Raw genomic sequence first — 56,352 nt, forward strand, 5'->3', positions numbered from 1 at the left:
AATTTTCATTTATTTTTAAATAAAAGTAGTCTTCAATTCTTTAAATTTTCAATTCTATCGATTTAAAATAATAATATATAATTTTTCACATATATACAATGTTTTGATTCAATATGCAGAAATAAGGAACCAATAGTAGAATCACTGTACAACTTTCATTTATTTAATTTATAAAGCATGTGTATAGTCAATTATTTATATCATTTGATTCTATTAAGTCTGCATATCATTCACTGACGTATTATTCTTTTGGAATGCAGCTACTCATTTTTTAGCCGAAAAAATATTCGCTCCACGCAACTGATATGGACACAAAAAGAAATTTGTTGATCACTTGATCATTATAATCAATTTTCCTTGAAAAAAGGTCAAAATAATCATTCTGCAAATTAATCATAATAAAAAAGAAAAACGTCTATTTAAATGTTTTGTTTAGTTTTTATGTAACCATGAAAGTGGCCATAAAAAAATTATTTGTACAAATATTTTAAAATATACAAAATCTTATATTGGATTTTTTTTCACTTTTTACATGCATAATTTGGATAGATAACTTTGATCAGTACATTAAAATAAAATTAAGAAAAAAAAGGCACTTCTTTAGTGATGGTTTATATATAGGTTCAACTGATTGCCATTTACAATGTGAAAGTAACAAAGTTGGATTGGAGTAAAGGCTAAAATGCATTAGGATTATAGCTTTTAGAAAAGTATAGTTGAATATTAGAGTTGGGAAGGAAGAATTTTGGGTTATGACAATTGACAAGTGGCTTAGAACTCTGACTTTGGATTTCCCTTTTGAAGATGAGCAAGCCATTAGTATCTAATATTAACCCTAGTAAACATCCAACATCTGTATACACTATATACCTATGCATCCCCCTCCCCTTTTGGTGAGTAAAGAATTTTTCAATTTTAATATAAAAGAGAAGACCCAAAATTTTAAAAAGGATACACCATAAAGGATTCAAACAACTTTTTCATATGGAAGAATAAAAGTCAGCAGAGAGAAAACTTTTATATATATATATATATATATATATATATATATAAAGGGATGGAATTGATTAAAAATAAAGCAGAAAGTGCTGTTGGGAAAAGGCATAATAGAAGAAAGGTGACAAAGGACTTAAGAATACAATTCATGCGCACTAGCCACTAATAAGAGATGGTCCATGAGCCATCGAGAAGGTGAAAGTCAAATATTATCACATCTTTATATGAAAAGTAACCTTGGAATGGAACTGTAGATTTGTAAAACAATCTCTCTTTTTTTCTCCTTTTTTTTCTTTACTTTTTCTTTTCTTGTTTTTGAGTTTAATCATTTTCCTTTTCTTGTTTTTGAGTTTAATCATTTGGTTCGGTTGCAGATTCTCCCCTTTGAAATTGGGTTTAGAACTTAGAAGAAGACAGAAATAAAAATATAAATATAAATTACACTGTGTTTTTAATGAGTTCACGAAAAAAGACAAAACTTAAACATAATTTTATATGTATTTTTAGTGTTGTTTTTCATCAAAATTGAAATTTCACCTCAATAATTCAAGTTGACATTTAATAGAAAACTTATACCTTTATTAAGCATATTATCAAAATCATACTTAAATTCTGATTAAAAAACAATACTAGAAATATTTGTGAAACTGCATCTTTATGTTGTCCAATAAATCTCAAGCCTTTTTTAAGTTTTATCATATATTCATTATATTTGTATTATTCACTACAAAAATTTCAATGTAGAAATCTTTATAATAAAAGGGTAGAGTACAGTAAAGAATAAACTGCACAACTAGCTAGCAGCTATACTATAATATGATTAAGTTGAAAAGGTAGACAAGCACAACTAGGGTACTGGTACTGATAGCAAGCACTATTCTTTTTACCTTTCAGGTGGGATAGTACTCTGTAGAAGCTTTTAATTAAAAAACATAAGGGAGACAGTGAATAAACACGCATATACATGGATAAACAAACTGATGAAAACTACATTTTAACATCGAATCTCACCAACACGAGCATATAATTAATTAACTTTCAAATTAAACTCCAGGAAAAAATGAACAACTGAAATCCTAAAGAGATATCTATGCTCACTCTTGAAGTAAGTCATATGCATACATATGGCTCCTCCGTAACGTCAAGAATTGAGTAAATATTAACTTTTAAAAACAATATTTACATGAGTATAAATGACATAATACTCCTAAGAAATAATAGAATAATAAAAGAACACACAAAAGGATGTATTTCATTACAAATCTCGATCTTATGAAAAAATATATTATAAATTATTTATAGTCAACTAGCCATATACTATTAATGTCATAAACTCAATACTTTAATTTAACCAACATATCCAACACACCTAGAATCACAAATTATCATTATCAAAAGTTTAAAATACTACTAGATAATAATGTCATAAATCAATATATATATATATATATATATATATATATATATATATATATATATATAGAGGTATGTTAAAGGTGGGACCTAATTTTGTTTGGTTTAGTTTTTAATAAGAGGAACCAAAACCTGAAGCAAAGTACAATAAAAATATTGTTTTTTGTTTTCGGATTTTTCGGTTGTCAATTTGATTGATTTGTTGTTGTTGTTGTTTTTAATTGGGTTGATGGTTTAAAACAATTTATTCAATTTTGGACATCCTTGTATTTTTTGGCAGGGGCTATATGTATTCTCTATTAAAAGCAATTAGCTAGAAATATGTATGAAATTCAAAATATCCAAAAGAACTTTTAAATTAAACACTCTCAAAAAATATATATCCAACAAATATTCTGCCTTTGCTATAATTAAACATCTTTATAAACTAATGTGGCTGGTAGTAACATATATAGTTAAAATACTCAGTTTATTTACTAAAAGAATCATTTAAACTAAAATGGTCGAAAATGTTTTTGAAACTTTAATTAAGACAGATTATTGAAAGAGTTTAATAGAAATACATTAGTATAAAAGTTATTTTCAATATTAAATAATCAAAAACAATCTTTAATATTAAAAAAATACACTATCAGTGCTATATATATTATTTATTTTTAAAATTGCCTCTCCATGTTTCATTGAACATTATTAATTATTAATAATATAAACTTGTACTTTTATTCCTATATTAATGTATAGCATTGATATGTCGTCATGCTGATTGATTGTATGTATAATTCATGTCAGTGGTATATATTTTCTTAATTAAAGTTTAGTGCTGCTGTCGTAAATATGTATAAACTGATACTCCATTGATTAAAACTCAACATTAATTAATTGATCACAAACACACACGCACTTTAGTTTGAGTATGAAAAGCAAGCCATCAACATTAGAGATTCGTGAGCTGAGAGATCTTCCAACTGCAGATTCTCTTCCTTTTAACTTTCTTCATCTCAGAAAATTATGCAGATCGTTTGTTTCCCCAGAAAATCTTAGCGAGCTATATTCGGTGGGACAAAGAATGTATGTCTTTTTGGTCCCCTCAGATGTCACGAAAATGACAGTGCCAAGAAGCTTGTACGAAACTCCATAATTAATATAGCTTGTTTTTCCATGTGTGTATGTATCATTAAACAGTGCAAAAGTATTTGTGGACGCAAGTTGCTACACGTGGCTTGAAACCTTTTTATTTATCCTGGGCAGAAAAATATAGTGCCCCGTTAGTGGACAATAGTGATTGCGATATAGATAGCTATCAAGGATATGAAAATCTCGTACGTGATGAGATAATAATCAAATGATAACCCTCGTGGTAACTTTTATACTTTGAACGCAAGTATATTGGAATTGGACACATGTCATCCTTATATGATGCCAAATTATCAATTACAAACAAATAGTCAAGCATACTTAATTATAATATTATCAAGCACTAGAAATGAACTTCATTAAGAGGCTAGCTTTTGAATTAAAGAAATATTCTTCTAAGTGGATAGTCCAAGTTAATTATGTTTTCTAATTGTCTTGCTAATAAGAAAGAAAAACAATAAACAAGTAGAAGCACTGGTGGGTTCTCTATATTTTTTTTATTAGCATTTAAAAAGCTAACATTTTCATATGAAATTAAAATAAATAAAAAACAAAACAAGCAAACAAAGATATGAAACATTTTGGAGTATAGTGGTGGTATGATTAAAGGACTTAACACTACATGTGTGTTTGTGTGTATTTGAACTGTCTCACAAAAAAAGTAGGATTGTACTTGCTAATCAATTTGACCATGGGCATACAATATACTTAAGAATACACAAAAATTCCAAAATTCAAATACGGGCTTGCTATTTAGTATGAAAAAATTAACCGGAGAAAAAGGGTATTGGGTTTATTGCTTTATTAAAAGAATTTAGTGAGTGCTTCTTGCCAAGGGCACCAATATTTACTTCTACTTTGAAGAGTAGTCAATGTCAATATAGACTAGAGTAGCAAGTATATCTACTATACCCTCACACCTATATTTTTTTAATTTAAAGATCATTTTTGATAGATTTTCACTCAAAAGAAGTTGGGGCAGTTGCTGACCCATGTTGTAGGTTGATGTATCATCCTTATTTTATTAAAAAAAAAAAAACTAATTCTTTGGGCAGATCGACTTCAGTTGACAAGGAAATTAATTAGTTGCTGACCATGCTGTAGAGTGAAAGCCAACTTTTGAGATTTTAACTCCTTTTCCATTAGGAACAAAATATTATATTCTTTCTTTCCCACACAAAAACTATATATATATAGATATCAAACATTTTTTCCTAAAAATATGTAACTCATTTCCATATTACCCTATTTCATGGGAGTATAAAAAAATGTCATTATGAAAATGATAAAATTGATATATCAATATTAATAACTTTTATGAAAACAAAAATTCATATATCATTATGAAACCACTTTGTATGGAGCTTTTGCGATTTTTATTTTTCAATAATTTGACTCAAAATAAAAAAAGAATGTTTTATTAAAAAAATTGAACATTAAAAGGGACAGTAAAAAAATGTCTCCTTTAGTCAAATTGTATTTTTAATATGCATGTGTACAAAACAAAAAAAAAAGTGGGAGATAAAAAAATATATACATTATTTCGTAAAATATAATTAGTTCAAATAACGAAATTCTTTATCAATAACCTAAATAGCTCCAAATTTTATGTGGGTACATGGCTACCAACAAAATTAAATATAAATATTGATGTCATGTGAAAGTGACTATTCATGTTACTACCATACAATTATTTGTATAGACCTTTACAGACCCTTTACCAACAACTTATTAGCCAGCCTAAAGCAATCCACAACAACATACTAAAACGTTTTGACTTGGGGAGTGATGATCTGAAATCCCAATTTATTTATAAAGCAATCCACAACAACATACAATAACTTTTTTGGAGTAATAAGCAATAACACAATTTGGGGACTGGCTCAACGAGAAAATGGTTAACTGGAGAAGATAAATTGCACATACACTTATCACTTATTTGATGTTTGAAATGTTATTGGTTGGAAAAAGAAAGGAAAAATGATTAATAAGTTAATTTAGAAGAAAATTGTATATATGATCTGTTGGTAAACCATTTGATGCGAATCTGCCCCCTCAACTTGTTATTTTGTGGCATGACACTTGGATCTTTTGGTTTGTCTGCATACATATGTTGTTCTTTCTGAAATCAATCTCCCTCTCGTTGTCAAACACTGTCCTACGAATCCTATGCTGCTCTTCTTTCTCTCTCACTCTCAACATTTCATCTGATTGGTGTCAATCCCATCGCGGTTTCCCTCATCCGATTGAACATTATTAGCTGTATGTTCCCATTTATTTGCAATTCTCTCTAAACATGCATGCACCTTCAGCTGAATTAATCTTTAGTGGACATGTGCAAAAAAGAAAAGAAAAGTAAAGACAAACGACATTCAACAGGATAGATTTGTGTTGCATGTGTTTAATTAATTGATACCATTGCATATACTTTAACTAACTAAACTCAACCTTAATAGCTAGAAGATAATATTTCATTTTTCGTTTTATATTTTTTAGTTTTAAATAAAGTAAATGTTGTGAAATTCAAGGAGTTTAATTATGAGGAAGTGCCATACATCCAAAGATTCGAACCAAGTATCTCTTTCTTCCTCTTTCTCAATTCAATCATCAACTCAATTCTATTATTTCTTAATATAAATGAATCTAATTTTTTTAAAAAAATATTTTAAAGTAATATAATTTATATTTAATTTTTTTTTACTTTAAAAGAAAGTTAACAATAAAATTTAGCATAAGTTTTTATGCAACTTAAAAGCTACCCAAAGTTATCTAACTCAAAATCAATTTTAAAATTATAATTATTTTTTTAACGTAAAACTAAACACATGAAAAATAATTAAACGCACATTAGTTGAACATGCACTTCATATGCCATTTAAGATATTTATGATAAAAATTAACAAAATTTTCATACATTATAATTTATTATTAGATAATAGTATAAAAATTATTTATACTGTGTGCATCTACTCATTCAATTACAACTATAGCAAGATTAATTAAAACGACACAATTAATAACAAGAAAAAAGGTAACACAGTTTGATGTAACGCTACTTTTGTCATTAAATAGTTTGAATTACTAGGTAGGAAATTAAACCCAGAATAGAAGAATTAATATATAATATAGCATGGGGGTAAGGTTGAGGGCAAGCAAGTTCATATCACTATAATTGTTTCATGGAGAGGTCCCAAAACTTGGAGAGGGTGTTTGGTATTTTGGAGTGATTAAAAAAAAAGAAAAGCAATTGAAAACGTTGGCAAAAGCGAACTCACAAGTTAACAACAAAAATGGACGTCAAATCCATAGCTTTTTTTTTTTTTTTGTTACCTTTCTCTCTCTGGTTGGGGTGGGGTAAGAGAGAGAAAGTGGGAAAGAAATGTAAAAAAGCAACGTGATGCTGATAGGGGATGCTTCTTCAGGCCACCTTGAAAAGCAGTGGTTTCATACATACCCTGCCAATATTGCGGTGATGAATGATATATGTGCGGTGGTGGTTGTAGCCTTCTAGGGTTCTTTCCCTCAACCCTTTCCAATTTGAAGGGACCTTTGACCCTTTCTCTTTTTTTATTCATCAAGCCTTATTTTCATATCTAAAAATACTTATACATTAATTTAACGTCACTGAAAAAATATAAATAAAATAACACAAATTATTTGTTTAATAAAAATCTATTAATGATTACATGAAACCACAGGAGCTTTATTAGATTCAGGTTGGGTTGAAAAAAAAATATAATTGAGTACATAAATTAATTAACATAAAATTATTTTTCTTTAACTAGAGTCTCTAGTTCAAATTTTAAATGTTTCTTTAACTTTAGTTTAGTAGAATATTTAGAATTATATCTAAATCTAATAAAAGATATTTGTTTCTACCAAAATAAATATATTTTTATTTTCAAATATTTATACCAAAAACAAATTAAAACAAAATGATGATTTCATAAATTAAAAATAAAAACAAAATAAACGGCCATAATAATTATTTTCTCTTCTCACTCTTACTTTACTCCCCACTCTCAAAAGTTACACATTGACTTAGACCTCTGACCGGTGTGAACGCTAGCTAACATTTGACTCGATGAGTCCATTATGGCATTATGCAAAATTTGGGAGATTCTCAGACGGATTGCTATGTGTTTGTAGTCAAGTTTGCATAATTTAAATTTTAACGTAAGGTTTCCTAATTAATAAGCGATACAAAATCTCATAATAAATCATTACTAAAAATTATCATTTGACATAATAATTTTTATCTTAGATTATAAGTATTTTTTATAGAATAAGTTTATTTTAAGTAAAAAAATATTTATAATATGATAAGATTAAATTCTTTGTGATAATATTTTCATACATATTTTTTAACTTAAAATCTTATTTTTAAAAATTAAACATGCATACTGGTTCAATAAATTAGTGGACAGCAATAATTTTTCTAAATTAAAAAATTAAAAAGTCTTATCTTACTTTAAACATTTTTTTTTATGAAAGTGTTGATTTGACTTTCGGTATTGGATTAGTGGGTAATAATAAACTCAACTGCTGGATTAAAAAAATAAAAAATATTTTGGACCGTGAGTTGAATCAATTATGGACTTCCACATAAAAAAATGCCATTATCTCTTAGTAAACGCAAATGGTAAGTCAGTGGGGTAGCAGTAAAAAAAAAAAAAAAGCATCTCAATGCTTAAATGATGAATTTATATTTCACCACTCTTAAGATAGCAAGGTGCTAGAATGCCTAGATAGTTAGATGCACTCATTAGGATTATGACTAGTCCTAAACAAGTTTAATATGTTTACGATTCTAAGATCTCGTTTTCCTGGCAAGTGAAATACGTATATAACGTTTTTTTGTTTACCAACCATCCTACTAAAAAATCGGTCTAATGATCATTAGTTAATTTTAAAAAATCGGTCTAATGATCATTAGTTAATTTTAAAAAATCGGTCTAATGATCATTAGTTAATTTAAAAAAATCAGTTCTTCTCACAAAACCAATCTCAAATCAATATAAAATTGGTAAAAAAAAATCAAAATTGTTTTAAAAAACTAGTTCCAAATGGTATTTATTTTAATTTATCCTAAAATATTTTAAAGATAAATAAAAAATACATATTCAAGAATTACACATATGTATAAATTATTTTACCAATTATTATTAATTCTTTATCTTATAAATATATAATTTAGTTACTTATAATTTTTTTTATATCTTGATTTAATATCATTTTATATGATTTTATTACTTAAATTTATATAATAATAAAAATATGAATTTAATTATTATTGGTTTGAACATAGTTAAACCATGGTAGAACAAATGAATCATGAACAAGTATTTTTAACAGTTCAATTCTCAGTCCATTTTAAAATAAATTAACAAGTCTTGCAATCAAATTTACAAATTAAAATTAATTCTTAGAAGCAATTTTATAATTAATTTTATTTAAATGATAGTTAAATTTATTTTAAAAGTATAAATATAGATCAAATTTAATTATATTCTATCAACAATGTAAAAAAAAATTCAATCATAAATTAAGAAGTTTCAGTTTTTTTATATAACAATTCTTATAATTATTTAACAATTTAATTATTATACACCAAATTATGTACACAAATAGTTATTTTGAGATAGTATATGATATGATATGCAAAATATATGTATATCACAATTTTTATTTTAAATTTTTTTTTAAGTAAGTTGAACTTAAGAATTAGAAATTTTTCAAATGTTTTTTATTTATAGGAATCTAAAATAATTTTTGAATGTTTATAATAAATTACGTTTTATTTAATCAATCGAAATATATATTTTTTTGACAAATTCGTTAAATTAATCAAAAAAATAATGTATACGACGTTATTACTTAGAAGTGGTAAATATTATTTTGGAATTTATTTTAAAAAAATAACAGGTTCCCTTTAAGAGATTAAAAATGAATGAAATTTTACTTGGAATAAAAAAAATTCCAAAGTTACAGACACGAGTACACGACGTAATGAGATAATGAGGATGAGTGTGGTAGTTGGCCCACGGAAAGTAAGTGGACGCAGCATCTCTCTCTTTTTATTCACTTAGAAAAATAAAAAGCAAGCATAAACATGATGATGAAGACGACGAAGGATGACGCAGACACTTTGATACTCAACTCCACCCTCTCCCAATTCCAAAAACACCAAAACAAAGAGATCATTGAATAAAAATCTCCCTCAACTATGTGCCCCAAATAAAAATCTCACCTATTCTCCTCTGTCTACAGTCCATACCATGATTTTAAATAGCGTTTTGCAACTATGATTATGATTGTGACCCCACTATTAAGATATTTTACTTCATTTTAATGCAATAATCACCCTAATTGTGACAGTATTAATCACGTTTTTTTACAATTACTTACCATATAGTTTTTTTTTACTCACCACAATACAACTGTAACCGTAACCACAATCCCAATTTAAAACCATTGTCAATAATGACTATACCATACATCATAATTCATACATACAGTGTACACCCAGAATTGAATATTAATTGAAATAGAGAGAATATATTATACATATGTGCGCATTTCTCATCACTCAATGAATTGCACAATCTTCTTTAGGTCCCGCCATATGCATCTTGTTTTTTTTTTTTTGAAAAAATATAAATTATATTAAACCTAAAATGATACAACAATAAACGGGACATATTTCATAGCTAGAAAAAATAAAAAAACATCGTGTTTTATATTTTGCCAATATATATCCATTAGTAAACGAGTTAGTGCTTTTTTACTGTGCAATTTATACTCCAAAATCTTAATTTGCAAGGTCTAAACTGAGTTGTTCTTTCAAAAAAGGTATAAACTGAGTTATATGTATCTACGAATAATGTGTTTACCAGCATTATCAATGTTTGGAAATTGGAACTGCATGAGGATGTCATCTTAACGGGTGATTGACCTATATAAAAGCTATGATATATATGAGCTAGTTTTTGTATAAATTTCTCAAAAGTAATTTTAAACATGAAAAATGAAACGAACTTTTTTTATTAGCCAAAATTAGCTTATATTTTATTCGTAGAAGTTTTACTATGTTAATTTATTTAAAAGATATTTTCTAAAGGATTAATTAAGTTTTTAGTTATCTTAACATTTTTAGATTCCAATTTTTAGTTTTTAAATTTTTTTTTAATAAATTTTAGTTCTTCGTTGATTTTTCATCAACATTTTTATTCCCTTAATTTTTTTTTTGAATTTTTAGTCTCTCATTTATTTTTATTACTCAAGATTAGTCCTTATTTTATCCATTTTTAGTACCACATTTTTATATAATTTGAATTAATTTTCAGCAATAAAAATAAATAAAAAACTAAAAATAGACTAACTTTTTAGGGACTAAAAATGTTTGACAAAAAATTAATAAAAGACTAAAAGTTGTCAAATAAATTTTGAGGGACTAAAATTTAATTAATCTATTTTTAAATTATGCATAAAATAATTTAAGCAAATGAAAAAATTTGTTTCCTTTTTTTCTTATTCTCTTTTCGAATATTTTTAAAGAAAATTATTTTTTAACATTTATTTTTTAACATTTGTTTTTGTCAAAATGCACTCACTATAAATAAAGCGATGTTTTAACATGATTTTTAAAAAATTTTAAATAAGATAAAGGATTAAAGTAATTTTTTAAACTGACTGTTTAGTAAATTTCACATATAATTTCAAATCTTTTTGGTATTGTATGCAAACAACTATATTTTTCTTGTGTCATTTCCACTCTTTTAGCCTATAATTAGTGGATTCCACATATAATTTCAAATCTTTTTTTTTTTTCTCTTTTTACCTCAACTAAACACACCAAATTTTACCATTTTCTTTTACTTCCATTTTTTCCCCCCTTTTCTTTCTTGCCTCTTTCATGCATACCAATAGAATGAAAGTCCAGTCCGAAAGTCCAAAAGAATGACCACTCATAAAATTTGTTTATTTTTATATTGGTTATTTTCGTACTTTTAACCATTTTTCTTTATTTATAATAGTTTTATCTCATCAAGAACCTCAATACAAAATAATATTATACTATTTAATATTATTCTATTACCTTATATTATGCAACTATGCTATTATAGTTAATATATAAAGATAATTTTTTCATATGAAAATATAATAGTAGTGGCATAATAATAATAATACAATATAATATTTGATGTAATAACGTTGAAAGGTTAAAATTAAAATGTAGATAAAAAGAAAATATTTATTTATATAAATGCAGATTATTCAATTTGGATACAAATTTATCGAAGAATTTTTTTTTTCCACATGCAATCCAACCTAACCTAACTGAACAGTTGATCACAGGCCATCATTGAGCACACAAATTGACTAATAAGAGATTATTCTAATTTAGTTAGAGATTTTAATTTATGCGTTTTTATTTTACATTTAAATTATAGATTTTTTAAAAGTTTATGGGGGAGTATTTTACTGGTTATCTTATATATGGCTCAATCTAGGATACTGGGGCCATAGAAAAAATAATAATCATTAATTTGTAAATTAAATTACAGTTTTAGAAAATGTATCCATGTTCAGCATCAGATAAATCGAATATAATTATTTTTAAAGTATAATATTTGTGAAGAAAAAAAAATGCTGTTTGTTAATTTAGAAGACAGATTGTTGTTTGTTAATCAACAACTAATTAACTATTTACTTTATTAAGTATGGTTAGAACAAAATATGTATTCAATCAACTTGAGACTAGTTTAAACTCTGTCACATTAACTAACTTGAAGAATATGAATATATGATTTATAAAACAAAAGCTAAAATTTACTAGTTAACTAGTTGAACTTTCTGTACCAAAAAATTAGTTATACATGAGTTAAGTAAATAAAATAATTAGTGAAGTAAAATTTAAGTAAGAGAAGTGTTAATAGTATTGATATAAGTCAGAAATTTTGATGCAAGCATTTATAGTAGAGGCAAGCAGCTGCAGAATTTGCAGTGTGTTAGTCCTTAATCCTTATTCCTACTTCCACTGTTATACTAATACATTTATTTATAGACATCCCGCGAGCAAAACGCAAAATTACGAGTCACTGAACAACACAAAAGTCCTTTTCCAAAATTCTTAATTCACCAATAATAAAAAAGGGAAATAAACCCAGCCGTTAATGTTTTTCCTCAATAAGGAAACTCCACCAACAAAATTCAAACGCGCCCCTCACTCTCACTCCCCATGCCGACGCCCGTGGCAGCCGCGCGCCAATGCCTAACTCCCGACGCCGCGCGCGCCCTCGACGAGGCCGTCTCCGTCGCCCGCCGCCGCGGCCACGCCCAAACCACGTCGCTCCACGCCGTCTCCGCCCTCCTCTCCCTCCCATCCTCACCCCTCCTCCGCGACGCCTGCTCCCGCGCCAGAAACTGCGCGTATTCCCCACGCCTCCAGTTCAAGGCCCTGGACCTCTGCCTCTCCGTCTCCCTCGACCGCGCCCCCTCCTCCCACAACCACTCCTCCGCCGACCACGACCCTCCCGTCTCAAACTCCCTCATGGCCGCCATAAAACGCTCTCAGGCCAACCAGCGGCGCCACCCTGACAACTTCCACTTCTCCCAAGGGTAAACACATTTAAAACTCAAGCTCAGCACCTACTAATAAGTTAAGTTGGTAAGAAGTTCATCTATCTTGCTAAAAATGATCTACTATATAACTATTATTATACTTTCTTAAATTTTGATTTAGGTCTTACTCACCATTAGATCGGGGTTGCCAGAAGCAACAGCAACAGCAACAGCCGTTTTCTGTTTCCTCTGTCAAAGTAGAGCTTCAGCATTTGATCTTGTCAATCCTAGACGACCCGGTTGTCAGTCGCGTTTTCGCCGAAGCCGGTTTCCGGAGCTCCGATATCAAACTCGCCATCCTCCGCCCTCTCCGCCCCCGCGGCTCGCCGATTTTCCTCTGCAATTTATCCGAGTCGCCGCGCCGCTTCCCGTTCTTCTTCGGCTGTGGTGACGAGGACGGCGGCGGAGAGAATTTCCGGCGAATCGGGGAGGTTCTGGTGCGGAGCCGGGGGAAGAATCCGCTGCTTCTCGGCGCGTGCGCGAACGACGCTCTGCGTGGCTTTGCCGAGGCGGTGGAGAAACGGAGAGAAGGGGCTTTGCCGGTGGAGTTGCTGGGGCTGCGCGTGGTTTGCATTGCGGAGGAGGTGGCGGGTGGGGATGCGGAGGTGGTGGGGAGGCGCGTGAGGGAGATTGGGAATTTGGCGGAGCAGTGTGTGGGGCCCGGTGTTGTGGTGAGCTTCGGGGACTTGAAGGGTTTTGTGAGCGATGAAGAAGGTGAGGGTCTGAAGAGTGTGGTTGGAGAATTAGCGAAGTTGTTGCAGGTTCATTATGATAAGTTTTGGTTGATTGGTGCTGCGGCTACTTACGAGAGTTACTTGAAATTCGTGGGGAAGTTTCCTTCTATAGAGAAAGACTGGGATTTGCAGCTTCTGCCTATTACCTCTGTTAAGCCTCCTTCTGAATCCTATCACCGTCCCAGGTCCAGGTAAAGTAAAATAGGCCTTTTAAATATAATAATAATTCCATTTCTTGAACTTTGGTGTCGTTTATGTGCATATGTTTATTAGTACTTTTTTAATTTTTAATATATACTACCAAAGTTTCAAGCTTGAGGGGTATGCTAATGTTTCCGTGTTTTAAATTTTTTTATTTATTAATTTATTATTTTTTGTATTTTTCGTAGGATAAACCTCTGTTAATTTTTTTTTTGAATTAAGTGTTTTTAACATGTACGAACAAGTGGTTGATTTGAGGTGATGGATTCAGATCCCTTAAGCAAGTGGTCAGAGATTCAAATCCTGACTTGTATATGGAGAAGGTGACTCGCTTTTGAGTGCCTTCCGATCCCCTGAAAGAGATTAGTCTCAATGAACAACTGGGGATACTCCTTCTGATATGTGTAACAAAAAAGAAAAAACAAAGTGTTTTTAACATTGCTGGCATTCATTTTAAATCTCATAGTTGGGTTTGGGTTTTTGTGTACTAAAAGTTAGGGGTGTTATGTCATGGTGATGATTTTATTGTTATTTTTTGTATTTTTCGTAGAATAAGCCGCATTAATTTGAATCAAGTGTTTTTAACATGCACTAACAAGTGGTTGATTCGAATAGTGATGGATTCAGATCCCTTTAGTAAGTGGTAAGGGGTTTGAATATTGACTTGTGTATGAAAAAAACTTGGTTGGCAGCAGGTGACTCGCTTTTGACTGCCTTCAGATCCCCTGAAACCCTGAAAGAGATTAATCTCGGTGAACAATCAGGAATACTTCTTCCAATGACATGCGTAACATTAAAAAAAAAAGTGTTTTTAACGTTGCTGACATTTTAAAGCACATAGTTGGATTTGGGTTGTGTGTACTATAGGTAAGGGGTGTTATGGTGATGATTTTTTGTTATTTTGAATGACAAAGTGGACTCTGGATCTTTTACATAGTGATTAGTTTTGTGCATGTTTTGTCTAAACTGTAATTTTTTGTTTTACAGCTTAATGGATTCATTTGTACCGTTTGGTGGCTTTTTTTCGTCACAGTCTGATTTGAAAGCTCCACTGAATAGCTCGTTTTATTGTGTTCCCCACTGTCACCAGTGTGGGGAAAGGTGTGAACATGAAGTCCTTGCTGCTTCCAAGGAAAGGTTTTGTGCTTCTTCAGCTGCTGATCCGCATCAATCTAGCTTGCCTCCTTGGTTGCAGATTGCAGAATTTGGCTCAACAAAAGGGTTGAATGTTAAGGTGTGTAGCATTCAGATACAACAATCTAATTCTTTATAAATTTGTGCAATTTTTCAATTGAATGTGGCTATTTACCAACCCTAACAGGGAGAAAATTCAAACAAACTAGATTTAAGGTCAAGACATCCTTGCAGATCATTTGTGAATGTAACTTTAGTTCTGTTGATTGTATTGTAAATCATCTGGAGTTTATCTATACTTTATCAATTAAGTCCCCTCCTACAAGACATCGTTGCAGATCATTTGTTAATGTAACTTTAGTTCTGTTGATTGTATTGTAAATCATCTGCAGTTGTTTTATAATTTATCAATGAAGTCCTTCTTTTGTTTGTGTAAAAACCGCTTTTCTTTCATTCAGTGCAGACCAAAGATAATGGTGTTTTGCTCGATAGTAGTGAATCTGGGCCACTCCATAAGAACTTAGACAAGTTATCCCAGCATCTGCTCCATCGAGATGCAAATACTTTTCCGACTGTTGTGGGGTTTCATTGTGGTGCTGAAAAGAAGAAGGAAGACGTTGACAATTGCCGCAGCAAATCACCTAGTGAATACATCAATCTCAACTCCCATGTACCTGTTGGCATGCAAATGATGCCTACATCACAATCAAGTAGTCCTTTTCCTGCAGTTTTCAAGGCAAAGCAGGAGAAATATAATTCAAAACTTGCTGAGATGTTCCAGAAAGTGGAAGATCACGATTCAGGTGACCGAAGATCATGCAACATGTCCAATTCAAGTGTATGTGATGGCAGTCAAATGTCTCCCACATCTGTAACTTCTGTAACCACAGATCTTGGGTTAGGAATATGCTCTTCTCCTACCTGCAATAAATTGAAGAAACCTGCTGTTCAATATACAATGGAGCCTCCAAAGGAAATCCCAAGTCGATTTTCTCCAAACAATAATGTGGCTGATGGGAATATGTTGAAGCATCCATCACAGTCTTCATCCTGCTTAAGTTTTGACTATTGTGGACAAGTTGATGCAAAAAATCCCAAAATTCTTTTTGAAGCTCTTTCCAAGGAGGTATGCTGGCAAGATGAAGCTTTACGGGCTATCGTCAAAACAATTGTTTGCAGCCCTACAAAGAGGGTTAAACACCGTGGACCAAATCAGCCTGGGGACATCTGGATGAATTTTGTTGGACATGATAGACTTGGTAAAAAGAAAATTGCTGTTTCTCTAGCTGAGCTATTATACGGTAGCCGGGAGAGCTTTATTTTTGTGGATCTAAGTTCTGAAGAAATGAAAGGATGCAATGTGAAATTCAGAGGGAAGACTACCCTTGATTTTATTGTAGGGGAGTGTTGCAAGAAACCCTTGTCCGTGGTTTTCCTTGAAAATGTAGACAAGGCAGATATTCTAGCTCAAAATAGTTTGTGTCAAGCCATCAAGACAGGAAAAATTACAGACTCGCATGGACGAGAAGTTAGTGTAAACAATACAATGTTTGTTTTTTCTTTCTCAGATTACCAAAACAGTTCGATGCCAAGAGGGGAACCTTCTAACTATTCTGAGGAGAGAATACTGAGGGCAAAAGGGGGAGGTATCAAGATAAAAGTTGAACATGTGATTGGAGACATCAGAAGCCAAAGCATCAGTCTAACAAACAATTCAATAGATGCCATTCCTAATCTAAATTTCCTAAGCAAACGAAAGTTGATTGGTGACAATGAATTTCATGATCCGCATTTACTCTCTGATACAGCTAAAAGGGCACATACAACATCAAATTGGCTGTTAGATTTGAATCTCCCAGCAGAAGAGAATGAACAGAAACAAACAAATGATGGAAACTCTGATCATGTTGTCTTGACTGAGAATCAAAAGCTTTGGTTGCAAGATTTGTGTGATCTGGTTGATGAAACAGTTGTTTTTAAACCTTATGATTTTGATGCTCTTGCAGATAGAGTGTTGAAAGTGATCAGAAGTAACTTCAACAAAATTCTCGGATCCAAGTGTGCATTGCAGATCCAGACAGAAGTCATGGACCAATTTCTTGCAGCTCAATATGTCTCAGACCGGGATACGGAGGTGGAGAACTGGGTGGAGGAAGTTCTATGTGAAGGATTTACAGAAATACAGAGAAGGTACAACCTCACTGCTAGTTCTATTGTAAAACTTGCTACGTGTCCTGAGCAAGCTGCTGGTGTACACCTTCCCTCAAGGATAATTTTAGATTGAATTCAAACCAGCAAATGTTCTATTTTCTGTATGGATGTATAATTTAGCTGTAGCATATAGTGAAACTAATTTAGCCTTCAATCCTATTATTTTGTTGGGTTTGTTTGTCTAGGTTTTAACTGTGTATAATATGTAATCTGCAGCTAGTGCTTTGTGTGATTATCCCGTGCAAGTTTAAATCAAATGCCTTCTTTGTTTCTTTTTTCTAAGTTGTTACTTGATGTAATTGATTAATACATAAACTGATGAATCCGTAAAGACCCAAAAATAAGAGAATTTAGAACTTGTAGAGTGAAAATCATGACATTTCTCATTGGTTTACTCCATGGCTTAGGATTCAACCCCCCTCCCCCTAATACAAATCCACCTTAATATAGTTTTGCAAGGAAAAAAATTGATCTTGGAGATTTTCAAACCCTTGATGGATATGGCCTCACTCTTATTAAGCTAAACTTAATATCTCTTAAGGTTATTTATTAAATAAAGTAGATCATAGTTATTTTAAAAATATATATTATTATTTTAAAAAAATCTATATCTAAGAAGTTGACATATTAAATATAAATAATATATTATTATTGATGTATGTTTTTATTATTATTATTTTAATTTCTTGAAATTCTATATTTATTCCTTTAAAGATGTATGTTGTTAGTTTTTTTTATTTGTAGGTGTCGAAGATAATATCAAGTGATTTATAATAATTCATGTATCATATTCAACTAATTAAGTTAGACTTTCTTAACTCATGTTGTTAGTTTACATAAAGACTTGATTTTTTTTTTTTACCTTATTTAAAAGTAAACTTTTCAAGTTATTTACAAAATAAACTTTTAAATAAGATTTTAAATTAGACCGGATTAGTTTCTTTTTTTAAAAAAAAAAAAAAAAAACTAGACCAACTTTTCCTGTGGAAAAAGATAACATGTGCTTACATGGCCATATGGGCAACCCCAATGAGTGGTGGGAGGTTGCTCTACCAGCGGTTCCCCTGGAACTTCCCGAAACAGGGGATCTAATTCACACAGATTTCGTTGACACAGCATTGTCAACTAAGTATATGTTTGGATGTCAGTTTAGAGAATTCAAAAATAGTTTTCTTCTCAAAACAAGAAATTCATTAAGAGAATTTAATTCAGTTGGTTGAACAATGTGTGTGAATTGTTATAAATTTTCATTACTTGACCTGATTTCAATTTCTTATGATTAAAAAAATAACAACAAATTCTTCCATCTTCATTTTATGTTCTAGAATTCAAGAATGTACATTGAAATTCTTAAAAGTATGTTCACAAATTTTATCCAGACATAACCTTAAGATTTATTATCATTATTTCTAGTATACATGACTCGAAGTAAAACATTCCCGTGTGTGTATATATATCCAAATCTTCCACAATCCCAAATCCCATTATGAAGACTAAAAATAAAATTGTCCTATACTAACATTTTTCATACTTCTGTTGTTTGTATCATTTTCCCTGGTTCTTTCTCAACCTTTTCTCTTAGGTAATAAAGTTTTAGTTCAGTTCATTAGATTGAACTGTGTCAACGTAAAGATTATAGGAACATGCCAACCTCGATTTTCACTCATACTAACCATTCAACATAGGAAAAGTCTAGCATATTGTTTTACATGTAACTTAGTTCCTTCACAATCGTGTCTCTTCTTAATTGTGAACTACCAGACTCAATTTTACTAACACCCAATGATCATGTTTGACAACAAGAACCCTGATAAATTTGTTAAATCTCGATTGAATGTATAGGAATTATAATTGATTCTCCAGAATCTCCAAACCTAATTTATCTTATAATTCCATTAATTAATTGCAATAGGTACATTGGTCATATAATCGACTAACAATACATTAAGAACAAGCAATTGTTACTGTCAAAAAAAAAAAAAGAACAAGCAATTGTTGACACATGCACAAAGCAGTTAGATAAACAAAATAAAAAAAATATGAAACTATATTAATATTAATAATAGGAAACAAATGTAACAGTTGGAATGAAATGGTTTGTAGCTGAAAAATATGTGGTGATAATGATCGGAACCCATAACCATAAATAAAACATGATTGCTGGTTTTTAAAAGAAAAGAAGAAAATAAATGGAAGCACGACAGCTTCCTTTCTCATTTGTTCGGTAGTATTGAAAGAAAAAGATGCACGTTAATTTAGCACAAGCAATAGGGATTGGAATGGAAACTGTCATTGTTACAAGTTTATTTATTGAAAGAAAAAGATGCACGTTAATTTAGCAAAAGTTTTTTATATTATAGATTGTCATTATTACAAGTTTATTTATTTTTATAATAATTATCATAAAATTTAATCACAATAATTTTGATTGATTCACCATATAAAAAAATTGTATTGATAATGTATAGAAATTAATTCCTTTATTAAAAGATATATGTAAAAATAGAGTTTGACCTTAAAAAAAATCTCCCTAAAGGGAAAAAAAATAATCTAAATTATGTTGGATTGGTTCTGGAAATTTCTCTAAATTATGTACTGACATTTTGCTACTATGACACTATCATGAAAATTAGTCAATAATTAACAACAAATAAATAAATAAAAAAATAAACATCAAGTCAAATTGATGCTAACAGTTATACTAAAAAACGAACCAACCATTTAACATCTGATTGTTAAATTTGTTTTTTGTACATAAACATAATGAAATAAACAAATTGACTGATAGATAAAGCATCCTGAACCAGGATTTCCGCAGCCTCTATAGGAGACTCGTGCCACTCATGAAAAGTAAAACTGAAACAGAGACACCAGCTAGCTAGGGCAATATGCATGAGATTATTAAAATCTAATTTAATTAGGCTAATAAATAAGTTTTTTTTTCTCTGACAATAAACAGTTAACTGCACACAATATGCATGAGATTTAATTATAATTCTTCTTTTGGAATTTTGTATGGACAATATTCTAAATAAAGACATCTAACCACTTTCATTATTTAATTTTATTTTTAATGAATCATTAGGTCAGAAATATATATAACTACTTTTAAGCCCATTGTATTGTAAAAGTTTCTTGTTTTCAACAATGGTCCCTTTAATATTTAGTTCCCCGTAGATGAGCAATTATTTAACATTAAGATATATACCATCAAAAGTCCTATGCTAGCAACGTATGTATCCAATAGTATAATCATTAATTTTAATTTAGCCCAATTCAGACTTGAATATGGTCATGGACAATTGGGCCAGCTACATTAGAGCAACTGAGACAAATGATTATTTTTATTTTATTTTGATAGTGGTGAATGATTTGTTTTTGTGTTTAAAATTGGTTTAGAATATGATGTTTATCCGTAAGCTGTTGGATTTGGGACATGGGCACGGTGCACCTATACCTATTGTCTTAACGAATATTGTATGCTTGACATATAGAATTACATATTTAAATGGTCATTGACATTGTGTGTGCATTGGTTCAGTGTTCAACTCTACGGAGTATCCTTCCACATTATTTGAGACAATAAGTGATTAACAGATACCACAAAAAACCAGAATGAGAAAACTTACAATAACATGTAATTTAAAAGGGTGAGCAAGTTATACTATTTTTTTTTTTTTTTTGAAAAAAGTTATACTCACTTTTCATGCACTTTAGGCACAGGTAGTTTGGATAGTATATGCAAGGTTATAAGTTATAACCTCAATGTAATTATTTTACATGCAAAAAAAAAAGTATATAAAAGTTTTCATCAGCTCATTATATAGTGTGTTATACTGAGAAATTAGTTCATTTCATATTCTTACAAATACGATCAACGTTAATAGTATCAAGTCTCAGAATAAAATGCGTTATACTTAGAGAATTTAGTCCATTTCATAAATCATCAGCTGGTTATAAAGTGTGTATTCTATCTGTCTCTGAATAAGTGTTATATTTTTTTAAAAAAAGTCCAAAATGATTATTTTGTTAGTTTTTTTATGAAATATTAATTGTTTTTTTCCACTAATATCCTTGATAAATATCACTTCAACTTTTTGATGTAATATTAATTAAAATATTTGTAAAACTATTATTCACTTTTACATATTTATTAACTTTTTTTAATATGTGTAGAACAATCTAAGACTACACTTATTTTAAAACAAAAGAAGTATTACATAACTCAAAATACTAATTTTGTTATAAAGTTTCCATACAATTAATAATTAATTTAATTTTTAAATAAAAAATATCTTACTTCATCCTAAACTTATTTTCATCATGTTAATAGTATGAAATATCTATTAATTTTATTAATGAATATCTCACACAAATGTGATACAAAAATAAAATTATGATGAAACAATCTTATTTAAAGACTCGTCATAATTTTTTTAATAAAATAAATTATGTTTGAGAAAATAGGTTATATACTAACAATATAAAACAAATTTACACTATCATCTAATCATAAATTACTATGTATAAATAATAAATTTATTAAATTTTATAATAATTATTTTAAAAGTCATACATAAAAATAAAAATTATTATATTGATAATACATGACCATTCATCACCGGTGGCACAAACTCGAAAGAAAATTGAAGAAAAACTATATATATATATATATATATATATATATATATATAAAAGTTTGATTAGTATTAACAAGTTTGAAAATTCTGACAGCTTGTAATTTTTCAGACAAATTAATATTATAAAGTTATTTAAAAAATAAAATTTCAAATAAAAAATATGAATTTATTAGTGTGACATTAAGAAAATTACCAAAAGGAACCCAAACCCCATATGGCGTTCTACTACGTTATCTTAAAGAGAATGATATTTTATATATGTATAAAAAAAAAGACAATGAAAGGTTAATATTAACCACTGCTTCCACCATTAGTAGGGAATATGATGCTAGTAGTCGATCGGAGTTCGACAAATTCAACTTTCACACATAGAAAACTGCACTGTCATGTATGAGACATTTATCAAAATAAAGCATTATACATTAGTTTATGCAGCGCTAATAATTATTTTAGGACGACTAAGTGTACTTTTATTTTAATGAAAACTTGACCATACTAACTTTGGACGCTATCGGTGTTTTAGAATATTAAACTCAGGAACCGTTTGTCTTAATAATTGTTGGTTTATCTAGGGATCACACATAAAACAATATTAAGTCAAACTACATTGCATGATAATGATTGTTGGTTTATCTCTTATTATTATTAAGATAGAATATCGTATGTTTAAATAAATAAATAACTGCGACTCTTCAAATCATGCGGATAATTCTTCTATGAGGGCTTCTGCATGCTTTGAAGGGATAGTTTATAATTTTAATTTTCAGGTTATATTGAAGATAGTTTATTTAGAGTTTTTTTAAAAGATAAATTTCTTCGTAAATATTAATAAAAAAAACTTAAAATAAACTTCTTCTATGAATTAAAATTAACTTATACAAAAATTAATTTATAAAAATATCACGTTAAATTCTCCAAAAAATAATTTTAAAATATACCTAAATTAATTAAGTTTCTTTTTATGATATAAGATGTGATGATACAAAATCCGACACACATTCATTAAAAGCAAGAGATGTGATGTTTTTTGAAAATGAAAGTTGAACATACGCTAAGATAGAAAATCCAAAAAGTCTAAGTTTTCTTTGTAAAAAGATGAGACTGATTTTGATGGACACAAGGTTTTGCAATCAATCAGCCAGGGGCAAAAACGAAATATCCATTTGCAAAGGAAAAGAAAATTATATAATCACATAAGCAAATGACAGGAACATCATTAGACATTAGATTAGGAAAAAAAACAGCCAACAAAAAGTTAAAACGAAAAGATCGTACTGATAGATTTTTTTAGAGATTTCAAGGGGTTGGGAGAATTACAAATAGTTTCTATTTAAAAAACCACTGGCTAGGATTTCCATTCGAAACACTATTGCCGATTAACCAAATAATAGTTTCTAAATATGTTTGGTTGGAAGAAAAAAAATAAGTACAAAATATGATAACTATAAATGAAAAAGGTGAATAGAAATATATAAGTATAAATAGAATACAAACAAAGTTATTTTTGTTTAGGAGAACTAGAAGGAAAAAAAAATGACCTAGATAAATAGGTGAATATAAATATGTGATAAATAGATAGGGAAAAATCAATGAGCCTCACAATTTTTTGTTTCAATCCCTCTTATTTTATCTTTATCAAACATACTCACCTTTTTATTTGTCACTTATTTCTTTCCTCTCCATCTATTTCTCTTTCATTAAACAAAGGATAAGAGTAGGGATATTGGAAATAATTTTTTTTTGTTAATGATAATGGAATAGTTTGAGTTAAACGAGACTTAAATTAAATAAGTTTAGTTTATTTTAAAAAAATTAAGACCTAAATCTTACTTATTACTTATCATAGGTTTTTTTTCCTAAGCCTGACATTTTTTAATGTCTAATTTAACATATTAATTTACCTAAAGACTTATTTCATATTAAATTTTTAAATAAGTATGACGCGTCCTTAAATTTCTTCTCGTTGCATATATATCATATTTTATTATTGTTTAAGGAAAACGAATGTGTCCAGACAAACATTCAAACAGTAAAGAAAAGAAACAAGATTACAAGTCACATGTAAAGACAATTAGTTGTAAATTAAAAAACCAAACGAAAGTCACATGTGATTCTGCTTCTAAAATAATGATATTATGCTGCTTTAATAAATTTACAATGATATTATTTTAGGAATTGCAAATGAAAGCAGCATATTATTTTAGGAATATTATACTTCAGGTTGTAAGGGTAGGTTACAGATGTATTTAGATGAACTTAGAAAGAAAAAAGACATGTTATGGTATTATTTTAGAATTTTATTTATAACGGAATTTGATTTAAATAAATATACAGTGAAAAAAAGCGTGCCATCTAATTATTGATTATGTTTATTGGCTTTTGAAATAACTAGCTATTTAAAAGTCATATTTAGATTGATAATTAATTTATAGCATTTTTTTAATCTACAGTACGTAAAAATTAAACCTTTGTTCATTTACTTTTAAAACCATTTTTTGATATTTATAATTTTTAAAAACTAATTTAATTATCATAATTTTTTATTCAATTTTATTTTTATTTTAATTGCAATCTGAAGTTATTCTTTTCTAAATTACTAGGATTAAAAAATTGTAATATAATACTTATAGTGTGTTTAGAAAAACTAGCTCATACGCAAGCTAAAAAGTTATAAATTAGTTTATTGGATTGAAAGTGTTTAGTGAAATTAATTGATAAACTAACTTGTAAATGTAAAATAACAAAAATATATTTTAATTATATAAATAATATATATATATATATATATATATATATATTACTTCTAATATTTAAACTTATTTTTAATAACATAATTAAAAAATTAGGACAATAATATTAAATTTTTATATTATAAAAAAATGATAAAGATTTGATGATTTTATATTATAAAGGATTTTTGTTGTTTTGTTTTTTTTATTTCTTGTGATATTTTTATCCTTTTTTAAAAAAAAATAGAATTAAATAAATAAACTTATTTTTCATTAAATTAATTTTTAATTATATTATTCTTAAACATAATGATCGGTTTTGTTAAGGGGTGAGACGATAATGACAATTGATGAGCCAACACAAATGCTATTGAGAATGTACGTTATCACTTATCACTAAGTGAATATGAGAACAAAAACAAAAGAGGTGGTGACGACAATGACGATGGTGGTGACATCATCAGCAACAATGATGTTAGACATGACAAGAAAATTTGTATCCGTGGGTATTCGTTTCAACTTTGATGAGTAATACTCGAGTTGATCAGGTATGAGTATGGGTTCGGGTTTTCCTCGATAACTAAAAGTCGGGTACGGGTACGGGTACAAGTATGGGATTACTACATTCTCCCCGACCCTGAACCCGGACCCGCCCCGCTACTTAAAATTTTTAGAATTTTTGTATAATTTAATCAAAAGGCCTAAAGTTTTTATTACTAGTTAATTTTATTTTAGAATTTTTACATAATTTAATATTTTTTTCTTAACGATTCTTGTAGACACATGTGCTATAATAAATTTATTGATATATAAGTAGTTAAAAATAAATTTTTAACAATCAATTTTGTTTTTCTAAAATTAAATTTTTAATATTTCTTAAAAAAAATTATTTTTCTAATTTGAATCGGATACAGGACGAAGTCGAGGATACTCGATACCCAACAGGTACGGGGATGTGATAATAAATTTTAACCAGTCGGGTATCAGATACGGATATGGGGACATGTTGGAGAGTTGGGATTGGGGATTGGGGAGACAATACTCATCCCCGTCCCGCCCCATTGCCATGTCTGGATGATGTTAGAGATACCGGTGGTGGTCTCGATGGTAATGACAGTGGCAGTGGTGGTTGTGATGGAGGTGACATTGGTGGTGGCGGCAATGCAAATGGTGATGGCAGTGGCGATGTGATGGTGGTAACAACATTGATGGTGACAACCAATAATAATGACATTAGTGGTGATGGTAACAATGGTGGTGGCGACGATGATAGAGATAGTACTAGTGGTGGTTGTAGCAATGTCAGTGGTGTTGGGTGGTGAATTGTGGTGGTTGCAGTGGCGGTGACAGAGGTGCTATTATTGGTAGTGGTAGTGGTGGTAACAATAATGATGACAATAGCATTGGTGGTGGTGGTAACAATGTCATTGGTGATAGTGACATTGATGGTGATGAAAGTGGTGGTGGTGATATGTAGCGGTGCTTGGAGTCATGGTAGTAGCAGTTAATTATGACGGTGAAAACAATAATGATGGTGGTAGTGACAATGATAGAGGTGATATTGGTGGTCGTGATGATGGTAAGTGTGGTGGCAGCAAAAAGTGTCATTTGTCAAATGTGAAAACTGTGTGTTTTTTAAATTAAAAGCCAAACTCATAAAACTTTTTTTTAAAATTTTAAAAGTGGGTGTAAAAATATTTTGAAAATAATTTAAAAATCATTTCATTTTCATTTTTGTTAAACACGTTTTATTTTGAAATTACATTTGTAATACAAAAACTAAAAATTCACAACTACCCCAAATGGTCTCTTAATGAGGATAAAAAAAAAGTTGTTAGCTTATAAATTATAAGTTGATGGAAGAAATTTATGAAATTAAACTGTGTCCTATAAAAAAAAAGTTTGTGTCAATAAGCTTATTTTTAACTTATAAGAGAATGATACATCAAATATATTCGTAGTTTTTTTTAAATGAACTACTATTTCCAAAGGAATATTTTTTTATGATTATCAATAAACAATTGGCAAAGATAAGGACAGGAAGATGTAGTATACCATGAATTTGAATTATGCCTTTATCAAGCAGACAGCAGTGTCTATATTTAATAATTTAGATATGATGATATCCACTCTCTTAACATTATGCCGTGCTTAATTATCACCACAATCATCGATTGGGAAGTGGGGACAAAACCTAGCTTTATTTACACACCTAGGAAGAATCTGGATGGTCCATCAAAATTTAGCCATTACAGAGCAAAGTAGAAAACAGTTTTTCTAAACATCACATCTAAGTATCCAATCACCATTACATATCCTTACTCTGTGGCTCAATGCGCAAACAAATCCCGATTTAGTTACAGGATTTACAATTAATTATACATCAATAAGGTATAGCGTGCTTGTAAACTCTTGAGAAGTAAGAAAATACAATTCAGACATAAAAATCATATATAACTATTAATTTCTTAAAATTACATCCAAACATGTTGTATAAATGTGAAACCAATCACGATAATAGTGACTTACTATTTGATGGACATAAAATGTAAGCAATAAAAGCCTATGAGAGAATGGATCATCTGGGAGACTTTAAAGATTCAATTTGAGATTTGCCTCGAGGTCCTCTCATTCTAATGAAGAGTCTGTATTCATCGAAGGTCATTGCTGGGTAGAGTGAGGGCCTTTTCGGTGTTACAAGCTCTTTTATTGGTTCTATGGGTATGTCACTTTTGGGGTTGTAGAAAAATGCAAGAGAGACTCTCTCTTTATCTGAATTTACTATCACTCTGTGCTCCACACTCTTGTAAATTGCATTGCTTAGAACCTAATCAAGCACACACAAAAAAAAAGCGAATTAGTCAACTAATACAGTTTTTTTGACTTGATAATCAAGCAGCTAAATATATGCAAATAAATCTTGAATTGCACAGAGAAGTAAAATTGTCTAGCAATATGCGCCCTTTACATGATTATGTGGATATGAAATTCTTATAAGCATATAATGCTAAATATCTGACATTTCGGATTTGAGAATCATTTCAGACTGTTGATTTGTGTGGTGACTTTTTTTTTTAATTATTATTATTATTATTTAGGTGAGGAAGTGAGACGGAATGCATTATCCTTGTGCGTTTCATATATTCTTAGAAATTAAAATATTCCACCGTTTTTGTCAGAGAACATATATATTGGCCTATTGGGTCTTGAACAGTCAAATATACAAATAAACGCTAGTGAATAGTGATATTGCACATGATTGGTAGCGGTTATTCTACGTTCATATGGTGAGGTTATAATTGGTCACTTTATTAGTTACAGTGGAATTTTCACGGTTCAGAAAGGATAAATAAAAGCACAGCAATACAAAAGTATAACTGAGCTTATGCCTAGCTAGTATAAGATGATTTATTTAATAATATATATTATGTAAAAAATAACTAATATTTTTAAATCCTTAATTTTGTACTTACTTTGAACTTTTTATTTTTTAATTATTTTATATATCTTGTTTCTTTTCTTTTTCTCTACCTCTAACTATTCAATATACATACTCTATAGCTTTAGCTCGATGGGCTATATTGATATATTCTTTGAGAGTGTGAAGGAATCTTTTTCACATCAAACCTAGGAGTAGGACTCTATCCTTGAACCTTTTTGGTCAAATGTTTATCCACTTTTTTTAAGTGGGCATAATTTTCAGAAAGAATACATTTTATATGACAGATGTCCTAAACTTGAAATAAAAATAATCAACTATTTACCCATTTTATTTTAGGGTAAATTATTGTTAGGAATTTGATTCATACAAAATAATTAAATAAGTAAAGTAATAAAATAAAAATTTGATTCGAATACAATTAATAAAAGCACCATCTAATCATAAACTAAGTTTATAATATTTATTTTAAAAGAAATATATAAAATAATTGTTAACTGATTAATACTGTAAAATCTTTACCTTGAGTGTGAAAATAAAATAAAAATAAGTATATTTGTCTTTAGTTATAATTAAAATAATTGATAGTCTTAACTAATTTTAAATAAGGAATACTAACGACATAGTTTTTGAACATACCACTATCTTATTTGTTAAAATTTATTAAAAAAACTATAGAATTTTGTGAATTTTACATATTTTATAGTAAATATTTTAATTTTTTTTAAATGAATTTCAACTGATAAAAAGAGTGAATTGTTCACACTTTTCACTTTAAATTTCGTCAATCTCACGTGAGTGTTTGCGAATTTAAAAATGAGAAGAAAAAACATATGTAGGAAAATATCTTAATTGCATGTTCAAAAAAACTGTAAAGGACACGTTTCGACTCTTCAAACGTTTGAGGAGATACTAAACTAGCAATTCAACTTCACACGGGTCCCACCACGTGTACAATTTTGTGCATAGGGATAATAGTACGGCATGTATGAGAGGAAGATTATTCACCTGGATTTGGTCTCCGATATTGACAATGAAAGCATGTTTTGCAGGCTTCACAGTAACCCAATCATCACATTTTCGAACTTGAAGACCAGGAACTTGATCATCTGGAAGCAACATAGTCATTCCTCCAGGGTCTGAGTGTGATGACAAACCCAACGTCAACTCTGGCCGTGGACATTTAGGGTAAAAATTCACTCTTAGACATGCCCCTATGTCTTCCCCTCCAAAATCATTTTGAAGGATTTTTTCATCTAATCCAAGGTTTATTGAGAAAGCCTTCATCAACCTCCCACATAGCCTCACTAACTCTCTCCCATACCCATCAAGCACTTCCCTGCATATAAAGCAATATATTATTAATTACTTACATTGTTGTGTTTTAAGATCTTTAATGTTTGTGGTGCCAATTGCACTTAGTTATAATTTCTTACATTATTGTGAAATCATAACCAAAATTCATTAAAAAAATATTACTAATTACTTGCTATATATAAAACACACTACATACCTTTGTTTGTTTTTTTAGGACGATCGATACAGTTCTTTAAATATTGTTAATATTATTTTTCAATCAAAATTAAAGTTTTATCTCACTGACCAACACTAATCCTTTAATTTGTACATGTATTACCTGGACTACTACTAAGATGAAATTCTAATTCTAATTGGAGAACTCCAATGAAAATAAGAATTTCATGTTAGTAATTCACTAATCTTTTAATTCATATATACGTACGTGAAGGTGAATTATTGAGATAAAAATCCTATTCTAATTGAAAAAGAACCAACAACGTAACATGAATAATTAATTACCTGCAAGAGGGAGGCGAGGCGGGCCATTTGTTATAGTCCTTGAGTGAAAAGGGAAGATAGTGAAGAAAGTAGTAATCACTCCAATCAAGAATAGCACCTTTCTCAATTCCAAGTCTGCTTCCGTAGCCTTCATAGGTTTTTGGCGAGTTTGCATATTGCTGCTTCACCTCCATGGGCATGTGAAAGAATTCACGCCAAGTTTCCCTGACCTTGTCCATCAAATCAGGGTTGACACCATGATTAGTGACTTGGAAGAAGCCCCATTCTTTGCAAGCATCTGAGATTTGCTTAAGAATTGAGGCTGAGACATGTTGGTCAGCACCAAATAGTCCCCCAAGGTCGATGATTGGAATATTGGCATCATCAAAATTACAACTTTTTATGGATGGTCTATCAGTAGAAGGCTTGATGTACCTTTCAGGGATTGAATCTTCGCAGTTTTCGGATAAGGACTGAACCCGGACAATGGGCTCAGGCCAATCTGGTTGTGGTTGGTTTTTTAACATTGCTATTTGCTAGCTAGCTAGCTAGATGATATTGTTATGTCTAAGGGTAAGATAGTAGATACGCTTCAATTCGTTTATATATACTAACGGAAACACAATCGCTCTCTCATATCAAATTCTTAGGTTTTGATTTAAAGGGTTGGGTATATGTGCGAAAGAGGCCGAGTTGGATTTTATTATGAGCCAAAGAAAGAAGAGGAAAAGTGTGGGGATGAGATATATGGTGGAAGTTAAACGGAGGAAAGGGAGGTGGGACCGTGCTGGCATGAAAAGTGAAATGGACGTTATATAAAACGTGGAGCTTATGCATTTTAATATTGTGTGAATGCTGTGCAAGTTAATTCCAAGACACGAGACAATTTGTTGGGGTTTATATTTTGATGTGGGGGACGAAGGGATTTAGATTCTTGCTGTTCACGCAATCGTCGAGAATGTGGACCATCATACTTTGGTATTTCAAAAGTATCTTTAAGTTGAATTTATCAAAATAATTTGTGAATTGTAAGATCTTCATCATCAGATGATTCTTATTGTTCAACTGCATGAAATCCAGATCTGAGGCGGAGTGGGTTGTGTTATTGCTGTTTTTTTTTATGACGTTGACAATAGAAAGAAGGAAAATGTTAAGCAAACCACTCAAAAGTGGGTGATCCCATCAAACACCCATGACATGGATTTAAAAAATATTTTATTATTAAACAATTTTAATAAAATAAAAAGTAAAAATCAGATGAAAATTTTCAAATCAAATAAAAAAAGAATGAAAACAAGGAAAAGAAAAAATAAGACTCAAATACTCTGGCTCTTGCTCAGAACCACTGCTTCTCCTTCACACCCTTGTCAAGGTGATTTTGTTATTTTCATCGGAGGTGGTTGATCTGTAGTCATAGATGTCGTGTATTCGTCACTGCATTAGTAAAACCCAAAATTCATATTGTAATCACTTCCGCTTTGAACATTGGAGGGACAACTTCCTCATGCACCCCCATGAAGGTTGTTTAACGTGAGTCAGACGGTGGAGGTTGTTGGTGTGAAGTTGTCATTGTCGCTGCACTCGCATCCCTATGACTGCATTGGTGAAACCAAACCATTTTCCCTTAAAAATATGAGAATTTTACTTAGTCTCAATAGAACATGTTTATTCCATAGATTCACAATTTCGTAGTTTTCTTCATAATTTGGGGATTTGAATCATTGACTCAAAATTACCATGCCTTAGAGAGGCTTAGTGGGTAATTGATTGGGTAACAAGCTCACACCACATAGTCCTTTGATTCGTTTATCAAGGGGCACTTCATTGTTGTTGTATCTAAAGCATTAAACAAGTGTCATGAACCCATGCTTTATAATTTAGAATTTCCTTGTTCAGTTTTTCATTGAGTTTCACAGAAGATGGAGAAACTAATTGATAATGGTGTTAATAAAACTCAACTAGTTATGTTAGGTTCACCAACATATCAAATGAAAGACCTCAATTTATATATGCTTTTGATATATCTTGATTGATCTGGGATGATTATACGCTTGTCATCTATGTGAACTTAATAATCTTGTCAATTTACACAAGAAAATGTTTTGATTTGTTCTATAATTTCGGTGGTACTAGCAAGAATGAAGGTGCATTGTCGTTGGCTCAATTATTTGAAGGCTAGTTACTTATTGATATGGTCAAACTCCCAACTTGCATAATTTTCTCTGTTTCTTACTAAATTATATGTCTACATGTAAACTTGTATTGCAGCAACTTACCCTAACTGTCCAAGATAAATGAAGATAAACATTTAGGCTCTTGTGTATTCCATCAATTCATTTCTTGTTCACTTTTGTAAATCATATGAATCAAATACTTTTAAAGTTATGTTGTCAATAAGTATTTATGATGAGAAGGTTTCCAAATATGAAAGTTTTCCATTAGCAGCTGTTACTACAATTGAATCAATTGTTACAACTACAAGAACTAAAAAAGTACCATTGTGAAACCTTTTCAAAAGGAACCTGAATTTCTTGCTGCTATAATTGCAGGGTCTCAAGTCCTTGAGGAGTCATAGAAAGATGTAGACGAGATACTATTAATTGTGGTTCAACTTGCTCTTGAAAATGGGAAAGCTTAGAGTAGCATTTTTGCTTGTATGAAGTTATTCCTTTCTTGTACTAAAAAACAAGAAACAACTTAGTTTCTTTCAAATCTTCATACCTTTTGATTCCTTCTTAGGTTCCTTTTGTACTAAAAAACAAGAAACAACTTAGTATTTTTTTTTATTCTATCATATGGTGTGCCTAAATTTAAAATAGTAGTAAGAGTTAACATGTTCATTATACACTTATCATATTTAGGTTCATCATTTTTTGTAGTTTCTAATAAAAAGTTACTAATATAACCTTAATTCTATGCACAACTAACTAGTAAATGTAGCTTGTGTGATTTTCTTGGTACAGGTAGAATTATTCCATTAGATGACATGTCACACGCTTTGCTCAGACAAATTTAGTCTTTCAAGCATGAGCTAAAGAAAATCTTGTTCACATGTGGCTTTTGAGTAATATTAGAAGGGTTAGAGTTAATCACAAATGATAAAAGGTTAACCAACATTTATGATAAACTTAAACCATCTTATTAATATCATGAATATAAATTTTCATTATATGGTGTGCCTAAATTTGAAACAATAATAAGAGTTAGCATGCACATTATACATTTATCAAATCATTCAGGATCACCATTTTCTGTATTTTCTAATAAAAGTTAATATATAAAATGAAATTCAATCGAATGTAACCATTTAAGTTACTAATATAACCTTAACTTTATACATAACTAACTAGTAAATGCAGCTCTCATGATTCCTGTATGATAGACATTGAATTATTCTCAGATGACATGACACATGCTTTCCTCAAATAAGTTCAGCCTTCGATGCATAAGACAAATAAATTCTTGTTCACATGTGACTTTTGAATAATAATATTATAAAGGCTACAGTTAACCACCAATGCTAAAAGGATAACATGTATTTATTATAGACTTAATCATCTTATTTATACCATGAATACAATTTTTTATCATATAGTTTGCCTAAATTTAAAACAATTTTAAGAGTTAACATGTGCATTATACACTTGTCAGATCATTAAGAATCATCATTTTTTTTTGTAGTTTATAATGAAAGTTTAGATATAAAATGAAATTCAATCTATTGTAACCATTTAAGTTACTAAAGTAACCTTAACTTTGGACATAAATAACTAGTAAAAGTAGCTCTCGTGATTTCCTTGGTACAGGTAAGATTATTCCCTCGGATGACATGACACACACTTTGATCATACAAGTTTAATCTTTCAGGCATGAACTAAATAAATTCATGTTCACATTTGACTTTTGAATAATAATATTATAAATGTTAGAATTAACCACAAATGATAAGATGTTAACAATTATTTATGATAGACTCAATCACTTGATTCATAGCACGAATACAAATTTTCATATGTTATATCTAAATTTAAAATAATTATAAGAATTATTAAGTATATTATACACTTATCGAATCATTTAGAATGATCATTTTTTGTAGTTTCTAGTGAAAGATTGGATGTAAAATGAAATTCAATCGAATGTAACCACTTAAATTACTAAAGTAACCTTAACTTTCACACATAGTTAACCCAGTAACAGGAATAAATTGACACTAAGTAGGAATATATTGACACTTGAAATTACATATGAATATATTAATTTCACAAAAAAAATCATCTTTATCCATTATGGTAAACATAAAGGAACATTTGCAAAATGTCATTAAAGGTAAGTAAGGAAACAACCTGAAGAAGTATTAAGGTAAGAGATACATGTAACAATATCCAAGTATGGAGGTAGCATGCAATGTGTCAATTGACACAATATGGTTAGAGGCGTATTGAGTTGCATTGTGTGTTAAGCTATGTAGTAAATTGTGGTTGAATAAGGTGCCATGTTATGTTGGTTCTTTATTATAATTTAGATTTGGTTTAGATGCAAAATAGAAAGATTCATTAAAAACACAATTGACCAAGGCTGAAGCACAATGTGCGCTTAACCTCAACCACAAAAATACAACAGATAATGCACACTGCAACAAAACTTGCAGCACCCTTGACCAATACTCTGTGTACAAAAGCCAAAATATAGCCTATAACATACATAATAAGTTGTGTAATTCAACAATAAAAAATGACATGAAACAATAATTCGACTCCCTCATATTATAGCTATTATATTCTCTTATCATCTTTGCATAAGAACTCCAACCTACCAAATAAATATCCTTATATTATAGACTCTTCTCTTTATATATACATCTCTGTGTTTTTCTATTTTTTCTGCTCTACTCATGACCTTATAAAATATGTCTTTCACTAATTAGAACACATATGACCATAACTTTTATGCTCATCATATGTTTGACAAAACTCTTAACCGAAAAAAACCCTCAAACAATAATCCATGATTGTCCACATAACTTATTTGACTGATAAAGTAACTAAAAGACAATCCCTAGAACAAAACAAGGATCTATCAATATAATACTCTAAAAATTTACCCGCGTCCAAAACACATAGTCCGAAAATAACTATACCAACACATAAGCAACCATTATGCCCAGAAATCCACCAAAATGTCATCATAACTTCAATTTAACTAAACTTATTTTAAAACCATCACAATAGAGAAGTGCACACCCGCATTTCTTCCACCACAAATACACTATACATCAACACACTCAAATCTCTATCAGCACGACTTATTATTCCAATGAAACCATACAATCCACCAACAATCAATTATGTAATTGTGACTTATCCAATACTAGAACCCAAACGACAACAACCAGAGAAACAAAAGACGAAATAATGATGAACAATAAATTAATAGAAACAAAACCTGCAAATGAAGCTCTTTAATCCTTCACAATGTCGAACATTGAACACGAAAGTGATCACAAAGTTAAGAGTGGTAACATCAACACATAGTGGAGAAGGAGAAACGATTTCATGTAAGACTAAAATATAAAACCTGTGATGTTACAAACTACAAAATGAAACATAGGTCATTAACAAATATAGAAAATCAAAAATCAAAATATACCTCCAGTCATTGCCATGAAAGAGCTGTCTTGTTTTGGTTCTTTCAAGCTCCCATTCTCTCTCTTTGTAGATGGTGTATCAGACAAAAATGAAAGATATGATCTTATAGACCAAATACATGTGCTATATATGGGTATTCTACCATAAAAAATGTATTTAGTAGCCATTACCACCAATCATTAGTCATTACCACTTATTAGTAGTCATTCAATATTTGGCTTTTCAACTCTAAAACTGACGGAGCAATTGACATTCCAAAACGTACAAACCAAAATTATTACATTCTCCCACTTGATCTAAACGTTTTGACTCATTGATTAAAATAAGTCAATGCTCAATCTTCTTAAGAAATGAACATACAAATCATAGAGATCGTTTCTCTTATAACGAGTAATATCATCCATGTATTACAACATACTCAATTTCCCAAGTTGTATACTCAAGTTGGTAATAAAACTTAATGAATAAACCCAAAGTTTATTCTTGGTCTAAAACATAATTTTTCTCAAATAAATCAATGTGTATCTGAATATGAGAAAATATCACAATATAAAAGTTTCAACTCTAACCTGTATGTATACAATCATAAAGTGAAACCAAGTCTCATTCTCTCTACATGATCCTTGAATTTAAACGGCGGCGTGTCTTTAGTCAAAGGATCAACGATCATCAACTAATTGCTTATATGCTCAATGACCACTTTTTTGTCTTTTACTCTTTCTCTAATGGCTAAGTACTTAATGCTGATGTACTTTCTTTGACTTCCATTTTTTGTTATTCTTAGCCATAAAGATAACAACTGAGTTATCACATAAAATTCTTATAGGCCTAGAAATAGTATCAACTATCTTCAGTCCAGAAATGAAACTCTTAAGCCATACACCATGTGATGTAGCCTCAAAGCAAGAGACAAACTCATCTTCCATGATAGAAGTAGCAATCAAAGTCTACTTAACACTCCTCCACGAAATAGCTCCATCAACCATCATGAAAATGTACATAGATGTTGATTTGCGAGAATCAACACAGCTAGCAAAGTCTGAGTCTAAATACCCAATCACATCTAGATTGTTTGTTTGTCTATATATAAACATGTAATCTTTAGTCCCTTGAAGGTACCTCATCACTTTTTTTCCAACTCTTCAGTGGTCAATACCCGAATTACTCTGATATCTTCCTAACATTCCAACTACAAAAGCAATGTCAAGCCTTGTGCATACTTGAGCATACATGAGGCTTCCAACAACTGAAGCATAAGGAATGTTTTTCCTTTGTTCCCTTTCAGTTATTCTTTAGGCATTGTTTCAAATTAAACCTATCACCCTTCACAATGGAGGGCGACACTTGATGAACAATCTTTCATCCAAAATCTCTCTAAAATTTTGTTAATATAGGTTTTTTGTGATAGACCTAAAATACCTAGAGGTCTATCTCTATGAATCTTAATGCCAATGACATAAGATGCATCACCTATATCCTTCATGTCAAAATTCTTAGAGAGAAATTGTTTCACCTCATGTAGCAAACCCTTATCATTGGCTACAAGTAAACTATCATCTACATATAAAACAAGAAAACATATTTTACTCCCACTAACCTTGTGGTGTATGCATTGATCCATGGGGTTTTCATCAAAACCAAATGAAGAAATTATCCCATGAAACTTAAGGTACCAATAACGGGAGGATTGCTTTAAACCATATATAGATTTATTAAGCTTGTAAACTAAAGGCTCACCACTGCTAGAGGATAATCCTTCAGGTTGTTTCATATAAACCTTCTCCTCTAAATCACCATTAAGAAAGGTTGTTTTCACATCCATTTTTTGCAACTCAAGGTCAAAATGCTAAGACAATACGAAGAGAATCTTTCTTAGATACAGGAGAAAAAGTCTATGTGTAGTTAATTCCTTCTTTTTGAGTAAATCCCTTATAAACGAGTCTTGCCTTGTATCTCTCAATGTTGCCTAATGAATCCCTTTTGGTCTTAAAGACCCATTTACAACCAATGACCTTTGTCCCATTAGGAAACTCTACAAGGTTCCCAACTTTGTTACATAGCATGGAATTCATCTCATCCCTCATGACATCATACCATAAATTTGACTCTTTACAACTCATGGCTTGATCAAAAGTTTCAGGATCATTTTCAACTCCAATATTATAGTCAAATTCTTGCAAATATACAATATAATCACTAGGAATAATTGATTTTCTTGCTCTAGTAGATCTCCTTAATGTTGCATCAATATTTTCTTGAGAATCATGTTATTCAGCTGGTTGTTCATCATTTTCAGGGATTTGATGATCAACTTGATCTACTGGATTATCAGCAACAAGTTGTGGAATGTTAGTCATTTGTTATTCATCATTCCTTTGTACTTGAGGAGTATGAATTACAACCAATCTTTCACTTAATATGGAAGGTTGAAACTCTATATGATTAATTTCAGAACCTAAGTCCCTCAATTGATCACTCTCATTGATCAAGTCATTTCAAGAAACTTGGCATTTCTTGATTCCACAATCCTAGTAATATGATATGGACAGTAAAACTTATAACCTTTAGACCTTTCAGCATATCCAATGAAATACTCACTAATAGTCCTTGGGTCAAGTTTCTTTTCTTGTGGGTTATATATTCTCACCTTAGACGAACAACCCCAAACGCGCATATGTTTCAAACTCGGTTTCCAACCTTTAAACAACTCAAAAGGTTTCTTTGGGACAACCTTGGTTGGAACACAATTTAATATGTATACAGTCATCTTTAGTGCTTCAGCCCACAAGGATTTAGGAAGATTGGAGTTGCTAAGCATACCCCGTACCATGTTCAATAATGTTAGGTTCCTTCTTTTTGCCATACCATTCTAATTTGGAGAACCATACATAGTGTAATGGACAACAATCTCATGTTCTTGAAGAAACTTTACAAAAGGACTAGGTGCTTATCCATTCTCAGTATATCTACCATAATATTCTCCACCTCTATCTGATCTCACTATGTTTATTTGTTTGCCACATTGGTTCTCAACTTCGGCCTTAAAGACTTTGAAGGCATCCAATGTTTCATTTTTGTTATGAAGCAAATAAACATTTATATATCGTGAATAATCATCTATAAAGGTGATAAAATATTTCTGACCATGTGCATCTATATCTGGACAACAAATATCAATATGAATCATTTCTAATATGCTTAACCTCCTATTAGAATCTTTCTTAGACATGTTGGTATGCTTACCTTTAATACAGTCCACATAAATCTTAAAGTCAGCAAAATCAAGAGTATTGAGTACCCCATCTTTCACTAACCTTTTAATCCTCTCAATGGAGATATGTCCTAATCTCTGATGCCATAACATAGAAGATTTCTCATTAATATTACACCTTTTAATACTATTTTGAACATGCATAGAAATATAAATGACATAATTTTGTAAACCAAAAAGATAAAGGTCATCAGACAAGATACCATTCCTAACACATTCAGAATTATAAAATAACTCAAACGATGTGTCTTTAAAATTAAAGGAATATCCAAAAGGTACGAGTCTAGAAACAGAAATCAAGTTTAGGGAAAAACTTGGCACATAAAAGGTCTTTTTTAATTTCAAAATAAAGCCACTACTTAAAGTTAAAATGCAAGTTCCAATAGCCTCCATAAGTGAGCCTAACTTATTGTCTGATAAAATGTTTTTTGCTCACTTCCCATTGGTTTTCTTAGGTTTTGCATACCTTGTAAAGAATTTGCAATATGGATTGTAGATCTAGAATCAATCCATTAGGTGTTAATATTAACACTAGCCATATTAGATTCATAACATACTAATGAGATTAGTTTACCTTTCTTCTCAAGCAATTTCTAGAATCTAGGGCAATTCTTCTTCATATGTCCTTTCTTTTTACAAAAGAAACACTTTGTCGCCTTCTTAAGAGGTGATATTTTACCATTCCTCTTCTAATTATCTTAAGACTTGTTGTTTTGTTCTTCCCACAAGCAATTGTTAGCAATGCACTCTCACCTATCTCCATTATAATCCCTTCTTCTTCCTGAGCACACATGGTCATTAATTTATTGATATACCATTTGTCCTTATGTGTGTTGTAGGAAATCTTAAATGACCCATATTTTAACGGAAAGGTGTTTAGAATGAAGTGCACCAAGAAGGACTCAAACATATCAACCTCCAATTTACTAAATTGAGTTGAAATATCCCACATTTGCATTATGTACTCATGCACACCTTTCACACTGGTGAGCCAGAGAGAGGAGAACCTCATGATCAGGGTGCTTGCTAAAGCCTTATCTAAAGTGATGAACTGGTCATCAATAGTCTTAAACAAGTCTCAGACCTTTTCATGTTGGTCGACAGAACCACGTATCCCAGCCGAGATTTTGATCTTAATGAACATCACGCTAAGCCGGTTGGATCGCTCCCACCACTCATATAGCACAACAACAATTAGGCTACTTTCATCATTGATTGCAAGTGGTTCGTCTTTCCTTATAGTATAGCCTATGTTCATCTACCCCAATTGCAAAAGAATTCTCTCCTTCCATATCTTATAGTTATCTCCTTTAAGTTTGGGAACATCACATTGAATATCAGAAAAACTAACAATTTGAGAAGCTGTAAAAATTCAAAGGCTTATGTCAAAATTTAAGGCATATTTATCTTAATTGTATGTTTTACCAATGTAAACATACCAGAAAATTGAATCTTGTGAAATAAAAATTGTCCATGGACTAAATTTTTAATTCAATAAGAAACAATTAAATTTTATGATAGAATAATCAAATTACACATTCAAATTCATGCTTTACGGGTACAACATGAAAATAATTTGATTTTCTATCGCAAATATTTACTTTATGATAAAATTGACAAATTATACATACCTCATGATCCCTATGAGTATACCATGAAAAATAATATGTCATTTCATCCCAATTAATTATACAAATATAATAAAAATTCATGTGGGATAAAATTCATTATATAAAGTATAATTAATCACAATATTATGCCTAATTCCTTATATGATATTTAAACAACTTAATATATAATTTCAATAAAATTATAGATGTTGTGACTAATCTATAATTAATCAAAATTATAATGATCACTTAGACATAAAACTTAATCATATGAGAATAAATCATATTATGTACTTAAAGATCAAGATATAATACAATGATGAATAAAATTCTCATATATAATTTCATAACTGAAACATAATATTATGTATTTGATTTCATATATATATGCACATAATAATTTTTTTCCAGAAAATATTCATGCATGAAATAAATCAAAACTCCATAAATTGCAAAGGTAAATAGAACACATGAATATAATATATGAAAAACAAATAAATATCAAAAAACCTTAAATGAACCGGTGGCTCATGCGAATTCCAATAACTTGTAAGTCAGAGGTTTGAAAGTCAGCTTATTCATCATCTTTAACATCTGGTAGGGGAATTTCAAAAACCGAGAATGGAAGATTACTACAAAAGGAAACACAAGTTATTAACAAATGATAATTGTCTTGTTTTAATTCTTTCAAACTCTCACAAGATGAAAATGAAAGATATGATTTTAAAGACCAAACACATATGTTATATATAGACATTCCACTATCAAAAATATTTTTAGTGGTCATTATCACTTATTAATAATCATCCAATATTTAATTTTTCAACTCCAAAATTGATGGAGCAATTAACATTCCAAAACGAGATGAAAATTATTACATTTAGAACACACAAAGGAGAGAGTCAGAGAAGCATTCTACCCTAAATTACACACGAGAGAGAAGCGTTCTCCCTTTTTCATTTGAAAATCTTCTTTTGTTTTTGTTTTTCTTTTATTAAATATAAAATGTTTAAATAATATATTATATGCCACACATGCAGGTGTCTCATGGGGGTTGGCACTGTTTAGAGGTTCCGGTATCACTGCTCTAGAATAAAAATGCATATGTTTAGGATTTTCTTAAATATTAGTATCATTAAACTATTATTTGGTGAATGATTCAATAACCGCCTTGGGGCTGGGTTATTAACTTATTATTATTGTCGTACAAAGTGGTCCATAGACTATGTTAGGCATGTGGCTTAATTGACAACTTGATAAAATTCAATGACATTAATTATTTGTTTGTCATAGATTAAAAAATCAAAATTTCATTTAATAAAGGTGAAAAATATAATTTTTGTCCTTCCATTTTTTTAAATATGTAATTTTAGTTTTTTTATTTTTTAATTAAGATATTTTATTCCTTATTTTTATAAAATTCATAATTTTAATTTCTCTATTTTTTAATTAAGATATTTCATCCCTACTTTTTAAAAAATCTATATTTTTAATCATCTTTTTCAATTTCAGACGTGACTATGTATTTTTATAATTCATTTTTTTATAAATTAAACTTGTTAGTAATTAAATAATTTTAAAGTAACATTTATTTTGTGGATAATAAATAGACACATGCCAATCAACATTTACATAATACATATATCAACTTTTGAAATTAGACACAAGTACTAAAATTATGGTTTTTTAAAAAGTAGAGAATAAAATATTCCAATTAAAAAATGGAAAACTAAAATAATGAATTTTTTTAAAGTGAAGGATAAAATATTTCAATTAAAAAATAGGAGAACTAAAACCACATATTTAAAAAAAATAAGGAAATTAAAATTATATTTTACCCTTTAATAAATCTCTATTACTCTCTTGATTCTTATTTATAAGACACAAGTTTAAAATAGTTTTTTTTTTCTTTTTATAAGATTTGATCTATAATTTTCTTTAAATTAATTATTTGTAAACTAAAAATATCCTTAATTCAAAGAAGAAAGAGAATATATTTATAAACAATAAGAAAAGAGAGAAATATTAATTACATGAATAGTTTTGGAAAAAATTATAAATTTAAAATAAATTCATTACAATAAATTAAATTAATCATTTTTCTTAATTTTAATAAATTAGATAGTTGAATCTTATACATAAGAATAAGAATAAAGAAAGTATTATTTTCTAGTTTTTATAAGGACTAATCAATAATAAAAGATATCATTTGGGCACATGGATCAATGGTGTAAATTGAAATTGTTTCAGCAATCTCAAATTCAATTTTTAATTTGTAGTGACGTTACTTAAAAAAAAATTAATCGATCATACTTACCTCCAGTAAAATTACCACTAAGTGTTACCTCTAAAAAAAAATAGTAAAGATCGAATGTATTACAATTTCAAGGAGTATGCTTTTTTTTTTTTTTACAAAATACAAAGAGTACGTTATTAATCCTTCTATTGTCTTAATTTAATCTAGAAATCAGTTGCTTAATGGGCATATTTTTTTAATTATAGGTGTTTGATTATTATTTTGATTTTTAACGTATTCAAGTTCGCTTTGGATGAACACGGTTTGAGGGATAAATTATTTCTAGTTGCCTTATTTTATTTATTGACATGATTTGATTTCAGAACTTTATCATTTTTTTTAAGAGGATGAAGTTAAAACATGTTCGCTTTCCTTTTGGAGTATATTTGGTAATGAGTTAAATAAATAAGGGAATAATACAAAAATTTTAGAAAATAAATGTTGGCTCTCGTTAGATAATATATAAGGTAGAACATATTCTCATCTCATAATTTAATTAAGAAATGTGTTAGAGTGTGTATGTCTAAATAAAAGTTTGAATTCACTTTCACGATCTCGATATAATGATTTAAAGAAACGAATAAGAAAAAAATTATTCCCTGCCTAATAATTATGATTTTCCAATAATTATGCAAATAAATTATCTAATGAGATAACAAATTTTATAATAATAATAAATTTATGAGAGTATAAATATAAATACCGTATTGAATACTAATTAACTTTCTAAGTGAGCAGTCTAATCCATCGCAAATCATCAGCATCAAAAGTCTAATAACAAATATTTATTATCATATCAAAATAATACAATATTGATTTTCATAATTAATATTATTAATAATTTGAAATATTTTAATAACCAAATATTACCAATTCACAGCATAATTAAAAAAATTCTGCAGATTTAGGACGATGCCTGACCAAATTGGGAGGTAACAACTAACAACATATGATTTAGGTTAGGACTTGGGACGCCTCAGAAACTTGGCAGCTTGTCAGTTCGCCCCTATAATCCGTCACATCACCTTATAAACTGTAATTCCATTGTACTGTCATGAATAAAAGTTAATGAATCAATTATTATTTTTTTATCATTCAAAAGTTCTTAAAATTTAAATAAATGTATGATTTAATTTGAAGAATTAATTGTTTTTATATATTTTAAAGATTTCTTTTAAAAAAATATTTAGTAAATTAAAATAAATATGCATTTAGATTCTCTCACATGTTGACTTTGACATATAGCCACACAAAATTATAATCATTTCAACTAAAATATATTTTTTTAATTCATAAATATACATGCTATTTTAAAAAATTAGTATGATTGTGAAGCATCCATCGGTTGGCCAATCATTTTTAATTAATTATTTTTTAATCATATTTTTTTATTATAAAATTCGAACCCAAGACTTTAATTAAAAAATATGAATTCAGTTTTGTTTGAACTAACAACACGTTAATATAATATTATATTTTATCATAATTTAAAAAAAATACTACATGGATAAATATATTTTGAATAATAATAATTCAAAATATAAATTTAAATTAATACTCATACATATTATATTAAAATTTGAAATTTCTCTATCGATGGAACACCTGGGAACTTGTTGTCATAGAACAAACTACAGGTTTTATATGAGAAGTACTATAACAAGCTTTTTTTTAAACACAATTTTATTATTTATTAAAATTTATTGAAAATTATAAATTAAGATAAAGACTCGTTAAATGTAAAATGAGACTAGGCTCATTAAAAAAATATTTTTAATAAATAATAAAATTATGTTTATAAGAGGATGTTGATAGCTTTTTTCACAATATTTTATATTTACATTTTCGTAACGAATTAAACCTTAAACAAAATGAAATCGGCAGTAAAGAATTCGTGGATTATGGTGTTCGAGGAGGTTGAAAGACCCTCTGAAGCCTTCACTATATTTTATTATTTTACTTCGTTTTTTTTTTTTTTACTTATTTTACATCGTTTGGATGCATTATATATTGGGGAAAAAAACGTCTTTAATTCTATGCGAGAAAATTTTTAGAGTAATAAAAGTTTATATTTTAAAAGAAAAAAAGGTAGTCTTCATGAGTTGTCATCTTGATTTCTCAGTATAGCAAGTTTCAGGCTAGGATTTGAGTTGTGCCAAAGTATTCGGTGGGAGAGAATGTTAGTTAACTATTGATATATTAGGTTCATAAAATATCCTATTTCATTTTAGTTGGTATATATCCGGATTAATTTGTTACATTTTTTAATATTTAGAGGTTAAATTTAAATTTTAAATTTTTTAACAATTAATTTTTCAGTGTCTCATATTTTAGAGACAAATTTAATTTTAAATTTTTTTTTATATTATCTTCGATTTCAATGTATAAAAAGATGATAAATATTTAATTGTTAAATAGTTTTGCATGAGAGCTAAAGGTGGGAATTATAAACCAATTTTGTTGCATCCCTTAACAAGACAAGTCACATTGTCATGATAAATGCATGAGGAAAGTATGATTGCGCCAGCTCATAAAACATCTCTAAAGTAAGAAAGCCTTCCAAAATAATAAAATAATATATTTGTTTTTAATTAGAGTGAGTAAAATACATGCTCATTTTAATTTAATTTAATAATAAATATACCCTTTAAAATTACTTATATTTTTTAAATGCTTAATCATATTTTAGAACACTTTACCGTTAGCTTAATAGATTTTTTTTTTATCTATATGAGTTAAACTTGATACTAGAGAGTTTATAATACTCATAATATTCTGCTCAACCAATTAAATTATATTAATAGATTAATTTAGATAGAAGTAGTTCGCACGCTAGAATAAATGAAAATGAGTAGTACAAAAAAAACCACAAAGTTTGTGCAATGGTTGAATTATCCTGATTAGAATTTGAGTTTGAGTAGAAATCTAGTGTTTTATTCTAGTTTCACTTAAACGTGATTTTTTTCACTCCATCTACTTTTTTTTTATATAAACACTCCATCTACTTTATGTCGTCTGCATGTCCATTTAGGCATTAATATATCATCTTGCTTGCAACAAAATCTTTTATCAAATTCATATACCATCAAAATAAGAGTAAACAACGTAGATATATACTGTTATTTAATCATAAAATATTATATATAATAATTTTCTTAACTTTAATCATAACTATCTTAAATATTATATCACAATATAAAAAATTTACACTAACTGTATATATAATGTCTATTAAACTCTTAATAAATACAAAATCACATAAAAAAATGCAATACATTAACAGAAAAGCGGAACTACTTTTTCAAGGAATAAAAACTAATAATTGTTGATGTTTGGGCCTTAGCCCTTAGGTCTCAAACTTAAGTTTTTTTTTCTCTCAATGGTCTTATTCGTTATTAGTAACGTTGATGGGATGTACTTTCAAAAACACTTTATGGCTCATGTCAGTAAATGGACTGTAGGCGTGAGTGAGAAAAACAGAAGAGTTAGTCCTTATTTGGATTGGTATATAAAATCAATTGTACAAAATTGATTATGGTGAAAATTGATTATAAAATATGATAATTTTTATTTGAATAACAAATATCAGAAATTGATTTTTTTAACAAAATGATATTTGGATACTTTTAATCAAAATTAATTTTGAACATTAATTACTAAAATGAATTTTAGTTATTTGTTCATGTCTGATGTATTATTATTTAGTTATATTGATATGCTGATTATTGATTTGAAATAAATAGGTAGGTTTATAACAAGTTTTTAAAATAAAATTAATAATTAAAATATTAGCTTGTGAAATAAAATATGTCTCTTTAATAAAAGTTTGCTGTCCAAATATAATAATATATTTATATAGTAACGACAGAAAAATATATTAAAAAAAATCATTTGTAATATAACACAATTTTGTCCTACCACAATAACACTAATTTTGATTTAATACTTATATTATTTCATCTCAAACACAATCAATCTGAGGTGAAGAAACAATAATGTGTAAAATCAACATCATTCTTAGCATTCCTTTTAATAAAATTGTGTATAGTTGTTATTGCACAAACTATTTGCACTTGAGTTTCAAATTTTTACTTAGGCATGGATTGCAAGATTGTAAATCTGTTCTTTCATACTCCAAAAGTTCTTTCAAAGGTGCACCTTAAATTGGAGTGTTAATAATTAAAAACTTCATTATTATTTGCAAACCAAATCTACGTCTAAAATTAAGGTGTTAATGTTCACATCTATAAGGACCAATCATCCCATTGGTTGCACTAACACTTGCATCTTCACTATCCCCTAAACTTTCCTCTACATTTATGCCAATGCCATCAAGACTTGGGCGATACACATTATTCATATCAACCTCAACACCAACTGGCAAAATCCTAGATGAGGGTGGTCGTTGAAATTCTCCATTAGCAATTACATCCTTAAAAAATTTAGTCAACTTGTGAGCAAATGAAAGTCTCTTGTTCCTAAATTTTGCATATAAAGGGTTTTCTGCACATCCAGAATTTATAATAGGATAAATATACTTTACAAAAATCTTAGACTTACTACAATACACATTTATGTATCACATACCAATTATTTTTTCTCCCACCACTCATCACTTACATCAACAGTATTTTTAGCATTGTCCCATCCTAGACCGGTTTCTTTACCAAATAGTTTATACCAAACTTGTTATTCTCTTGAGGTTATCAAACTTGTTCTTAAACTTTGTTTTGTGATAACTCTTTCTGGTTGACTCCTTAAATTTGGATGCAATTTCAATTCATCCATTCTTGGAAAAACTAGTAGTGACTCGTTCTCCTTTGAACATTTTTTCCAAGCATGCTATAATAAAGCTTTCAATTGATTTAATGTCCCAAGAAGTTTTTTCTTTCTCAACACTCATAATTCTACACCATATAAACAATTTTCAATAATTAGTTTCATGTTTCTTACTTTTCCACCTCTTAACTATGGTTAAGGACATAGATAAGGTTAATCTTATACTCATCTAATGTGCAAGGGAACAAGAGAATCATTCCCAACTAGGTACAAGGGCTTTTGATGGTCAAATGAACATCCAAACCGCAACATTATGCAGAGAATTCTGCAACTTCACAACTTTGACATGTTTTGGAATTATGTTCGCCAAATATGCTAAGGATCTTTAAATATTATGGGACCAAAAGCATTTGGAAGTTAAAACATAAATCTAGAGGACCACCAAAGGGTTTAATCTTATTTGATCCAAGTCACTACCAGTTTTAATTTGAATACAATACATTTTTTTTATAGGATTCAACATTCTCTCTTGGTGTAATTTAAGACTCCTAATTTTTCCTAAGCTTAGAAGTTGTTAGAAGAGGTTAGAGACATGAGAAAGGTTGATTCTATGTACCTCTAAGGTGTATAATAATAAGGGAAACACTCAATTCACGATTCAAACATTACCTAACTCAAATTAATGCAAACACTGTCTATACACAAATTTGTCCTACACCTTGACAGGTTTGAGATGCTTTATGAAAATATTCATAACATATTCTGAGATTTTAAAAATTATGAGACCAATTAGGTTGGAAAGATATCATCTAAAACTAGATGACTGTAAAATTTCTAAGTCTCCTTCTACCATGTTTGTTTACACGGGTTAAGTAAAGACAACAGAAATAAGATCAAAATCTAAACCTTACATTTGTTTGGCTTCCTAGAAGTTATTGTATCTCTCATCAAATGTGTCATATCCTTTATTGCTATTGCTATATCCTTAAAGTGGAATGGTATCTATAATTCTTATTGCTAGTGCTATATTTTGTTTGTCCTATTTAAATTAAAAAGCAAGTTCTTTACACTCTTTCATCCATATGTCGAATCATGTAATAGGCGGATAAATAGGTCCACATATTAGTAGCACTTAATAATCTCATATCTAGTTAGTGGTAATACAAAACTTGTCTGGAGATTTTGTGAAAGAAAGAAAAACAAATAGAGATGCAAGGCCAAACTAGAATAATCTCATATTTTGTATAAAGCTAAAATAGATGGTTGATCATGGCTCAAAGGTTTAAGTAATGATTATAATTTTTTTGCAAATTAGTGTATACTATCATATAAAAAACACTTGTCAAAACATAAAACATAAACAATATATATCTATCAAAAGAAACTCACATTGTAATAGTTTTATATTACATTTTTTTTTCTTATCTTCAATACTCTCCTTCAATAAATTCATTCAACAACCTCTACACCAAGTTTCAACAAGTTAAACAATGCATTAAAATAAGACTCACTAATTGTAAAAATGCAAAAAAAAAAAAAAACTTGAAAGTAGAAAAGACTTACCATAGAGACAAAAGAGGATGACATTCTTTTATGAGACAAATGAACATAGGCAAATTTAAATAGAGTCTAAGTAAATGGTAGTTATTAATTGCAGTAAAAACAATCTAGTTTAATTCAAATCATCCGGAACAAAATAGTCAACTCATTTTTCTCTCCCAAATGTAACGAAAAAAGGTTGCACCAGTCCAGATGTGATTGCAATCCATACTACAAAAGGAATTATCAACATTAATTGCAACAAGTTTGTCCAACATTGTCCAAAACAAAAGGAACTAAATTAAAAAATTGAATGCCCATTAGATAAACAAGTTTGCAACGGCGGCAAAGCATAGACACACAACATCAAATGCCCATCAACATGAATCGATGGGTGAAGAATGTTTGATTTGAAGGAAATCAAAGACCCAGATGTAAAACTTATCGAGTGATAAAGATCAGGTTTGGGTGAAAGGCAAATAAGAGAAATCAAAGACCCAAAAGTAAAATTCTTTTAGACCAACAATAATCACATATTACAAATAGTACTAGTCTAGATCCAGTGGATTGAAATTTAAAAGATACTTGTGATCTTTAACCCACAAATGTGTTTCTTTTAAAAGTACTTAATGCTAAAAAAACTCAAGAGAAACAAATTTCACTTAGTCTAAATTAAAGAAACCAAATGAGTAATTAAGTCAAAGCAGCAAATAAGGTTAAATTATTTATTTAATCCTTACAGTTTCATGATTCTTACATTTTTAGTTCATTTGACAGTGGTTTTTTTAGTCCCTATAGTTTACATTTTAATTTTCTTTTAGTCTTTGTAGTTTGAAAATATTTTTTTTTAATCCTTATAATTTGCATTTTAATTTTCTTTTAGTCCCTATAGTTTGAAAGTAGTCTTTTTAGTCCCTATATTTTATATTTTAATTCCCTTTTAGTTCTTATTATCAAAATATGAGTAATATTATCAATTACAATTAACTACAAAAATATTAGCAAGTAATTCATAATTAATTTATCACAAGATAATTTGTAATAAAAAAATAGTTGATAATTTATAACTAATTTGTAGCTAATTATTTTTATATATTTTTTTTAGTAAGGACTAAAAGGTAATTAAAATATAAATTTTAAAGACTAAAAATATCATTTTCAAACTATAGGGACTAAAAAAGAATTAAAATACAAACTATAAGGATTAAAAATAACACTTTTAAACTATAGGAACTAAAAAAAATTAAAATATAAATTATAGGAACTAAAAAAACTACTTTTAAATTATAAAGACTAAAAAATAAAAATTATGAAACTATAAGACCAAATAAATAATGTAATCTTAAGTAAAAATGATTGTTGTTAAAAAAAAAAAAGCGTAAGATTATTTAAAACTAAATCCTAATACAAAAATGTAAAGAACGGTGTTAACTAATAGCTCAGTAAGATCAAGCTTTTTAAGATAGCATAGTATTAGGTACAATTTCTACTACTATACTTCCACTGCCATAAGCCCTCAATAAAGCATACCTTAGCCATGAAATAAGGTACTCTCCCCTCCCCTAGATTTTGCTAATAAAAAAATGTTTATTGCAGTTGACAGTTTGTTTAGAATGACAGTAAGAGCCATCAATTTGTTTAATTGCACCACCACCTAAGTGAATGGCCTTAGAGATCCCGGGAAGGACACTAACCGCATAGTAGTTTATGATGCTTCATCTGAATATCTCTGTTTTTTTTTCCCTCTCTTTTGGAAACATTGGTACAAAATTCTATTCCATTTCTTACAAATTGATTTTGTAGTACCTTTTGTTGTCATTGTAGTATTGCAATATAGCTCAACCCACATTCCCTGCTTGTATCCTCCATTTTAAACCGATGCAATCAGAATATATATTTCGGTCACCTAATTTTTATTGATGTGGGCACTGCAAAGTGCAAAGGTAAAATATAGTCTAGATAAAAATTTAATATCCTTGTGATGAGATAGGATGAATGTAACAACATCACAAGAACAATTTATAAACATTCTTTGTTCTTGCCACCAAATATATTTCAAGCAAGCACAATAACCAAGGAAGAGAGAATTCAATTACAAAACGGAACTATAATATGAAACACTAGTGCACTGGGGCGTTCCAGTAATATACTTCTATGCTTACTAATTAGTAGTAATTGTATTGCTAAATCAACCTTTAGGACCTTATTTGGGCAAAACAGACATCATCCACACAAGTGGTCATGGCATCAAAGCAGTCTCCCGTGTATATAAGGCAAAACAAACTTCACTCACATGTGTTAATGGGTGTAATAGGATATAAAGGGATTTAAACTCTAATTTCTACATACTAGCTGCCAATTGATTGTTAAAATTAACAAAAAATAAAATAAAATAAAGGATACATATAATAAATGAAGTGCAAGAGAGATGGACACAAAAAAAGATTATTGTATAAATAACATTTCTCTACTAAGAATCCAGCTTTCAATCCATTATAATGTTAGGTTGGAACTTCGGGAAGAAAAAAAATAGATAACTTGTGTATGCTTTCATAATAAATTGAGCATATAAAAAAATTATATCTTTTCAGGATTCTTGTCATGACCCAACGATCAGTGTGTTCAGCAAAGCCCAGGCCAGACATAATATCATTACAGGCTTTGTGCATTTGGTCCATTACTATTTACACTACCTTTTTTTCCTCTTCACTAGGAAATACCCAAACTACCCGCATCTTCACCTTCACCCTCCCCCTTCTTACTTCTCTGTTCTAAACCCTTGCTTTGAATCACCGCGACGGGTTTATCACCGTTCCAAAGTGTCATAATGCTTTCAGGTTTCTCATTTTACTCATTTCATGTTAAATGGTACTCTCTGTTCAGTGTTTGTAACCTGGCATCCCACATGTTTGATGAATTTCCTACCTGAATTGATTTTGTGATAAATCTCTCTTTGTCAAATCTCAATTCTTAAATTAGGAAAGTTATTTTGTACCATTAGATATATTAATATTTAACGGTCATAAATCTCTCACTGTGGGCTGTGGAAGGGATTCATGGAGTTGCAGCGCTGCTACCACCGTCGATGCTTGTAATGGCTGCAGAACAGATGCGGACAGAAAATCGGGAAAGTGAAGGGTAGAACGAGAAAAGGAAAAAAGGAAAAAAATAATCTTAGATCATTAAAATTTAATATTACTATATCCAATGGTACAAAATAACTTGCCCATGATCCTCTTTCCCACCCTAGCATTCTTACTTGTCTGTTCTAATCCGTCGTTGCTTTGAATGTACTTTTCCACAGTGTCAAAATCAAAATGCTTTCAGGTTTCTCATTTTACCCATTTCATTTCATGTTACTCTCTGTTATCTGAATTGATTTTGTGATGATCAAACAGTAGTTTGTTGCGCTTGTAAATTTGTCCAGACTCATTTTTAACAATTCATTTATGCATTGCATATGGTCGTGTTTCTCTGGATAAAACAAAAGGTTTATTGCTCTGATTCATTGATCCTTCCTGCCTCCATTCACACAGTTACATGAATTTTTTAGGGATTGCAAATCCCCAATTTTCTTATATTCGGTTTTATCAGAGACATAGTTATCCTTAAATATCATAAGTCCTGTAGAAGTTCTAATAAGGAGGGTAGAATAAATGGAAGGCCATGGAGAACTATAAGCCAAACCATGGATCGTTTGCCCATAGGCATGTTTCACAATAGAATATTATCCAGTGGGAAAATGCTTAGTTGTTGCTGCTATTACAGTCATAAAGAGTTTTATAGACCCAAACTTTGTTCTTTATAAATGCTCAATTTCTTGGCAACTATCATAAGGCTGTGCTATATTTTCTACATTTGTCTTGAAGCTTATATCTATTTAGCATTTTCAAGTTATCATTAGTGGCAAAGAATTTTCCATGTACTCATGTTAAACCCTGCATTTTTTTTAAAACAAGTGCTGCTGACCATGCAAGATTTGCTGTTCTTTTTGTACAGGTTCAAGCACTGGGAGTTACTTACAACTTAGAGCTGCAAAATTTCACATGAGACCAATTTCTGGTAGTTCAATTCTTTGTCCTTCTTCTGGTATATGTCTCGAGATTTGTGGAAACCAAAGTAGCATTTATCAATGTGAACTTAATTACATGTCTTTGCTTGTGTTGACCAATGACCATGCATGGTGACTACTGACTAGGTCATAGTTCATAAATGAGCCAATACTCAAATGTTTTAAAACTATTTCTGTAGGTTTAAGAGGAGAGAAGTTGCAATTTTCAAGTGTAAGGTTTGGTCTTAAGCATAAAATTTCCTGCAAACTTACTGATGTGGGAAATGATTTAAGCTCATCAAAGGAGCTTGGAAAGTGTCAACCTTTGGTTAAGATGTGTGGCATTACATCAGCTAAAGATGCTGCAATGGCAGCTGAAGCTGGTGCAAGTTTTATTGGAATGGTCATGTGGCCTAACTCAAAACGTTCTGTTTCGCTTTCTGTTGCACTGGAGATATCGAAAGTTGCAAGAGATTATGGAGCAGAGCCTGTGGGTGTATTTGTGGATGATGATTCTGAAACAATTCTAAGAGCTTCTGATGCAGCAAACCTTGAATTTGTTCAGGTAGTTTTTGGCCTAAGGTTAATGTACGTTCCATGACAATCAAATGCTTAATTTCTTTATATTTGGACAATGCAGCTTCATGGATATGGATCTCGGTTAGCTTTTCCGTCTTTAATTCAGGAAAATCGTGTAATATATGTTCTCCATGTAAATGAGGACGGAAACCTTTTAAACACAATTTCTGATGAAGAGTGTTCTCTAGTTGATTGGGTCCTTGTAGACAGTGCAAAGGGTGGCAGGTAAAGGCATATATCTTGTATAGCTTAATGTCCATCTGCTTGTTAGATAATCTTCTTTTCCCTCTGCATGTTAATATCATAGAACTAATGAGACATCTTTGCAGTGGTAAAGCATTCAATTGGGACCAGTTGAAACTGCCAAACATTAAAAGTAAGTATGGTTGGCTCTTAGCAGGAGGGATCCAGCCTGAGAATGTTTCTAAGGCTCTATCTACTCTCAAGCCTGAAGGGGTCGATGTCAGCAGTGGCATTTGTGCATCAGATGGTATCCGCAAGGATCAATCAAGAATAACTTCCTTCATGAATGCAGTGCATTCTGTTCAATATTGATTTACCTTGAATTATTATGAGTCTTGAGAAAAGAATTGTAATCTGGAAATATCCTTAAGTTCTTCTTTCATGATGTCTTGTCACAATTTTTTTCTATTACAATTTGTACCCCTTAAGTTCTTCCTTGGGAGCTGTTTTCTAGGCATGGGAATGGGAATATTGTAATGCGGGGTGAGAATACATGGGTACAATCTTTATTTAATTAATACAAATTCAAATATAAAAAAGTAAGAACCACATTGTCATATTTTTCCTGCTTATCGTTACATACAACCTCATTGCAATTCTACTCTTCTTGGTATAAAGTAACGTTCTAATTTTTGCAGTACTTAAATGGTTTTATTTGAGAGAGTTGAACGCTCTGAAGACTCTCAAGTTTCAAGTGCTACTAAACAAGCACATTTAAAATGCCAAATATGAGACAAGAATTTGGGTTCTCTGGAAGTAAAGGAAACACTAATTGTTAGATTCGTAGTTAGTACACGCGGCTATTTTGCAAGCTATTGAAATATCTCCCAGCAATGATTGACTCAGAGTCACGAGTAGTGGAACTGCATCAAACTGCAGACGATGTGAGTTGGGCATACATATTGATGCCTATATATGGCTGGAAATTGGCGTTTGAGGAGAAGTAGGAGCTACTTTGGTTTTTCTTGTTTCTTTTCCTTCTGTACCGAAAAGGATAAACCTACTTCAAACTGAAAGCAATTAAAAACAAGAACCAGTGGACATGTGACACGAGTAGTTTCTGTTCCTATGGCAGTGTCTGATCCACAAACTTTCACTGTTTGACACCATTAATATAATTCTAAGGGCTCCTTTTCCGTCCTTATATCCTTGTTTATGTTTCTGTTAAATAAGATTGGGTTTATATAGAGGGTTGTTTTGGCTTTGTATGCAGTGATGGTTGTCACATAGCTTAGCTGCTATGATGTATACATCTGAAAGTTGATCAGGTGGTGAAAAGAGATTGAAAGAGTGAACTGAGGAGAAGCTGACTTTGATGATTGGAGCAGTTTGCCTTTGAAACTAAAACGAACACTCACATATATGAATGTGTTTCCTTGAAGCTTACCACTTTTATAGCTTTTCTTGCATTGCATATTGCCTTAACTTGGAAAAAAAGCCATGTCCCCACCATCAAACCTACACACCCAATGGAAGTGAAGTTGGCAAGTAGATAACAATAAACAAGTGGCTGGGGCACTCAATACTCTTATAAAAATCACAAAGGATTCCTTAGCTTATACTTTTCTCCAACATAAAGATAGTAATAATTTGAATAATTGCTTTTTAAAAAGTATTACAGATTAATTAGCTTTAACGATTGTGATTTAGGCTAGGTTCATATGTTATGTCTAACATAAATAGTTGAATGACTAAACAGTGATAGTCCAGTTGTCTACAAATGATAAGAGGGGTGAGTTTGAGCAAATCGATCCAAATGGTTTCTGCATGGGACCTGCCCATATAGACGTAGACCTAATAAAAACAAGTGTTTCCTAAAAAAAGGTGGAAATTTTAGGAGGCAAAGCAGCAAATATAAAACTGAGTTATAACAACTCTTTTGAGGATTCTAATAGCTATAGAAAAGTAGGGGAGTTGGAAATTATGAATGGGGGTATGACTATGTTTTATGACTAAAAAAAGCTTCTATAAAATAATTGGATGAATCCTAGAACTTAGGGAAATCAACATATGATACTTTTTTTTTTATAAAGAATAAAGACCAAAAAAGCTTCATATATATTGTATCTTATTTTTGGATCAAAAAATGAAAGTGTATGGAACTTATTAGTGTGCTTGTCGGGTGATGATGTATATGCAAATAGACGAGGGCCGTTTGATGAAAGATCCACGGAGTACGATGAAGTCCCTCGTCCAATAGCATATGGAAGAGTCCTCAACACATGGTCTAAATGGGTGGAAGACAACATTGATCCACATTGCACAAAAGTTTTCTTCTCCGGCA

At 30.0% G+C, this 56,352-nt stretch overlaps 4 protein-coding genes and 1 long non-coding RNA gene across 6 annotated transcripts; 3 read left to right on the top strand and 2 right to left on the bottom strand.

Annotated features, from left to right (window-relative positions):
• Positions 1-12,501: 12,501 nt before the first annotated feature.
• On the bottom strand, positions 12,502-13,440 carry LOC121173081 (uncharacterized). Its single transcript, XR_005887228.1, has 2 exons — positions 13,300-13,440; positions 12,502-13,194 (listed from the first exon to the last, which is right to left on the bottom strand). It is a non-coding gene; the product is annotated as an uncharacterized lncRNA (long non-coding RNA).
• Positions 12,785-17,717, top strand: LOC100800606 (protein SMAX1-LIKE 8). The gene is made up of 4 exons (XM_006591321.2): positions 12,785-13,164; positions 13,289-14,092; positions 15,090-15,336; positions 15,700-17,717. Exons 1-4 carry the CDS (start codon positions 12,785-12,787, stop codon positions 17,518-17,520), a joined length of 3,252 nt encoding a protein of 1,083 aa, XP_006591384.1. The 3' UTR covers positions 17,521-17,717.
• Positions 17,718-25,811: 8,094 nt separating this feature from the next.
• LOC102659713 (loricrin-like) lies at positions 25,812-26,293 on the top strand. Its single transcript, XM_006591740.1, has 2 exons — positions 25,812-26,134; positions 26,218-26,293. Exons 1-2 carry the CDS (start codon positions 25,812-25,814, stop codon positions 26,291-26,293), a joined length of 399 nt encoding a protein of 132 aa, XP_006591803.1.
• Positions 26,294-27,081: 788 nt separating this feature from the next.
• Positions 27,082-30,627, bottom strand: LOC100801693 (flavonol synthase/flavanone 3-hydroxylase-like). Its single transcript, NM_001289310.2, has 3 exons — positions 30,074-30,627; positions 29,264-29,594; positions 27,082-27,643 (listed from the first exon to the last, which is right to left on the bottom strand). Exons 1-3 carry the CDS (start codon positions 30,577-30,579, stop codon positions 27,395-27,397), a joined length of 1,086 nt encoding a protein of 361 aa, NP_001276239.1. The 5' UTR covers positions 30,580-30,627; the 3' UTR covers positions 27,082-27,394.
• Positions 30,628-51,943: 21,316 nt separating this feature from the next.
• Positions 51,944-54,611, top strand: LOC100806100 (N-(5'-phosphoribosyl)anthranilate isomerase 1, chloroplastic). 2 transcript variants are annotated; one of them, XM_006591324.3, is made up of 5 exons: positions 51,944-52,032; positions 53,195-53,257; positions 53,447-53,811; positions 53,887-54,050; positions 54,155-54,611. In XM_006591324.3, the coding sequence occupies exons 1-5, from the start codon at positions 52,023-52,025 to the stop codon at positions 54,378-54,380; spliced, it is 828 nt and encodes a 275-aa protein (XP_006591387.1). In that variant the 5' UTR covers positions 51,944-52,022; the 3' UTR covers positions 54,381-54,611. The 2 variants fall into 2 exon arrangements, with proteins under 2 accessions (XP_006591387.1, XP_006591386.1); XM_006591323.4 differs by lacking the exon at positions 51,944-52,032 and adding an exon at positions 52,057-52,522.
• Positions 54,612-56,352: the final 1,741 nt, after the last annotated feature.

Source organism: Glycine max, chromosome 11 (assembly GCF_000004515.6).
Source record: "Glycine max cultivar Williams 82 chromosome 11, Glycine_max_v4.0, whole genome shotgun sequence".
In the NCBI taxonomy this organism is placed as follows: Eukaryota; Viridiplantae; Streptophyta; class Magnoliopsida; order Fabales; family Fabaceae; genus Glycine; species Glycine max.

Excerpts from the sequence above, each read along its gene's own strand:
- LOC100800606 (XM_006591321.2), top strand. The coding sequence starts at position 12,785 with ATGCCGACGCCCGTGGCAGCCGCGCGCCAATGCCTAACTCCCGACGCC. Across the intron at positions 13,165-13,288 it reads AACTTCCACTTCTCCCAAGG|GTCTTACTCACCATTAGATC; the intron begins GTAAACACATTT and ends ATTTTGATTTAG. Across the intron at positions 15,337-15,699 it reads CAAAAGGGTTGAATGTTAAG|ACCAAAGATAATGGTGTTTT; the intron begins GTGTGTAGCATT and ends CATTCAGTGCAG.
- LOC102659713 (XM_006591740.1), top strand. The coding sequence starts at position 25,812 with ATGGGGACATGTTGGAGAGTTGGGATTGGGGATTGGGGAGACAATACT. Across the intron at positions 26,135-26,217 it reads AATGTCAGTGGTGTTGGGTG|CATTGGTGGTGGTGGTAACA; the intron begins GTGAATTGTGGT and ends TGATGACAATAG.
- LOC100801693 (NM_001289310.2), bottom strand. The coding sequence starts at position 30,579 with ATGTTAAAAAACCAACCACAACCAGATTGGCCTGAGCCCATTGTCCGG. Across the intron at positions 29,595-30,073 it reads GCCTCGCCTCCCTCTTGCAG|GGAAGTGCTTGATGGGTATG; the intron begins GTAATTAATTAT and ends CTTTATATGCAG. Across the intron at positions 27,644-29,263 it reads ATATCGGAGACCAAATCCAG|GTTCTAAGCAATGCAATTTA; the intron begins GTGAATAATCTT and ends GTGCTTGATTAG.
- LOC100806100 (XM_006591324.3), top strand. Across the intron at positions 53,258-53,446 it reads TCACATGAGACCAATTTCTG|GTTTAAGAGGAGAGAAGTTG; the intron begins GTAGTTCAATTC and ends CTATTTCTGTAG. Across the intron at positions 54,051-54,154 it reads GACAGTGCAAAGGGTGGCAG|TGGTAAAGCATTCAATTGGG; the intron begins GTAAAGGCATAT and ends ACATCTTTGCAG.